Below are 70404 nucleotides of genomic sequence, written 5' to 3' on the forward strand. Positions count from 1 at the left end.
AAATACAAAGTTTTTTCCTTTCTTCTGCCATCTCTTGACGTGCCATGTTTTTTTTTGTTTTTTTGATATTTAATGTTCTAAGTAAAGAAAAATTAAAAATATTGCATGAGATTTATCCTTTATCTTTATATTGTGCAATGTCACTTTTCAAGGCAACAATAGGAACATTTAACTCACATCCAGTATCCCCAAAATTACACAATTTGTATTTCATAGTTTGTGTTTGCACATGTATTTAGTTTATACAATAACAGTGGAAATGCCGTACAAAACTAACTCAACTGGTTTTATTTCACTTCTTTTTGTTTGTTTGGGGTTTTTTAAAAATAAAAATTGTATATATTTAAGGTGTATAATATTATTATTATTATTTTTTTTGGTGAGGAGATTACCCCTGAGCTAACATCTGTTGCCAATCCTCCTCTTTTTGCTGAGGAAGATTGGCCCTGGGCTAACATCCGTGCCCATCCTCCTCTACTTTATATGTGGGACGCCTGCCACAGCATGGTTTGATAAGCGGTGCGTAGGTCCACACCCAGGATCCGAACCTGTAAACCCCGGGCCGCCCAAGCGGAGCACATGAACTTAACTGCTACACCACCTGGCTGGCGCCATATAGTATGATGTTTTGATATATATATGTATATATATATATATATCATATATACATATATATATATATCATATATACATGTATATATATATCATATATATATGTATATATATATATATATCATATATATATACGTATATATATATCATATATATATGTATATATATATATGATATATATATACATATATATATATATCATATATATATGTATATATATATATATATACACACACATAGTGAAATGATTATTACAGTCAAGCTAATTAACATATCCATCTCTTCACATAATTACCTTTTTTTTTTGGTGATGAGAGCACTTGAGACCTACTCTCTTAGCAAATTTTCAGTATATAATACATTGTTGTTGACCATGGTCACCATGCTGTACATTAGATCTCCAGAACTTATTCATCCTGCATAACTGCAACTTTGTCCCCTTTAACCAACATCTCTTCATTTCCCCACCTCCCCACCCCTGGTAACCACTGTTTCACTCTGCTTCTATGAATTAGACTTTTCTAGACTCCACATACAAGTGAGATCATGCAGTATTTGTCCTCCTGTGACTGGCTTATTTCACTTAGCACAGTGCCCTCCAGGTTCATCCATGTTGTCTCAAATGGCAGGATCTCCTTTTTTAAGGCTGAATAATATTCCACTGTGTGTGTGTGTGTGTGTGTGTGTGTGCGCGTGTGTACGTACTCATCCATTGATGGACACTTAGGTTGTTTCCATGTCTTGGCTATTGTGAATAATAATGCAATGAACTTCTTGAGATGTGCACATCTTATCAGTACTCTCTACCTTTGGCTTACTCTCTACCTTGGCCTAATCCAAGGAAGCGACACCAATAAGAAAGGATATGATAGGGTTCCCCAGTTGTTTGTATTTCTTAGACTCCTATTGTCTTCTGTTATGGGTTGAATTGTGTCCGCCCAAAAAGATATGTTGAAATCCTAACAGTCAGTATGTCAGAATGTGACCTTATTTAGTAATAGGATCATTCCAGATATAATTAGTTGAGATGAGATCTTACTGGAGTAGGGAGGGCCCTTAATCCTGTACCACTGACTGGTGTCCTTTTAGGAAAACTGTGAAGATAGAGCCAGGAGCTAGGAAGAGGCAAGGGAGGATTCTGCCCAGAGTCTCAGAGGGACCATGGCCCTGCCGATACCTTGATTTCAGACTTCTAGCCTCTACAACTGGAGAGAATAAAGTTCTGTTTTTTAAAGCCACCCAGTTTGCGGTACTTTGTTACAGCAGCCCTGGGAGACTATACACCTTTCTGTGTTCAAAGCAAGTTCTGGTTCAAATGGAAAGCATGGCCTCCAGGGTTGTCAGTTCCTCCTGCTCTCCTCTCCCCTAGTTGTAGATGTAACTCACTTACCTTCTACTTCCTTTGTATCTTGCTGAACTCTCATGCCTAGTAGGTCCACCAGAACTCTGTGCTCATGAGGCATGGAGAACACTATATGCAGATGGGGCGGCAAGGGAGAGCAGACACCTATTGCACGCCTCTCCTCTGCTCATGTGCCTGCACTACTGTCCCATTGGACTTCATTTACAAAACACAGAGTTCAAAGATAAAATTCTTAAGAATTTCAAGGTGGCGACAGCAGAGCACTAAACCAAGCACGCGGCCTTTCTGATGACAGGCTGTCCAGCTGCGTAGATCACACACCCATGAACCGGCCCCGATGAGAGGGAGATTTATTTTTTATTTATTCCTTTTGTACCTTTTTGATCTCATACCATTTTTTTAACTGAAAAGAGTAATATGGGCCAGCTTTATAAATGTCCTAGGTTTTGAGTCCTGTTTGCAAAATGCTGCTTTTTTATTCTTACTGCCTGGTTCTCAGACCTAATGTGTAGAGTTATATCTCAAGAATTTCTAGTCAAGGATCATAAAGGATTTGCCCAATATTCTCTTGACTATGTAGAGCACATCGCGAGAAACAGTTTAAAGGAGTTGGTTTGGTTTTTGGTTAAAGACAAAGTGGTAAACAAGGCTTATGTCTCAAAGTTTATGGCCCAGATGTCTTCCTTCTGTCCCTATAAACAGAGCCAGACTTCATGCTTTTGGTCCTTAATGGAGCAATGCAGACCATTAAGACCCTAAGGAAACACTGCTCAAAGTATATACCTCAACTTCCTCTGAAAGGCTGAGTGCTCGAAGAATTTATATCACTGACCCCCCTGCCACCCAGGGTATTCACTGCAGCGTGGTTGGGCAGCAAAAGGCTGGGAACACCCTAAATGTCCAGCCAAAGAAGACTGGTTACATACATCATGATGGATCTGTACTATGGGACTACGGGATAACTGTGCAGCGCTGCGGAGAGAAAAAACAAGGTGCAGGAGGATGTGTACCGTAAGCTGCCATTCATGCAAAGGGAAGAAGGGCATGAATGTCTATGCTGGTGAGTGCAAAGATCACTTCTGGAAGGAAACACAAGGTGCTGCTTACCCTTGGGGAGGAGAACAAGGCCTGGGACAAGGGCGAACACATCTATACTTCACCGTGTATAGTTGTAATGTGAGATAGTGCATCACGTGAAAAGAAAAAGAGAAAGGAAAGTTAAAGTGAGCAGTTGATAACATTAGATTGATTTGTCCTCTGAGGAAGATTGGAAAGCCCAGAGAAAAATTTTTTCCCATTTTATACATGGGAATGTTGTAGATAGGTAGGATAGTCTTAGTTTAAATCTTTGGTTCCCAACCTGTGAGCATCAGAGATTGGGGATAGGTGGTTGGTAATTGGCTCATAGTAAGTACTTGATAAAAGTTTAGTTTTTGAATGAATGAATGAATGAACGAATGAAGAAATGACTACTTCTTGGCTCCGTTGGGGATGGAGTGGGTGGGAAAATTATCTCCAGTCGCATTGTTTCCCTGCTGTCCACCAGAGGAAGAAGCCTCTCCTGCTAAGGGCACCGACACCATTTCTACCCGTGGACAGTGACCATCAGTGCAAAGTACTTTCATTCTTCAGAGATTCTGGGAAAACCAGAGACTCCTGAGAATGACACAGTAAGGACTGCAGAGTGTGAATGACGTTCACAATCCGCTTAAAGCAGCCCCTGGAGAAAAGTCCAAAGTTTCTGCCTACCTCCCTCACCTATCAGAACTCCTGATAACTGAGAGCTGAAGTTTAGGAAAAGAGGACTCCAAATTAGTCAATAATAAAGGCCTTTCATCTTTCGATGTGCCCTGCGTAGAAAGATTATTGAGAAAGAAATAATACTGCTATGAAAGAAAAGAACAAAAACAAAACAATACCGTGAGTTGTCATTCAATGGAAGGCCACTCTAGTAAGTATATCATGTGTTTATTTTAAAATAATATTCACTCTTTTTTTCTGATTATGAAAGTAATGCATGTTTCTTGTAGAAAAATTAGAAAATACAGACATACTAGAATAAAAAGTAAAACGAAATTTCCCATAATCCTACCATTCCGATTACACAGTTAATATTTTTATGGATCTGCTTCCATTTCTTTTGTGTGTGTGTGAATGCAGGATAACTGGGGTCATACTCTAATCTTTTTCACATAATATATTGGGAACATTTTTCCAAGTCAATATTCATTCTCTTAAAAAATATTTTTTAAGAGCCAAATCATTATTTAACCAGTCCTTGTTCTAATAGTTCACTATAATAAAAAAGCATTATAATGAAACCCCCTGTCAATAAATCTTTATACTTGTCTGCTTATTTTTTTGAATAAACTTCCAGAAGTGGAATAGTTGGATCAAATAATACAATTTTAAACTTTCTGAGTTCAATGAGCTTTTAGAAAGATGATATTAATTTATATTCCCAACAACACTGTATATTTGTCAACCTTGCATATTGTGTTTTTAAAAATCCTTCACAAAGATATATCCCTCTGTTTCTAAAAAATTTTCAATGTCTTGGCTAGTGAGTATGAGCATTTTAAAAATGATATTCATCCATTTGAATTTCTTCTTTCATGGTGGGCCTGTTCATCCATTTCTGCATTTTGGGTGTGAGTGTTTTACGTATTGATTTACAAGAGGTCTACATAGTAAGATCAACCTTTTGTAACACTTGTTAAAAACATTTTCTCCAATTTGTCATTTGCCTTTTTTGGTGACATTCAGTATGTCCAAGTCTTGCATATTTATTCAAACATATATACTCATTCTTGCCTTTGGTTTCTTCCTATGCCTTAATGTCTGGGCCTTCTCCTCTGAAATAATTCACTTATGTGTTCCTTTAATTCTCTTGTGATTGTTGTTGTTGTTGGTTTGTAGTTCTTTGGGTTTGATGAAGTTAATTCATATACAGGAACTGTAAAAAATGAAGGCCACCCTAGCGGCCCTGCTCAGGTAACAAATCTAAACCTAAGTCAGCCTGCACATACAGGAAACCCCTGTCAAGGAAACCTAACATACACCAATCACAAATCTCCAACATCTTTAGCTAGCTCACCTTACCCTAGAAAATAGGACCAGCCAGCCTTATAAGGAAATCCCAGTCCTCCTAGCCAATCATGCCATTTCCACATTGCCTCGTCCAACATTCTATAAAACTCACTTTTGCCCAAAATCCCTGGGGAGGAGCGCTCCACTGCTCATCAGGCACTGTCGTCCCCAACCCATGGACTGTTTTCCCTTGAATAAAGAACATCCAACTCATTACTAAATTGTTTTAGTTTTGTCATTTGACAGGTTCTTATATTTATTTTGGTGATGGTTTAAATAAATATGTAGTGTTACGTTTTCCCCCCAAATTAACTAATTACCCCAGCCACATTTATCATACGGTTAATTTTTAAGTATACTGTATATGTTTCTAGACTTTCAGTTATTCCAGTGATGCTTATCCATCCATTCTCATATCAACACCACACTGTTTTAATTATAACTTTGCAATATGTTTTAAGATTTGGTAATACAGGTCTATTCTCATTTTTAAAATAAAAAAATCTTAGCTTTTCTCACAGATATTCTTCCATCTGAGAGTTAGAAAGTGTTGTGCCATCCCTCCCTCACCCCCATCTACTCACAACCATTAGAATTTATTAAAATAGCTAATTTGGGTAAAGTTGCTATTTTCACCTCTGTTTCTTCAAGCCCTTCTTATTATGTTTCAACCTTCATAATTTCTTCCTGAAGAGCCTGCACTTTTTTTTTATTCCTACGTGTTTTACAAGAATTCGTAATTTTTTTTTTACGTTAAAACTGCTCTTTAAGCTCCAATTAAAGTTTATCAAAGTTGACTTCTAAATTTTTTTCCAGGTAGTGTTTGCTTGCAGGAAACCAATCATAAACTAAAGACTCTTTCCTAGCAGCTATTTACTGAGCGTTCGTTTTATACTTTGCAGGGCGATTATCCCTTTACACGAATTATCTTACTTAACGATACAATATCCCTAGCAGGTTGGTGCAACTTTTATTCTCATTTTACACATAAGGGTTCCCAAGAGAGCACCCTCAGTGAGTCCCCTGAGAGGTCTGAGGAACTTGGCAAAAATCACCTAGTTGGTACGTGGATTTGACCTCAGGTCTGTGAATCTCCAGATCGCGAATACTGTGCCATCAGATTAGCTGATTCAAGGCAGCGCCTTTCCGAAAGCAATCAACTGAATTTAAAAGACAATGCTTTCCATCCGTTGGACCCTCCAAAAAGACTGGTTTTCCTCCAATGTGAGGCGTAGATAATATGTACTTGGCAGGAGCCCAATAAATAGTAGTTGACTTACTGAGCCTCCTTTAGAATTAGGGACTCGTGGATAATCAACAGTGGCTTTTCTGGAGCTTTCGTGGGAATTGTCCGTTTGGAAATCTACCTCCCCATAGCAGGACAGGATAAAAAAAAAAAGAAAGAAAAAACAGGTGGAACCGACGTCAAGTTGGCCAGAGCAGCGCATGCAGGAGACAGGACTTTCTGGGTGCATCCTGCCCGCGCGTTTCACGCGTGGTGCGCGCAGGTGGCGCCGCGGTCCCTGCGCTCCTGGAGTACGCCGGCGGCGTGCCCAAGAGGCCACCAGGAGTCTCCGCGAAGGTGAGAGGAAGCTTTCCACCGAGGCGGGGGAGGAGGGCGGGCAGGAAGCTGAGACACAGCCGGCAAAAGAAAGACTGCAATTCCCAGCCCCCCGCCCCGTGGGGTGCGGGGGCCGGCGGCGCATGCGCGAGGCCCGGCCCCCAATTCCCCTAGAGAGGGAGGGAGGCCCCCGGCGGCCCGGAGGCTGCGAGCCGCGGCAGGACGCGAGCGCACGCAGGGACGCGGCGGCCGGGGCGAGCCGGGCTGCGGGGGCGGCCGTCGAGAGCGTGGAGCACCCCGCGCGAGGGCCCAGCCGCGTGCAGGCACTCGGAGGCGCCGCCCGCTCGGCCCTGGGAGGGGCCCGGCGCCCGCAGCCCCCCACGTTCGGAGCGGGATGCGTGAGTTTCGCCCCGGCTCAAGGGCAGGATGTGGGAGCAGGACAAAGGCTGGGCGGCGGGGGAGGAGTTGGGGACGGCGAGCCGGTGGCCGCCGCCGGAGCCCCAGCCTCGGGGCGAGCTAGCGGAGTCGGCAACTTTCTCTGCAACTTTTGCAAAAGGGAAGATAAAAATTCTGCAAGTTGTTGCACAGCTCCAGGTCGCCCCAGGTCCCCCGAGCAGAGGGGAGCGGGCACCGTATTCTCCCCGGGACAGGAGGCGACCACCAGCTCCGCTTAGCGAGGCAGGAAAGGGCCCCCGGCCGGGGACGAGCCAGGATAGGGATGCCGGGGGTCGGAGCCGGGGGACGCGCTGCGGCCGCTGAAGTTGCCTGTGTCCACGCAGGGTGCGCCCGGGGAGCCCGGTAGCCTCGGATCGCGGCGCTGCACACGCAATGATGGATGAGCCGTGGTGGGAAGGGCGAGTCGCCTCCGACGTCCACTGCACCCTGCGCGAGAAGGTCAGTCCCTCCCCGCCCTTGTCACTTGCAGGACTGGGTATTTAACGTCCCGTTCGCTCTCGATTCCGTGTCCTCAGGTCGCCCCGCCTGGGAACACGGAACTCTCGGTGCCTTGCTTTCCTCCTGCCCTTAACCCTCTCCCGGAGTGTGTGGGGGCGAGAAAGGAAAACGAGATTGGAGAGCTTAAATTGGTTTTTCTGATTAGGAGCCCGGAGCTCCAGGCCAATTAAAGAGAGAGAATCACTGTACTCTTAGGGCAGTATTTCCCGTAGTATTGCCACCCGAGATTATTTTAAATGGTACGTGAATGGACTTTTAAAAAAACTATTGTGTATTTTAATGTGCAGTTTAAAATATATATCTAGCAAGTTCTGCATAGGCTAAATGATGCTAATTTTCCATTTATTGTAACGATGTAGCAAGTCCTTTTTTAAATTCATTTAAGTAAAAGTAGTGACTCGATATAAAGAAATATTAGGTAAATGATAGTATAAGGAATACATAGTTATGGTCCCCCTCCCCCCCAGTGTATCTCTGGGATGGGAATTTAAGAAATACCAATCTAAATGAAAGAGGCTACAAAACTAGGAGGCTGTGGGGAGAAAAACAAAAACTCCCCTGCCAGTTTGCCTCCGGTGGCAGAAGGTGGGGGCAGCTGAAATGTGATCCCTGCACGCCCCTCACCTCAAAGGAGAAGAGCTGATGGGCCCTGGGAAGGTGGAAAAATGCAGGTGGGCTGGAGACAGGGCCTGTGTGTCTTGCCTGCTGCCTCTGGACTGAGACAGGGAAGGGTGGTTTGGGGAACAGGTGTGAAGTAGAAGAGTGTGTATTGGTTTCCTGGGGTCGCCGTGACAAACTGCAGCCCCTCGGTATCCGCGGAGGATTGGTTCAAGGACCCTCGCGGATACCAAAATCCGCGGATGCTGAAATCCATTATATAAAATGGCGTAGTGTTTGCATATAACCTAGACGACATCCTCCCATGTACTTTAAATCTTCTCTAGGTTACTTATAATACCTAATACAATGTAAGTGCTATGTAAAAAGTTGTTATACTGTATTGTTTAGGGAATAATGACGAGGAAAAAAACTCTGTAGCATGTGTTCAGTACCCACGCAACCAACAACGCAACCACGTAGGTCTTCGGCTCCGCAGTTGGGTGAATCCGCGGATGCGCAACCGGCAGATACACAGGGCCAGAGGGCCCACTGCACCACAAATCGGGTGTGGGGGACCTAAAACAGTAGAAATTTGTTCTCACAGTTCTGGAGGCTAGAAGTCCGAAATCAAGGTGTTGGCAGCGCCATTCTCTCTCTGAAGGAGGGAGGGTCCTTCCTTGCCTCTTCTTAGCTTCTGGTGGTTGCAGACAATCCTCAGTATTCCTTGGCATGTCGATGCATCCCTCCAATCTGAGTCCCGTGTCACATGGCCATCTATCTGTGTCTCTGTTTTGTCTCTTTATAAGGACACCAGTCATTGGAATAGGGTCTACTTTAATCCAGTATGACCTCATCTTAATTGAACTAATTACCTCCGAAAAGACCGTTTTTACAAATAAGGTCACATCTGAGGTTCCACGTGGACATGAATTATGGGGGGACACTATTCCACCCAGCACAGGGAGGGAGAGGCCTTCCTAGTGGGGTATCTGGGTCTGTATACAGACAGGTCCCACTTCCAGTGCACTTGCACCCAGTGTGTATGGAGCTCTGCTTAAAAAACCACCAGCTATTCAGGATTTTTTCCTCATTAGGGAGTAGCTGTCTTCTAGCCAAATTAATCATTTTTTCTTTTTTCCTGTACCTGCTAGTGTATCTCTGCCTTGCGTTGCTTCTCCAGCTTCCCTCTGCTTCGCTTGGTCTTCTACCTGGAGCAGGATGGCCAAGGGGCAGCACATTTTAGGCATCTGGAGAGGAAATCCAGGTCTTGGTGGTTCATTTAAAAAGCAGGACGGTGGGATGGTAGACCAGGCAGCACAGTCTGGGTTCTTTTCTGGAGGTGGTAGCTAAATCAATTAGGGAGGGCTGCCGTGGAAATTGGGCTTGGTTGTTTATCATAGGCTGGCGTGGTTCTCAGTTCTGCTCATAGCTTGGGAGGAATGACTTGGACCTAATTTGCCCCTTTCTAGCAGGAAAGATTTTGAGAGCAGTAGAAACTCAACCAGCTTAGTTACATTAGAATCGCCAACCTTTTGTAGGTAAGTGAGATTAGAGGGTTCTGATCTCTCCTCCAGCTGCTCAAAGGAGCAGGGCAGGCTGTTCTCCGTTAATCGTGCCTCACCCATGCCGTAGTGTCGTGTTAGTTCACTGTTGGGCCGCCCGCCTCAGAGGGAGGATGGGTTTGTCAGGTTTTACAGGTTAGAAATAGAAAACTGAGGGGTTGATGCTCAAGGTCACCTGTGACTTGAAGCTGGTCTTATTAGGGCAAACCCAGGTTCCTGGGGTTATAATGTCCCGCCTCCCCAATGTATTGACTCTTTTCTTTTTCTCCTTTATTTCCTCTCCCTGTTCAAAGAAGCAGATGCTTCTCTATAAGATTTCACTTAACGGAAAGTTTGCAGAGAGAAGTGAAGATTAGGGGGAACCCGGAATCCACGCTAGCCTCCACCTTTCTTGAGGAGTGACAGCTGGCCCTTTATTTTTCCCAGAGTCATTTTTTATTAAGCATCTATCTAATAAAACATTTCTAATACTGTAAAACAACTTTACAAGTGTCTGGCCCATGGTAGACACTCACTGTTTGTTGAATGTTGCCAGATCGACGTGAAGCGTGTTTCCATATGTGCTGTTGAATTGTCATCACAGGACCGGGAGCAGTTATCCTCACTCGACTGCTGCAGGAAGCAGAGCTGGGGTCAGGGAGACAGTGGGAGCCCCGCTTTGTCAGATGTGAGATTCCAGAATAGCATTAAACTACGGTATGTGGAATGTGACACAGTGGAAATGAACCTTGGTGTGGGATGCAAACTAGTACTGGCAGTGAAACCCTGAGCTGCCTGTGTGACCTTCCTAAACATCTTTAAACCTGGCCCCCATTGCCCATTCTTCCCGCAACAGCCGGAACTTAGATCCTCTCAGTCCCCTGCTTAAAGATCTCCAAATCATCTCATTGCACTTAAAATAAAATTCCCAGTCCTTACCACTACCTGTAATACCTGACACACAGGGCCCTGGCCTGATGGCCTACCTTGTCTCCCACCCCTGCCACCCTGACCTCCTTTCTCTTCCTTGAATAAATCAAGCTTGTTTGTGTCTCAGGGCCTTTGTCTCCGTTCCCTCTACTTAGAGTCGACTTTTCTCTATTACTGTTCCTCCATGTCACTCTATCAAATCATCCTGCTTTGTTTTCTTTATAGCATTTAGCAGTATCTGGAATTATTTTCTTTGTGTTTATTATCTTTTCCCCCACACTAGAATATATGCTCCACAAGAATAGGCCTGTGTCTGTCTTGTTCACTGCCAGCCTCCGTGGCTAGAACGGAGCCTCCTCGATCTATGTGCAATGACGAGAAGAATCTTCTTTAATTTCCTCTTCTGTCAACTGGGGGAAGTGTTTTATAGGAATGTTAGGAGTAAGTGAGAGAACCTAAGAACTGTGCAAGGCACATGGTGGGTACCTGACAGGTGTCGTTCCTTTCCGCTTACGATTGCTGCCTGTGAGCCCGACAGCCTCTCTCATGTAGCTCATTGTCAGGGGAAGGTTTGGGGTGTGTGACTGCCCTCCGAGGGGTTTACAAGTCTGACAAATAATCCTTGTAAGAAAGGCAGCATTATCCCCTTGGACATTGGATGGTGATGGGGTTGAGCTGGGAAAGCCAGCAGTTTGCCAAAAGTCACATAGCTGCTGAGGGCTGGGAGCCAGGAGCTAGACCCCATTGGCAAGATCTTCTAACAGCCGGGATAAGACATCCTGACTGGGGAAGAGGAGAATGGAACCCTCCTCCCCGAAAGTTGCTCTGGAAGAATCTGCCCCTCTCAGGTCACCTTTATCTGATGCTCAGCCTTAAATTGCTCCTTTGATCATCCTTCCTGGCCCTACTGCTTCTGCTGGAGCAGACCTAGAGCCCCCTCCCACTTCAGTTACCCGCCTCTGACCTTTCTGCTGGGTCTGGGGGATGCTGGCCAGTACAGGGGAGTCAGGTTTCCTACCTGTTAACACCTGTGCCCTTGAACTTCTTCACTGAATGTGAGAAGAGGAGCAGATCAGCACCAGGCTGGTGGCGACAATGAGGCTGTTGGTAATGTTTTTCTGGTAATCGGGTGTGCGCCTCCATAAATATTTAGATTAAAACTGAGAGCCACCTTTTTTTTTCTTCCTCTTGAAAGATGCATCCACCTAAGTTTAAAATTGGCAGGTTCTGGGTGCATACGGTGGAATTAGGGCATGGGGCGGCTCTCGGCTTGAGGGCCAACTTCCTTTCCTTCAAGTCTCTCCCCTCTGCCATGTGTCCTGGCCCCAACCTCATGCTTACTTCTCAGTGTCCTTGTCACCCTGTGTAGTAACATGTCCTACCTGCTAGACTGTAAGTTCTTTGCAGCATGAGGTGTGCCTCGTGTCCCAGCATTCCCAGACCAGTGTCCCGTGTGGAGAGGGGCCGAGGGGTGTCCACTGCCTCACCTGATGCAGACACAGGTGAGAGCACAGAAGGGAAGGACTGGGCTCAGATGGATTCTTCTGGCACCATTGGAATGGTTGTGCAGGAACGCCTCCCAGAGATCCTATGTCAGGGCTCTTAGTATAAGGAGGAGTTTCGTGTAGTCCAGCCTGCAGAGGTGATCTGAGCTGTCCCCAGAGGTGTGTGCAGATGGAGGATGAAAGATGGACTGACCAATGGGGTTGGGGGCTGGATGAGATGTCATTCAAGGTGGCGGCCAGTTTGGAGACTCCCTGACTCCAGTGTATTCTGTAGGAAGCTGGTGACAAAACTAGGCGTTTTCTCGAGTCCTTCATGTCTTAGAAGACCGAAGGGCTCAGTGCCCCCACAACATGCAGCTGAGACTTGTCTCAGTGCACCTTCTCTGTGGAAGAAGCAGATTACCTCGGAGCCTGCCTTTCATCTGTGAACCAGGAAATGGCTGTGCCACCTGCCTCCCAGGTGTCCCGGGAGAGCAAGACGGGCACAGTCCAACAACCTCCAGGGCCTCTGGATTGGGGATGGGCAAGGGGCTTGGCGGGCACGCTGGTTGGCTGGGGAAGCCTGTGCTCTCTAAGTGAGGGGAGGACACAAGGCTTTGGGCTGGCCCTGTGCCCTGCCCTTGACTTCTTCTTTGTCTTCCTAAACCACACGGCCCCTTGGGTAGAGGGGGTGCAGCCAAGGATTCTCCAGTGTATCTGAGAACCTGGCAGAAAGAGGTGACACTGTAGGTCTGCTGTTTTCTCTCTTTTCACTTTTGTTTTAAGTAATTAAACACACACACACAGAGTGGGGTCTTTTTTTTACTTGCTTGTTTAGGAAACTGCAAAAACAAATACAAGCAAACAGAAGAAAGTAAAATCCTTCCCACAGTGCCATCACTTGGAAGTCATCTCTGTTGACATTTTGATGTAGGTTCTCCTGTTCTTTTGTGTGTATGTCATCACAGAACATTTTTAGTTTGGAATTTTGTCTGGTAAAAATGAAAAACATCTTGCCTCAAAACACTTGGTTCATTTCGCAGTATATCATCTACACATTCCCATATCATTCTTCCCCACTCAATTCCTGATTATTGGTCATTAGCTGAAAATTAGAAACAATCAATTGTGTTTATTTGGAATAGATAATACATGAACTGGTAAAAAAAGATCAAGCTGTATAAAAGAGCAGGTAGTGAATAGGCTTTCTCTACCCTGTTCCCTGTTCCCCTTGTTTCCTTCCCTGAAAGGTACCACTGATCCCAATTTCTCATGAATCCTTCCAGAGTTATTCTCTGCATAAACAAACCAAATGTGTGTGTATTCTAACATGAGTGGTAGTATAATTTACACACTTTCCTCTACCGTTTGATTTTTTTTTGATGTTTACGTTTTAATAATTTAATATTTTCTATGAAACCACTGAACAGAAGCTCCATGACCAGAAGGGATTTTTTTTGTCCTTTCTGCTCATCGTGACAATAAAGATATGTAGTAGATACTCAATAAATTTATGTTGAATGAATGAATGGAATATTTCTTTCTGGTCATTTTCTATCTAAGTATATACATTTTATTTTACAAAAAGGCCGTTGGAGTATATTAGAGTTCCATAACAATTTTTTTTCTTAAGCATATATACTAAGTAACTTCCTGTGTCATTAACTATTCTTCTACAGTATCGTGCATAATGTTTTATTATATGGATATACCATGATTGGGTTAATTCATCTTGTTGGATATTTAGATGGAGCTGCTTTTTTCATTTTTTTAAATTGAAGTATAATTTATATACAGTACAGTGTACAGATCTTAAGTGTGCATACAGTTTTGAGTGTACAGTGAGTTTTAACAAATGTATAATCAAGATGTAGAACATTGCCATCAACCTAGAAAGTTCCCTGGTGTCCCTTCTCAGTCACTCACCCCATCCTGCTCCCAGTCCCAGGCAATCACTGATCTGCTTTTTGTCTCTGTAGATTAATTTGTCTTTTCTAGAGTCGTATAAATGGAGTTACATGTATGGATGCTTTTCTGTGTGCCTTTTTTTACTTAGTGTAATGCTTTGAGATTCATCCATGTTGTATCTATTAGGAGTTTATTTCTTTTTGTTGCTGCATAGTATTCCGTTGTATGTATATAACATAATTTGTTTATCCATTCCCGTCTTGATGGTCTTTTGGGTCGTTTCTAGTGTGCCATTTTACACAGCACTGCGGTGGGGAGCCTAGTCTTTTATCTGTGCGTATGCTCATGAGAATAAATTCCTAAAATCGAATTGCTGGTCACAGGGTATGATTCTAAGAACCTTGCACATCATCAGTTAATAAATTCCCAAAGGTTGCACCAGCTTGCACTTCCACCGGTGGGGCGGGAGAGTGCCTGCTTCCCAGCAGCTTTGCTAACGCTGGATATTAGCCTCTAAAAAAAAACAATTCCCTTTACAGAGGTCGAAATGGTGTCTCTTGGCTGTGTTTAAAAGGAGCAGGAACCTAGAATAGGAAAAGCACTGCAGAATAGCAGGGCATGGGGAGGGAACTCTGAATACTTTCCAGGGTCTGGGAGCCCCGTCTGCAGCAGGGAACCAGCCGGAGACTTGTGTCAGGCTGCTTGAGGGCTATTGAGGTGACCCTCAGCCCTGGCCAGAAAACTCCCTACTGTCCCTCTTAGCCCCATCGTTGCAATGTGTGCTGTCCGCTACCCCCAAGGGGCAGTTATTGGGAAACTGAATCCTTCTGAGGCTGAATTTGAATTGTCCTGAAGCACTGGGTCCCTTGCAGGTCACTGGAGCAGATGGTGCCAGAGTTTGGGCTGTCTTTATGATAGGGACATCCACGCTGCTACCACCAGCTACTTAGTCCTGAAATGGTCATCCAGTGACTTGAGAGGCTGGGTTGGGGGAGACAAGGAGGAGAAGGGAGGATCATCAGAACAGAGGCATCCGGAACTGGATAGATTCAGTTACTGTAAGGAAAAGTTGGAAAGAATGTAAATGCCCATCAGAAGGGAATTGGTTTCCCTGTGGTTCATCCATCCACTAAATTTTGGTGGCGTCTTTAGATGTGACGTGGTAGATAACTTAGTACTTGATGACGATTGATTTTTCTGATCATTGTAAAAGATCCAAGCAACTGAGAGAACTTCTGACTCTTTGGAGTGAATCACTGCTTCTTCCTTAACTTTTTATTATAGAAATATTTAAAGATACACAAAAGTAGAGAGAATAGTAGAGTGAATCCTCATGTCCCCACCACCCAGCCCAGGGCCTGTTTCCTCTCTTCCCCAGACAGCATGTCACTTCACCCGTAGATATCTACTAACAGATAAAGAAAGACTTTTCTTTTAACATAACAACTATGCCATTATTACAGTTAACAAAATTAACCATAATTCATTAATGTGTTCTATTGCCCAGTCCATATTCAGTTCTCCCCAGCTGTCTCAAAAATGGCTTTTATAGTTGGTTTGTTCAAATCATGATCCAGATAAGGTCTGTGCATTAATTACATTAAAAAAATTACTCTTAAGTCTTTTATTCTCTAATGGTCCCCCTGTCCTCCATGCCCTTAAAATTTTTTTTTCATGCCATTGATTTTTGGAGAAAACTGGGTCATTTGTCCTGATGAACGTCCGCTATTCTTGATTTGGCCTGTTGCTTCCTCATGGTATCATTTAACCTGAGTTCACTGTTAACGTTTGGTTTATGTACTTCCCCACTCTTGTGGGATTATAATATGCTGTAACCTACTTGTTCTCTAGCTGTTAGCTCAAACATCACTTCCTCAGAGGAGCCTTCCCTGACTCCCCAACAAGATCAGGGCTGGGCCCCTTGTTATGTTCTGAGACCACCCTCGATTATTCCTTCTGCACTCAGCACAGTTTGTGATTATACACTTGTTAATGGGATTATTCCATTTGGATCTAGCTCCATCCCTAGAAGGCAGGCAGGGGCTGTGTCTCCTAAGTTCTGAGCAGAGCAGCTGCTGCATGAGACGCCCCCCCCCCCCCCCCCCCCCCGTCACTATGTACTCATCGTGGACACCTTATCTGGGATCTGTGCCTTACAGCCACACCCTGCCTTCCGGGCCTTCGCTGTTGAAATAGCCTTGTGGGGTGGGCAGCACGGCTGCTAACTCCATTCTGCTGGTAGATAATCGCCTCCCAGGACTTAAGAGCTTGGTCAGGGTCTCCCTATTTAATAGGGTGATCTGCTGTTCAGAGCCCGGCTTTTGACAAGCAGAGGAATTGCAGTCAGTCTTGAAGTCACTGATGGTGTAACATGAACTTCCCCTCCCGTGGGGCCGACACCCTGGGCAGCCGCGGTGCGAGGTGAGAAGGCCGGGTTCGTAGTACAAAGCTGCTGGCTCTGAGTTGAACTCTCTCATTGGTCTCTGCTTTTGTGTTAACTTTCTGTTTTGAAATAATTTTCAAACTTAGAGTATACAGTTGTGAACATTTTAACACATTTGCCTTATTCTCTTCTTCTGTCTTTATACATTTTGTTTTTTCTGGAACCAAGTTGCAGACATGATACCCCACTATCCCTTAATACTTTAGAGTTTATTTCACATGGTTAATTTTAAGATGGGCCATGGAGCGCTTTCTGGAGGAGTTTATGTCAGACCACTAGGGACATCTCCCAGATGTCAGGAACCTCCCCGGAAGCCTGTTTTGGGAGGAGGGGATTCAGCCTTCTGATCAGGAAGGAGGAAGCCAAGTGGCCACAGGTAGTCTTTGTTGGCCATTGTGTCTGGGGAAGGCGGAGTTCTAGCTTATTTCCTTGGACCATCTCCGTGGCTTGGTTGGCAGAGAGCCTCTTTATCCAGAAGCCATTTACTGAGCCCCGTGTATAACCCGTAGACCCATGGGAGGCCCTGCCAGGAGATGCCCCGACCCAACTCCCACCCTGGGGTCCTTAGCACAGCTGAGGACATAGTCATATAAGACCGTTTATGGCCATTCCATTTGTTAATGGCTGTAATGGCCAGTGAAAGTTAGTAATGATGGTCCATCATCATTAATAGTGGTTTACACCCATTAATGGGTGCTTACAGTGTGCTGAGAGCTTGACATATTCCCTTCCATTATCTAAATCCTCAGGCAACCCTTTCTAATAGGTACTGTAATTATCCCCATTTTACAGATGGGACATGTTCAAGTTGAGAGACTTAAATAACTTACCCAAAGCCATACAGCTAGTACTGTAGATGGCAGAGCCGGGATTTGAACCCAAGCAACCTGGCTCCAAGCTCACACTTTTAACCGCTGTACCAACGGTGACATCCCGTTGCCTAGGGAAGTGTGAAAAGCTTCAAAGAGGAGGTGCTGTTTGAGCCAAGTTCAAAGGATAAGCAGAAGCTTGCTAGGCAGAGAGGTGTGGAGGAAGTTCATCTACCAGAGCCCAGGGCAGCGTGTGATGGTCACACATCAGTGACCCTGCGGGGGTGAGGGGGGGGGTGGCGGTCTGGTGAGGTGAGTAGGAAAGGAGAGGGAGATGGACCAGAAGCATTGGCTCTGGGGAGGCCGGTGAGCACTTGGAGAGCTATGAAGAGGGTATGAGGAAGGCAGTGCCAGACCACTGGACAGGGGCCTTGGCCTTGGAGACCTGGGTGTTGGCAGTGATCCAAGGAGATGGCATCTGAACCAGGGCGGGAAGTGGAGAGACTTGAGAATTTTAGGAAATAGGGTCAAAAGGACCAGTTAACAAAAGGACTGAAAGATTTCAAGTTTCTTACTGGTTGGAACAAAGTAATTTTCCATTGCTCAGCACGATCAGCCCTTTTCACAGTGTGGTGTTCTTGGAGTGCTCCTTCTAGCAATTGCTAGTTTCTGTGTAGTCTTTAAGGACTCCCACTGCCCACCACGTTAAGGGAGTTAATGTTTATTGGGCACCTATGATATGCCAGACGCTGTTGAATGGCTGATGCACATTATCTCATTTGATTATTAAAGTTGCTTTTAAAAAAGGACAAGTTAAACCTCCTGACCAAGGCAGCAGTTGTTCTTGAACATCAGTGCCTGTTCATTCTTGCATTCAACACATACTGGCAGCTGACCACATGCCAAGCACTGCTAGCCACTGGGGGTGTAAGTGACGAACAAAACAAAGTTCTCTACCTTCACGGAGCTTGGAGTCAAGCATCAGGCTCGAATGAAGTCCTTGTAAAGCACAGATAGGTGCCCAAGAAGTCTGAGTCAGTAGGTCAGAAAAGTGGGGAGTAGTAGATTCCTAGGGCTGCCTCAGACTGGGTGGCTTAAAACGACAGTTTATTCTCACGATTCTGGAGGCTGGAAGTTCAAAATCCAGGTGTCTGCAGGGCCCTGCTCCCTTCAGAGGCTCTTGGGGAGGATCCTTCCTTGCCTCTTCTAGATCTGGTGGTTTCCAGCATCCTTGGCGTTTCTTGGCTTGTAGCTGCATCCCTCCATTCTCTGCCCCCATGTTCACATGGCCTTCTTCCTGTGTCCGTCTTCACCTAGTTTTTCCTCTGTATGTCTCTGTTTTCTCTTCTTATAAGGACACCAGTCATTGGATTAGGGCCCACCCTAATCCACTACAACCTCATTTTAACTTGGTTGCATCTGTAGAGACCCTATTTCCAAATAAGATTGCATTCTGAGGTTCTGGGTAGACATGAATTTTGGGGGGACGCTATCCAAGTCAGTACAGAAGGGAAGGCTCCATTTTTCAGTAGATTTCTGGGAGATTCCAGTGCCTGTGGTCAACTGACCACAGTTGCAGAAACCTTGGACTGGGGATCAGCAGGAGAATGGAGTCCTGGCTGGGGCGACTGGGGGGTAGTGGTGGTGGTTGCCCTATTCACCCATTTCGAGCTGCATGTTAGGGTCAAGGTGCCCAGGATAGAATCCATCAGAAGGAATCTGGAAGTTGGGGACAGGAGCCAGAAGTGTGGAGCAAAGAGCATTTAAGGCCGTAGCTTAGGAATGGTGACCTAGGAGGAAAGGAAGAGAGATCCAAGAGTTGGACCTGTTACAGAGAACCAGGAAGGAGGTACATGATGACCCCTGCCCCTAGATGACAGAGGGTGTGGGAGAAGGAGGGGAACCCCCAGTAGAGAAGGTGTGGGATGTGGTCAGATCAGGAAGCTGCTGAAGTGAAGAACGTGAGGGGCATTTTATGAAAAGGCCATGAGTGTTGTCTGTGGGGGTGTTGGGGGTGCTCAGTGTCATCGGTGGGAGGGAGACCCCTGAGAGGGGGCAGGCATGACTGTGGCCGTGGTTGGATGCCCAGCACCTGTAGCTGGGCCAGGCGCAAAGCATGCCCGGAAGGGCAGTGGCTCTGGCTGCTGGGAATGAGGAGGTGTGTCCTGAGCTGGCCCCCTTGCCATTTGCTGAGTTCAGGGGGCTGGTGAGGGATGTGGTGGCTGAGGGTGACCTTTCTCTCTGCTAGAAGGAAGCTACGGCCGGACGTCAGCAGGAGGGGATGTCAGTGGCATTGTAGACTTTACGTGCCACAGGCCACCCTCTTGAGAATGTTGAAATTGTGTTCCCGCAGAGATGTTGATTCTTTACCGAAAATGCCTCTTTGGGCTTTATGAAGCAACCAGGGCGGAGAGGGGAAGGAGGGTGATCCCGGCCAGGGCCTCTCAGGTCAGTGGTGTATACTCCTGAGGCCTCTGAAGCACCCCCTCCCCTTTCTTTTTCCCTTTCAATTTGCAAGTCTCCTCTTCCTCTTGGTCACCTTGGTTACCCATGGTGTTTCTTCACATCTTGCCACTCTTTGTTCTCAGGCCGACTCAACCCCTAGAGCTGTTTCCCAAGCAGCTGGCCCAGTGCCTGGAGGCCCAGCCTCCCTAGGGAGGCCGCAGTTGGCAGCAGTGAGGATGAGCATGATGGGAAGCACAGAAGAGGAGACCTAGCGTGGTTTTCTTTCCATGGCTGGTGGAGGAGAGCAGCTCAGCCCTGCTCTGCACCTTGGACTCTGTCTGAAGTGGTTATCACACCCCAGGCCTAGCGGGCTCCTCTCATGTCTAAGTGCAGGATTTGCCACTAACCTGAGTGTGGCCTTGTCTGTTGCACTTCTGTGCCTGGGTACTAATATTAGTGGTGGTCCCACTGCCTGGGCTCACCTGGAGAGGGTGGGTGTTGGGATGGAGAGCCTAAAGTGAGTTACAGTTGTCAGAGGGGCGATAGTCTCCTGAGAGAGAAGTGGGGGCGTGTGTGTGCAGAGAAACAAGACTGGAAGGCGTATATACTGACAGGCGCACACCCTTGCAATTCTTTCCTCAGGGTGGGATTGCTGGTGGTTTTCATTTTCTTTGTACTCATCTGTATGCTCTGAAATTTCTGTAGTGATCAGATATTTTATAATTGGTTAAATATAACATTATTTTGGAAGGAAATCACAAACAAACCTAAACTGTCCTGTGAAGCCCCCAAAACATAGCGTAAAGAGCACGGAGTCAGAAAGCCCAGATTCTGAGTCATCATTTATTAGCTGGGAGACCTTAAGCAGGTTACTTAGCCTCTCTGAGCCGTCCTTGTCTGGAATGCTGGGATGCTGATAATGCCCGCCTCGTGGGCCTGTTGGAGGATGAGAGCATGGAACACAGTGTCTGGCAAATGAGATATATATATATAAGCTTTCAAATTATATATATAATACATATTTATAAAATAGAAGGGTTGTATACAACTGTTCATCATAATGAGCAATTCCAAATACTCATGAAGACCAGAGAGGAGGTACAAGAAGCTTGGAGAGCTGAATTCCAGGGAAAAGAGAAAACTCTGTCCTTGCCTTGTGGTGACATGTGCCTCAGTCTACCCAGTAGCAACACCAAGGAGGAACCAGATCTGTGTTTACGAAGAATTGGGAGCTACCAAAATTATAAATATGGATATATATATAAAAGATATATATGTATTATATATAAGAGATGGGGCAGGGGTGGGGGGATTTAGTTTTGGGTCCAACCCCTGGATCCCCCAAGGCAGGGCACCCAGCCCTTGGCTGCCTGGGGCTTCTGTGAGCTGGCATCTGCCGCCTTTTGTGCCTCTCCTAGGCTCCTAATACCATGGCCGTGTAGAGGTTCTTACCAGGGCCGTTCTGCAGGTGGAAGCTGTGGTGTTTAATCTCAGCAAGCTTTTCAGCAAATCTCTCAGCTTAGAGTCATCAAATTATTCGGCACTGAGCCAGGGATCTCCACCAGTCTCGCCTTACAGACGTGCTGGGGTTTAATTTCCCCCAGTGCACCAGTGCCCAGCCGCCAGCACCCTAAAGCACCGTTTCCCAGAACAAGCTCTCTGGGATATTGTTACTCTCCCCCCTGAGAAGAGGGGGTGATGGTGGTGGTCTGTGGGTAAATAAATTCAACCTGGAGTCTCTCAAAACTATATGAGTTTCTTCCTGAACAAATGTTTCAGGGCCTCTAATGGGCTAATGTATGATTCCTTTAGGAAGGAGCAATGTAGTATGCAGTGTTTCCCAAACTAATGGCGCACAGAACCCTTTTCTTCAGAAAGTGTATCTTGGGACTGGGGTGTCATGGAACACACGTTGGGAAACATTGCCTTAGAAATGACTGAGTATAGAGTGCATAATTTATAATTCTTGGAGTTCCCAGTCCTCTGTAAACATTGACCTGCTTCCTCCTCGGTAACTCTCTGTTGCTGCTAGGTAGGCTGAGGCATATGCCACCCCAAGGCAAGGATAGAGCTTTTTCTTTTCCCTGGAATTCAGCATCCCCTGGAATTCTTGTACCTCCCCTCTGGACTTCGTATTTGGAATTTCTCACTATGATGAATAGTTTTTATTCAGCCTAAGATCAGGAGCAAATCTTTTTTTTTTTTTTTTTTACCTTTTCAAGTATTTGCCATTCCCCAAACTTGGGGGGTTTGGTAATTATTGAGTGTCTCTTTTGTGTCAGATCACAGAGCTGAACAAGGTGAACCCAGGTCCTGCCCTCATGATGTTTACAGTCGAGGGTTGAAGGAGGACAGTAAAAATCTGGGTGGATGGGTGGATGGGTGGGTGGGTTGGTGGGTGGATGGGTGGACGGATGGGTGAAAAGTCCTAGATGCTTGGGGAATATCTTACGGGGGCATGACCAGGGAACACTCTTTTCAGAAGTGACTTTTAGGGGCCGGTGCTGTGGCTTAGTGGTTAAGTGCGCGCGCTCCGCTACTGGCAGCCCAGGTTCGGATCCCGGGCGCACACCGACGCACCGCTTCTCCAGCCATGCTGAGGCTGCGTCCCACATACAGCAACTAGAAGGATGTGCAGCTATGACATACAACTATCTACTGGGGCTTTGGGGGAAAAAAAGTAAATAAATAAAATTATAAAAAAAAAAAAAGAAGTGACTTTTAAGCTGAGATCTGAAGGAAGACTGGGTTAGTAATGAGAAATAAAACTATGAGGCAGTAGAAAATAATACAGAGCGGGGCACCAAGGGTTAAAATGAAGACTTCCCTTCCTCCCCTAATGTGAGAAACCAGGGGTGACTGGCTGACTTCTACAGTGCACGTGACCTTCAGACTCCTCTGAGGTTAGCCTCAAAATGCCGGCAGAGCCTGTGTGTGAAGAGCGCACGCTGAATTTTCTCCCCCATCTGTCCTGCAACAGTGACAGGCCGGGGTCCCTGCGCAGCAGTCCTGGCTGTGGGCTCGGGGTCTGTTTAACTGCACTTCAGGGTTGGCCTCGCCTGTACTCCCAGGCACTTCTGAGCCCAGCACTGTGTGGAGTGTTTGCCACCTCTGCCAAGGTCAGCGCCTCTGTGGGGGAGGGGGAGAGCAGCGGAGACGAGACACAGCCTGGAATCTTCAGAAGCCTGTCCAGGCCACCCCTCTGCCTCCTTACGAAGCTCAGTCAGGGGCTTTGTGTAGGTTGTGATTCACTGGTCCTTGGCCTTTCTTGGAGCGCTGTCCCTCTCAGATACTCCTCTTTCTGCCTTGGAACCTCCAGGCAGAGCTCTTGGGCAGCAGGGAGAGTGGTTTCTAAAGGCCTTCAGCCCAGCTTGACACCCCCCATCTTCCTTCCCCCCAGAATAGCTCCTCTGGTCTTGGAAATGCTGGGGTTTCCCACTCAAGGGGGCATTACCCCTCACCCTGTTGGTTACCCCGGGGAAAGGAAGCAGGGCTGGGTAAGGGAGACCAGCGGGGGAGGAAGGCAGAGCAGGCCACAGGCGGAGGGAGGATCCCCCAGTTGGTGTTTGCTCAGCTCGCACCTGTGTTGATCGTGGAAAACACTCCATTCATTCATTCGTTCATTCATTCACTCACTCAGCAGATATTCATTAGCCCTAAGTGTGTGCTGGGTACCAAGGGGACAGCCAAGACCTGGAGAGAGAAGTGGCTCCCTCCCTCACGGAGACCACATTGTAGGGGGCAGCGAGGCCGTTTAATCAACAGGCAGACACTTCAGTCAACAGTGACTGCTCACTGTCGGGGGTGCGCGGGGTCGTCAGGGAAGGCCTCTCCCGTGAGTGCCCTGAACAGAGACCGGAAGGAAGAGAAACGGCCCAGTTGTCCAAAATGAGGGTCTGGTGAATTCACAGCCCAACCTTACAATGCAACGCCAGGCAGCCACTGAAAACGTTGTTTCTGATGCTGTGTGAAGGGGAGTGGGGCGCACTTGGAGATTATGATTCCGTTTTGTGAAAGTTTGCACGGAGAAACATCTGAAGAGTCTGTGTAAAACTTAATAGTACTTCTCTCTGCGTGAGGATTATAAGTGATATTTGTTATTCTTTTCTACTTGTGAAAATTTGTTAGTGAACACACAGTTTATAATTAGTAAAAAGAAAAACATTACCTCTGGGTGGGAGTTCGGCGGGACCTTTGTGTCTTGTGAGGATCACATGGGATATTTAGCACAGGGCTGGCCTGGGGGATGTTGTTATTAAAGGGCTAATTTATTTATTTATTTATTTTGAAGAGGAAGATCAGCCCTGAGCTAACATCTGTTGCCAGTCCTCCTCTTTTTGCTGAGGAAGACTGGCCCTGAGCTAACATCCATGCCCATCTTCCTCTACTTTATGTGTGGGATGCCTGCCACAGCGTGGCTTGATAAGTGGTGTATATGTCCGCGCCCGGGATTGGAACCTGCAAACCCCGGACCGCTGAAGTGGAGCGCGTGACTTTAACCGCTACGCCACAGGGCCGGCCCCTAAAGGGCTAATTTTGTCAAAGTGATGACGCCTTGGGGATACATTTTGAGCTGGACCTTAATACAGTGAACCCCAGGCCACCGAAGACGGGTGTGCAAACTTAACCACTACACCACCGGGCCGGCCCCAGATGAGAACTTTTAAGATTGCTATCTTAGCAACTTTCAAATATGGAATACAGTATTAACTTTAGTCACCATACTGTCCATTACATCCCCATGACTTATTTTATAAGTGGAATTTTGTACCTTTTGACCCCCTTCACTCATTTTGCCCACCCCCCACCTCTGCAACCACCAGTCTGTTCTCTATGAATTCAGTTTTTTTAGATTGAATGTTTAAAAAAGTCCACAGGGTTGAGAATCATGAAAATAAAAATCACAGAAGATCCCAGCCCCCCAAGATAACCCCTGTTATCATTTTGGTGTATGTTTTCCATTTTTTCTAGCCCGTTGTTATTTTTTTTTAAAATAAAATAAACTACTGTGATAACAAGGCAGGTTTTTGTAAGGTGGATTCCTCCCCCTCCATGAACTCCATCACGACCATCTGTCCGTGTGCCCCCACCTGCTCATCTGCTCATCTCTAGGTGTACCTGAGGCGCACGTGCTCTCCTGTCTGGCTCAGGTGATAGAGGGCCAGCAGCTGGGGAGGAAGAGTTTCAGAAAGCCTCTGCCCGTCCCTCCGCCCCTCTTTGTGCCCCTCTTTGTGCGTTCCCCGCAGCCTTTCTGCCGGCCACACAGATGCTGCCCCCAGCCCTGCTGAGAGGAAGGTCACCCTGCCTCACTGGGTTCCTGCCGCCTTTCTGCCCACGCTGGCTGCTGAGTGCCTGCCAAGTGCCGGCGTAATCCAGGAGAGCTTTATAAGCCGCCCCTTGCAGGCTGCTCTTTTGTTTCTGGGATATAGGCCGCTCAGCAGAAGGGGCTGGCTTCATGCATCCCGGCTGCTGCGGCCTTCAAGCTGATTTAGGTCAAGAGTGCCTGGGAGGAATGTGATCCTTAGAGCAAAGCCCTTGTAATGAATGCCTTTTCCCCCTAATTGGGTTAGGGAGGTAATCAGCTGGCCTCCAACTAACGAGGGTAGGCATGCTTGCGTCCCACATTGTTGTTTATTTGTCAAAGAATCGCCCTTCTCGGAGTGCCAGAAGCTGAGGCTCAGAGTTCTCATTCCGTTTGGTTTGGGAGCTCTGCCCAGTACGTGAGGACACGGGATAGGCAGAGGCCCCAGGCCCCGCTGTAAACCCTCAGGTAGAAAGCCTCATTCCACTGTACAAAGCGGGTTTCTTTGAGAGCCCGACAGAGGCAGATAAGCTGAGCTTATCTGCAGTGTGATTGCCATGCTTGAGGGAAAGGCCACTAACGCTTGCTAAGTCCTAAGTGCCAAATACTTCACATTTACGGCAGCTTGACCTCCATTTTTCAGATGAGGACACTGGAATTCACAATTCACGTGCCCAAGGTTAATACATAGTGGAGTTGAGATTCCACCCCAGAACTGCCTGACTTCAGAATCTCTGCCAAGCTGCGCCTCCATATAGACAGGGTGTGGGGGTGTGTTTGGTACAGGGAGAAACTTGGCTGTATTCATTCTTTTCTTTTTTTTTTTTGAGGAAGATTGGCCCTGAGCTAGCATCTGTTGCCAATCCTCCTCCCTTTTTCCTTTTTTTCTCCCCAAAGCCCCAGTAGATAGTTGTATGTCATAGTTTTACATCCTTCTAGTTGCTCTATGTGCGACACCGCCTCAGCATGGCTTGATGAGCGGTACGTAGGTCTGCACCCAGGATCCGAACCTGCAAACCCTGGGCTGCTGAAGCAGAGCACATGAACTTAACCACTACGCCACCGGGCCAACCCCTCTTTTTTTTTTAATAGACTATTTTTTAGAGCAGTTTTAGGTTCATGGTACTATTGAGCAGAAAGTACAGAGATTTCCCGTATACCCATGACCACACCTCCCCCATTATCAGCAGCCCCCACCAGAGTGATATATTTATTACAATCAATGAACCTATGTTGACACATCATAATCACCGAAAGTCCATAATTTACATTAGGGTTCACTCTTGGTGTTGTACATTCTACAGATTTGGACAAATGTATAATGACATGTATCCACCACTGTAGTACTATACAGGGTAGTTTCAGTGCCCTAAAAATCCTGTGTGTGTCCTACCTATTCGTCCCTCCCTTCCCCAATCCCTGGCAACTCTTTCCAGAATGTCATATAGTTGGAGTCACATAGTATATCGTCTTTTCAGATTGACTTCTTTCACTTGGTACAGTCATGTGCCGCATAACAACATTTCAGTCAACAACGGACTGCACATACGATGGTGGTCCCATAAGATGAGTACCATACAGCCCAGGTGTGTAATAGGCTGTGCCATGCAGATTTGTGTAAGTACACTCTATGACGTTCACACAGTGACGAAATCGTCTGACAACACATTTCTCAGAATTTAACCCTGTCGTTATGTGCTGCGTGGCTATAATATGCATTTAAGTTTCCTCCATGCCTTCTCATGGTTATGCATTATTTTTTACTCATGCAAATAGTTTTTAAGCACCTACCTCTGCCAGGCACATACTGGGTGCTGGGCAAATGGTATAGACAAAGTGAACGTGGCCCCTGCTGTCTGGAGCCAGAGCTTAGCAGGAAGAGACACATAAATGAGTAAATATTTGGCGATGGAGAACAGCATGCTATGAGGGAGAACTGGGGGGCCCTGATTTGGAATGATGAGGGGTCAGAGAAGGCCTCTCAGGAAGTGACATTTAAACCGCTATCTGAGGGACAAGCAGAAATGAGGATGAAGAGCATCGCAGACAGCTGTTGTTGTAGCTTTCAGAATCCCGCCCACCCTTGAGTCTAGCCTTTGCCAGGAATCCCCAGCTGCTAACTCCTTCTTGACATGTATTCTTGCCCGTTCCAAAGGTCCATAACTTTTTCTTTTGTGCACCTATGGCTTCCTGTGAGAATCTACTCAAGCCAGTGGACCCTTTTCCCTGGAGAGTGTACAGAGGAAAGACCTACAAATGTGTTGCTTTGAGCTCTCTTCTCCTGGTTGGCACAAGGGAAAATCCAGAAGGAGTTAAGCTTGGCTGAGTTGAGCAGGGAGGGAGGTCGGGATGTAGCATATCTGACTTGTGTTTGGGGCCTTTGAACTGCCTTGATGAGGGCAGCACGGCCCGGGCCAAAGGTCACTTGGCTAATTTCCGGCAGCTGCTGCCTACAAAACACCAAGGGTCTGAGATTGCTGTTACTTCTTGTCCAGAGCCTTAGAACCCTCTGCTTAGAGGAAATACACAAGTAGCCTGCAAGCTTGTGGGGGCTGCTGAAGGGGTGGGAGGGGGGCCGCTATTTGGGGGAGCTGCAGCCCCACATTGGCTGCTGCTACCAGCTGTGTGGGAAGAGGCTGGCCAGGAGAGGTTCATGCATGACCCCTCTGCCCAGGTTGATGTCCTGCTCTAAATCCTTCAGTGGCTCCCCTCAGGGCAGGCCAGGTATCTTAGCAGGGCATACAAGCTGGGACACCACCCCCTCTCACGGCCTGCTTTGTCCAGCACACCCTACCTGTCTGGCTGTTCCAAGGGCTCCAGATTCCCCGGATGGGACACCTGTGTGGCTTTGTAGGTGTTGTATTCCCTGCTGAGCTTCCTTTAAAGAAGAGCTCTTCTTCCTTTAAAGAGCTTGCGCATCTTCAACAGGTCAATTCCTAGACGTCCTTCCAGAACTTGGCGAGATAGATCTGTCCTCCTCAAAGTGCTGCCCACTGCCCTGCCACTCTATATAGATGGCCACACCTTCCTCTGTGGGCCCTGGGCACTCGGTACTCACCACTGCAATTCAGTCCTCTTTCCTCCCTTCTTCTCCCCTCCCTCCCTTGATTCCTTCAACAGTTAGTTATTGGGCACCTGACCAGGTGCAAAGGCAGACCCAGACCCTGCCCTCAAGGAATTTGAAGTCCTGTGTGGCCGCATAAATTCATCAAACAATGAAGATGAATAATACACAAGGTCAAGTCTTTTCCTTAAAGAAGTTAAGCTGGGGGTAAAAGATCTTCTCCATGATTAAAGTAAATAAATAAAAGGTTGAAAAAGATACATTAAAAATCTTCTAGTCTCAGATCTGTTGCTAGTTAAGTAAAGCCCCGAGTTATAGGATAGGACTTTTTCAAACTGAGTTCTTCATATGTAAACGAAAGGGAGAGGAAATAATTTATTCAGGCTTTAGCATCTTCCGTGTGCAAAGCTCTAGGGCCACCAAGATAGCCGTGTCCTGGCCTCGAGCTCTCTGGGGGAACAAGCCAGAAGAGATGAGATCCCAGCGTGAAATTTCACCTCAACCTTCATTTTCACCGGGTAGACCTCCCTTCCCTCAGAGAAGATGGGGGGCTTTCACAGTGCCCATAGCTTTCCTTCCTAATGTTGATCACAGTTTGGAATTCCGTAGTTGTCTTATTATTTGATTGCCATCTCTCTCTCTTACTGGGCCAATAAACTCCATGAGAGTGGGTAATATGTCCATCTTATTTTTTTTACAACAGCTTTATTGAGGTATAATTCACATACCATAAAATTCAGCTCTTTAAAGTATGCAATTCATTTGCCTTTAGGGTATTCGTAGAGTTGTGCAACCATTAACACTATCTAATTTTAGAGTATTTTCATCATCCCAAAAAGAAACCCCATATCCATTAGCAGTCACCCCTCATTAAACTCCACCCCCAGCACACGGTAACCACTTATCTACTTTCTGTTTATGTGGATTTGCTTATACTGGACATTTCATATAAATGGGATGATACAATTTGTGGCTTTTTATGACAGGCTTTTTTTTCACTTAGCATAATGTTTTCAAGGTTCGTCATGTTGTAACATGTATCAGTACTTCATTCATTTTTGTGACCTAGTAATATTCCATTGTATGGATAGACTGCATTTTATTTATCCATTCATCAGTTGATGGACATTTGGGTTGTTTTCCTTTGGGGACTATTATGAATAATGCTGCTCTGAACATATGTGTATACACATTTTTGTGTGGCCATATGTTTTCGTTTCTGTTGCGTATATACCAAGGGTTGGAATTGCTGGGTCATGTTGTAACTCTGTGTTTCACATTTTGAGGAACTGCCAAACCATTTTCCACAGTGGCTGCACCATTTTCCATTCCCACCAGTGGTATATGAAGGTTTTGATTTGTCCACATCCTCACCAACACTTGTTTATTTTCTGTTTTTGTTTTTGTTATTATAAAAGCATCCTAGTGGGTGTGAGGTGGTATCTCATTGTGGCTTTGAATTGCATTTCCCTGATGATTAGTGATGTTCAGCATCTTTTGTATATCTTCTTTGGAGAAATATCTGTTCACTCCTTTGCCCATTTTTAAATTGGGTTGTCTTTTTATTGTTGAGTTGTAAGAGTTCTTTATATAATCTGAATACTGTCTCTTATTGATATATGGTTTCCAAACATTTTCTCCCTTTCTGTATGTTTTCTTTGCACTTTCTTGATGGTGTCTTTTGAAGCATGAAAATTTTTAATTTTGAAGTCCAACTTAGGTATTTTTTCTTTTACTGCTCCTGCTTTTGGTGTAATGTTGAAGAAACTTTTGCCGAATCTAAGTCATAAAGATTTGCTCCTGTTTTCTTCTAAGAGTTTTTTAGTTTTAATCTTACATGTATATCTGTGTCCATCTCATTCCAGACTGTATCCCCAGTGCCTGGAATAATGCCTAATGTATAGAAAGATACTGAGTGAAATGAATGAACTCATACTCTTGAATGAACAGATATCTCCTAGTCCCAGAGCTGTTTACTTAAGTAAAGCCCCAGGGTTAAGCAAGTGGCCTTATATAGAGGAGGGGCACCAATTTGTTTTAATCTCATCCCCCAGTGAACCTGCCATCAGTGGCCTCTCACAATTCCTTTTCTGCCAGCTTCTCCTTTCCTGTTTTTCCTCAATTTTCCTTCCCTTTAGTGTCCCCATTTGACAAAATGTTGTGAAGACATTTCCTAAATAAATTGCGTCTGGTCTACTTTGGCAAAATTGTAAATATGGTAAATACATAAGAAAATGTTTTCCATCATAAAAATCTTGGTTGGTTTGATATTTCTCTCACTGGTTTTTCTTGTATTAGACAAATAAATTCTGATCACATGGCAGTGTATAAATTACAAAGGAAAAGTCGTCTCCTGGGGGGATGTATGATGTCTGAAACTTTAGAAAAAAGTCTATGTTCTTATAGAAAGGAAAAAGGTAAAATGTCAACAACTAATGAATCTAGGGGGAGAATGTTCGAGAGTTCTTTGTACTATTATTTTAACAACCTTTTTTAGGTTGAATGTTTTCAAAAAATTGTCCCTCACAGTCCCGCCCACAGAGAGAATTAAGCCATGGACCCTGAGAGGTTACCGTGTGCCGGGTGCTTCCATTGGTTTTTCATTTACTCCTCAGCTACTGAGGAGGGAACAAAGGTGAAAGCAGGTGAGGCAGGTGACCAGGTGGTACAGCTGGTTGAGCAGTAGAACCAGAATTTGGATGAGGGTCTCCGACCTCAGGGCCTACATTCTTTTGTGGCCTGTATATCTGGAATGGTGAACCTTTTGCCAGGAATGACTGGCTTCTTTGGAGCTGATCGTCTCCTTCACCTGCCTCTGTCATCATGTCCCTGACACTCTACCAGCCTGTGCTCAGGGAGGGCGGATGGGAGACGGTCCAGGAGTTTCTGGAATAGAGGGGCTGCCATCCTAGGGCTTGAAGGAAAACGAACAGGATGTGGAGGGAATCGTTGCCCCCTAACCAGCCAGCAGGCGGGCCCCCTCACCTCGCTTTCCTGGGGCATCTGAGGCTCTCAGGAGGCAGCCCTGACCCCCCCTTCTGCCCTGCCTGTCCTCCAGGAGCTGAAGCTGCCCACCTTCCGAGCCCACTCCCCACTCCTGAAGAGCCGCCGGTTCTTTGTCGACACCTTGACCCTGCTGAGCAGCCACTGCCAGCTCTGCCCCGCCGCCCGGCACCTGGCCGTCTACCTGCTGGACCACTTCCTGGACCGCTATAGCATCACCACCTCCAAGCAGCTCTACGCCGTGGCCATCTCCTGCCTCCTGCTCGCAAGTACGTGGAACCCGCTTCCTCCTGCGTGCGGTCTCCTCCTCCGTGAGCCTGAGCGCTCCCAAATCATTGTACGTTTCCATGGTCTTTGCACATCTTCCATGTTCATCTTTAGATGAGTACGAATTATAGTAATAATAATAATATAATAATAATAATCTACATTTTCTTTAACATCTGTAATGTACCAGGCTAAGTGATAAGGACTTGAGCAGCTTGACCTTCATGAATCCATACAATGACCCCAGGAGACAGGGGCTTTTAGTACCCCATTTTACTGAGGCACAGAGAGGTAAATAAACTTGCCTTGGGTCACCCAGCTAGTATATAGCAGACAGGATTTGAGCCCAGAACTGCACAGTGCCAGAACCTCTGCTCTTAACCCCATGTCAGCTGCTTCCTGGTATGCGACCGCTGGATGTGCTGGGAGGGGAACTCGAGCAACCACTGTTCTTAAAGGGGTTTAGAACTGTGGCTGATTGGAGCCCGAGCAGGATCCATTATGTAGTCACCAGGCCTGGGCACAGGTCTCTCGGGGTTTGCATCTTCCAATGAGGCCTCACTAAAAACACGGTACAGCTTTGACCATCTGTCTGTCTGCCTTGGTAGGGATTCCCAGGTGAATATGCTGCTGCTCGGGTCATCTGCTTAAAACACAGCTCTGCCGTGCCGCCCTGCCACTTACAGTTGCCCCCTGGTGTACCAACGGTCTGAGGAGAAGGACTAGCCATCAAGGTCCTGCCTCCGTGACCTCAGACCTTTCTCCTCTTCGCTCCCTGGGTTCCAGCCAAGCCCCCTCCTGAAACAGAACTTTGCAGATGCTGTTCCCTCTGCCTGGAGAGCTTCCTGTTCCCTCCCCCTACCCGTCTGGTCCTGGTTAATCGTCACTCAGGCCCACATCCCCAAGAAAGCATTCCCCCACTGCCCTCGGCAGGTAGAGTCTCCCTGATGTAAGTCCCGTGGTGTCATGTACTTTTAATTAACACCTCCCCTCCCCAACTAAGCAGTGAGTTTCAGGGAGGGAAAGGAGCCTGGCACATAGTAAGACCTCGAAAAAATATTTGCGTGACAAATGAAATGAATGGAGCCAGGGGTTCCTTGAGAGCTGGGCTTCCGCGCTTCTCCAAGTTGCCCTTAACGCACAGGAGCGGAATGCCCCAGAGTGGCTGGCTGCAGTCGTGCATTTCCTTGACATCTAGTATTTTATCCTTAAGACTCAATCAGATTTTACATTCCTCTCCACAATATGTTATTGTCCTGTTTTATTCTGTGGGCATCCCCCAATCCTTGAGTCTCACTGATGCTACAAGAAGATAGCACCCACTTTCTCCTGTGGCTTTGTCTGCTCCTGGCACGCTACCATGCACCCCCATGGGCACAGTCACCCAGTTTCAGAAGCTTTGGAGTTTTCAGAATTCCGTCTTGTTTTCCACCCTGGCGTCTTCCACCTGCTGCTATTTAGAATCCTTTTGGCTGCTTTGGGTTCACAGCCTCCCAATTTGTGATTTTCTTTACCTTGGGCCAGCTGGATTTCCCGTGTTATACGGAGGAGCCTGTCTTGCTAGGAGGCCAGCCTGTTTGCTCCTTCCGAGTCCCAGATCCACATGCAGCTCTCTTTAGTCTTGGGAGGAGATGCAGGGCTTGTGAGGCATCCCCATCAGCGGAGGGCAGAATGGGCATCGCATTTCAAGAGGCCCCGGAGAAGTCTGCGCCGTGGCCTTTGGCCTGCCGCTGTCTGTGATCTGTGGGCTGCATCGAGGCCCGCGGGGCCCGGGACTTGGATTTCCATGGGGCCCTGGAGGCTCTCCCCCAGCGCCTGTCTGGGGAGCTGGGACGAGAGGCGCACACTGGAGACTCCTTTGTGCTGCCGCTGCCATGGCGGGGGCGGGGCAGGGGTGCCCTGCAGACGGAGAGGCAGACCCCCACCCACACGTCTGAGGGCAGCAGCCAGCCTCGGACGGCAGGGATGGATTTTTCAGGACACCTGCCATATGCTCAGAGGCCCAAGGAAAGAAAAGTTTCCATGACAGCCTGAAATCCTATTCATTCCTCCCACCCCTCTCCCTAGGCCGACCACCGTCAGCCGTGAGGGAGGTCACCTTGCCTCAGGAAGTTTTGAGTTCTGCTAATTCTGTACCAAATAATTTCCAGATAGATAAGAAGAGCGACAGTTCTTCCTGCCCCCACCTGTCAGTTCTGAGGTTTTTAGAGCTGCTTCCAGATAAAGGCGTTTGCACAGATGGAACCTTTTCACCTACATGCAGCCCATTCTGCCCAAATAAAGCAGGGGTCAGTCAAAGACCCATGTCTACAGGCCTGTGGAAGGAGGTGGAAAAAGCAGGAGCCTGTAGGTTGCTCCGTGGTGGACAAGTGTCATAGCCGCCCCTTGGTCCCTCTATGACCGAGTTAATTGTTTGTGTTTCTTCCCTTAACACAGACCAGACTGTAAATATAGTCTAGATATAAATATACTATAAATATGGTAGAGCCACTCTCCTTAATCTTTCATCTTATACATCACCCCTCCCCCAACCGTCTTGTTGTTGTTGTTTAGTTAAAGGGATAATTTGAAAACGTGGATGGGCCGGCCCTGTGGCTTGGTGGTTAAGTGCGCGTGCTGCAATGCTGGTGGCCCGGGTTCGGATCCCGGGTGCGCATCGAGGCACCACTTCTCCGTCCATCCTGAGGCCGAGTCCCACATACAGCAACTAGAAGGATGTGCAGCTGTGACATACAACTATCTACTGGGGCTTTGGGGGAAAAAAATAAAATCTTTAAAAAAAAAAAAGAAAACGTGGAAACCCCACCCACTTCCAAGTGAGTTGGCTTTGACAGTGTGGCATAATAATCTTCATCCTGGCGGTGGCAGCTTCCTTGCTTACTGGTCCCTTTCTACCCGCCCAGCCCTGTACCAAGCACTTAACCCACACATCTCATGGAATCCTCACAACCAGCTTACGTGGTCGTGCTGTCATCTGCCCATTTTATAGGTTCAGAGAGGCTAAGTAACTTGCCCAAGGTCACACAGCTAAGAGTTTTATTTTTTTTAGTTGAGGTAAAATTTATACCACAACATAAAATTCACCATTTTAACCATTTTAAAGTGTGCAATTATGTGGCATTTAGTACATTCTCACTGTTGTACAACTGTCACCTCAATCTAGTTCCAGAACATTTGCATCACCCCAGAAGAAACCCTCGTACCCATTAATCAGTCACTTCCCATTCCTTCCCACCCCTGGCCCCTGGCAACCACTAACCTGTTTTGTGTCTGTATGGATTTGCCTATTCTGAATATTTCATGTAATATAATACGTGGCCTTTTGTGTCTGGCTTCTTTCACTTAATGTTTTCAAGGTTTGTCCGTGTTGCGGCACGTGTCAGTACTTCAGTCCTTGCTGTGGCTGAATAATCTTTCAGTGTCTGGATAGACCATGATTAGTTGATCCATCCATCTGTTGATGGACATTTGGGTTGCTTTCACCTTTAGGCTGTTGTTGGTTAGTGCTGCTATGAACATTCAGGTACCAGTTTTGTTTGAACACCTGTTTTCAGTTCTCTTGGGTATATACCTAGGAGTGGAATTGCTGGTCCTATAGTAATTCTGTGTTGACATTTTTTTTTTTTCCTGAGGAAGATTCGCTCTAAGCTAACGTCTGTGCCAATCTTCCTCTAATTTGTATGTGGGTCACTGCCACAGGATGGCTGATGATGAGTGGTGTAGGTCTGCACCCGGGAGCTGAACCTGGGCCGCCAAAGTGGAGCACGCTGAACTTAACTGCTAGGCCATGGGACCAGCGCCTCTGTGTTGAACTTTTGAGGAACCTTGGAGTTTTGCTTTTGCCTGGTGTTGCTGCTCAGAGATGACTGGGTGCTAGGTCCTTAGCCCATGGTCCTTAGCCATGGACCAGCATGCAGAGGAGAGAGGGGGGAAAAGAAAGCTAGGAAAGCAAGAGTAGTGACCAGTGGTCGTTTTGCTAGGGTAGCATGGCCTTAGATGTAAGACCTTATTATTATGATACAAGAAGTATGAGGTACATTTTTATTGTGAAAAATCTGAAAGATCCAGAAGTGCCTAGTGTACAAAATTGGTTTACCCCCCAGACCTGTAGTCCCACTCCTACAGTTTGGTGTGTAGCCTTACAGACCTAGATGTACTTATGTGTTTTCATAATTGGGAAAATAAACCTCTTTTCACTTACAAGGACTGGTGGGGAGTGAATCATAGATTACACTCATATAAACTGCCCAGTATACAAAATTGCCAGGTTGCCTCTCTTCCTCCCTTTTCCATTCTTTTTTTTCTCTCCATCTAATCCCGATTCCATCATACTTTCCTTTGCAAACTTCTGTCTTCTTTCGCTGTGACTTCCGGCTTCCCACCCCCTCCCTGGGAAAACAAGGTCTCTCAGTGCTGGGTTGTTTTCTTCTGGACTGTGAGCCCCATCCTGCCCCTGGCCGACAGCTTCTGGCGTGTGAAAAGCAGTGGAAGCTAAGGGTGACAAGTCCATCTCTTTCTTGGGGTAAAGTTCTGACTACTGGTTTTTGTAGCTGAGGCCGAGCATAGGCTGGCCTTCACCTCAGCCCTCATCCTCCTCCCCAGGAGAGGGAGGCCTCCAGCAGGAGGCTGGTCACATGGCCTTTCTGCAAGGAAGGGGCCCCTCTCTAGACACCGGCCCTCCCGCAGGGCAGCGTCCCTTAGTCCAGGTGGAGCCTGTCATGCTGTGCTGTGCTTATCTGTGGAATGGCCCATCTCCTTCCTGTAGATTTCTAAAATTAGAAAAGGTATACTCGGGCCGGCCCCGTGGCTTAGCGGTTAAGTGCATGCGCTCCGCTTCTGGAGTCCTGGGTTCGGATCCCGGGCGCGCACCGACACACCGCTTCTCCGGCCATGCTGAGGCCACGTCCCACATACAGCAACTAGAAGGATATGCAGCTATGACATACAACTATCTACTGGGGCTTTGGGGGAAAAAAATAAATAAATTAAAAAAAAAAAAGGAATGGTATACTCACTTGTAAAGTGAGATTCAAAGAATAAAATAAAAACCTATTGCCATCCCACTCTCTAGAGGTAACTTCTGGGGCCTGTCCAGTGGCGCAGCAGTTAAGTGCATACGCTCCGCTTCCGTGGCCCGGGGTTCGCAGGTTCGGATCCCGGGCACGCACTGATGCACCGCTTGTCAAGCCATGCTGTGACGGCGTCTCATATAAAGTAGAGGAAGATGGGCACGGATGTTAGCCCAGGGCCACTCTTCCTCAGCAAAAAGAAGAGGATGGGCATCAGATGTTAGCTCAGGGCTGATCTTCCTCACACACACACAAAAAAAAGTAAAAAAAAAAAAAGAGGAACTTCTGGGAACAGGTTTTTTTGTCTTCTTCCAAAAGTGATCTAGTATATTTTCTAGAAATGGTCTGTGTATATACAGACGTACAGTCAATCCTCATGATTCACAAATTCCGTACTTGCAAATTTGCCTACTCGCTAAAATTTGTAACCCCAAAATCAGTACTCACAGAACTTTTGTGGTCGTTCGTGGACATGTGCGGAGCAGCAAAATATGTGAGTTGCCCGGCATGCCCGTTCCCAGCGGAGGTCGAACCAGGCAACACTCTGCCTTCCTGTTTCAGGTCTCACACTTAAAACAAGTGTCCTTTTCTCACTCTATTTACTGCCACGTTTTCTCATTTTTCTGCTTATTGATGATTTTGCTATTTAAAATGGCCCCCAACCATAGCAGAAGTGCTGTCCAGTGTTCTTCCATACAGGAAGGCTGTGACATGCCTTGTGGAGAAAATATGTGTTTCAGGTGAAATGTGTGTGTTCAGGCATGAGTTATGGTCAGCTGTGAGTTCAACGATAATGAATCAACAATATATTCAACAGAAATACACAAAACAAGGTTATATATTGATCGATTGATGAAAATGTGGTCAGAGGCTCATAGGAACCTAACCCTCTGTTTCCTGTGGGAGCAATGGTTCTGTATTCACTAATTCTGTGTTCATGGGACTTGATAGAATGTGACTCCTTAAATAACCAGAATCGACTGTATATTTACACAAGTGGGTTAAAACCAAAGGTGCTTTCTTTTTTTTTATTAAAGATTTTTATTTATTTATTTTTTCCCCCCAAAGCCCCAGTAGATCGTTGTATGTCATAGTTGCACATCCTTCTAGTTGCCGTGTGTGGGACTCGGCCTCAGCATGGCCAGAGAAGCGGTGTGTTGGTGCGTGCCGGGATCCGAACCCGGGCCGCCAGCAGCAGAGCGCACGCACTTAACCGCTAAGCCACGGGGCCGGCCCAAAGGTGCTTTCTTCATAGTACATCACAGACCGTCTTTCCAGTCAGTCTGGGTGGATTTTCCTGGCTCTTTTTGTTGACTGCAGAGTTCTCCATATTATGAACACTGCCGTCTATTCAGTGCTTCCTCTGTCAGTAGACGTGTAGATTGCCTTCTGTTTCTTCACTGCTATAAACAATAGGACAACTGTCCTTTTCCCTATATCTTTGCACACTTCAGTATGTCTGTGAGATATATTCCCAGAGGTGGAATTGCTTTGGTCAAAGGTGTGTGCATTTAAGATTTTGATAGGTAGCCCTAAATTATCTTGTAGAGGTTTTAACCAACAGCTAATGGGATCCCTTTTTCCTTAAATTGAACTTAATTTGTGGGGAGCCTTTGGAACCTCTCTTTTCCGTGTAAACCACAAACCATCAGAAGAGGAGCGATGTCCCTCCTCCATCCTGGCCCCTCACCAGTGCCCACCTGTGGTTTTTCTTCTGTGCTCCCAGCGAGGTGTGCATTGGCATTCCACCTTTCTGCCTTGTCCTGTCCAGGACGCCCAGGTGAGAAATGAGTTTCCAGACTGATTGCTTTTAAGTCTCCTCAAGCTAGAAATCAGTAGCTTCATCTCTTAGGGCAGCTACCAATAAAAGCCGCTGCCTGCAGGCTGCTGCCCTTGCTCAGGAGATTCCAGGAGAGGCCTGTCTCTCCCTGTAGACAACCTTACTCCCCCTCACTCCCCGCTGCGTTCCTCCCCTTCCCTCCTGCTTTGATCACTTAGCAGCTGTTGCTTCTGAGAAGCAGCTTCTCTGACAGCAGGGCACTGGGGCGGGATGAGGTCGCCCCCACTGGAGACTTCGGAAACTTGAAAGCAGTCTTAATCCCTCCTGGGAGACAAGGATGAAGGAAGGCGCTGCCTTCCTGCCTGGGGAAGTTAAGCGCACCAGCTCTCCCCAAAGCCGGGAGTGCTGGAGAGGCTTCCGGGGCACTAATTGTAGGCAGCGGATGCAAAGGGCGTGATTTTTCCAGGTGGCCTTTTTCCGGGGTCTGCTTCGGACAAGGCATGAGATTTATTTGTAGGATTAAACCCAAGTCTGCAAGGAAATGTGGCTGTCCCTGCCCAGGAGATAATTTAAGAGCTCCTGCGTCTCACGCAAGGGTGGCCAGGAGGAATACTGCATTTCCTCCCTGCCGTGGTTTCACATTTCAGAAAGCAGAATGGGTCTTACAGTTAATGTGTGCACTTAACATGACCATCGTTTATTATTTCCTCCAAAAACCTGCTGCAACATCGATGGTGCATCTTCTAATCAGTGGCATTTCGTTGGTGGCCACACAGCGCAGGACGGACTGGAAAAAGTGGTCTGTCACGTGAGGGCTCCCGCCGAGTTAATCGGGGCTCGGGGCTCCAGTGCTGCAGAGCAGTGAGTGAGGACATGGTGATTTTCCATTTCCTGTTCCCGTCTCTGCAGACTGGCAGGCTTAGAGCTATTTCGGGGGAGGGATTTTGTGTGAAGTGCCTGTCGGACAGCTGGCTGGGCTGGAACTCAGAAATTGTACAGTTTGCCATAGCAAGTCTAGTGCCCAGACTTGTTTGTCCAGGGCCTGGGGTTCTGGTCTCTGGGTTTTTTTGTGGGGAGAGGGAATCTTAAGTTGCGTGAGTTAATTGAACATTCAGTCTTCAGGAGCCCTTGATCCCACACAGGTGAAACATTCCAAACACATTTATTTGACCTCTGCTGTATGCCTAACGCTGTGTTCAGCCCCAGGGAGATAGTGGTGAACAAAAGGAACGTCTACAGTCCCTGTGGTTGAAGATGATTCATTCTACACATGTACCTACTATGCGCTGAGCCAGGGAGACAGTGGAGCACAGAACAGATCAAGTCCTCGTCCTAAAGAAGCAGCCTGAAGCCAGGCTTTACCAACAGGTCTCTGGGCACGTGCCAAGAACAAGCCAGTCACCCTTCTAAGAAAGTCCGAATGTCCTTACAGTTAGGAGAACAGCGTGGCTCACACAGTGGGAAATGACCGGGATACTGACGTCAGGCCGTTTGTCTGCTGGGAGCTAGGCATTCGACTTTATTTTCTTTTTGTTTGCTTTAACCTTGATCCCTCTCTGTAGTGAACCCTTGTGTCCTGCGGTACCTTCTCTCCTGTTACGGCCAGGATTGCATTTTATACCCATTCTCCCGTTCATGCTGGAGGCTGAGAGGGCAGAGCTCTGGAGGCCTTATTCTCTAGGCCCCTTGTTCCCGTGGAGAACCAGCCGGAGAGTTTTCCAGAGTATGGCTCTTCCTTGCCTCGCCTAGGAGACTCGGGCTCCACGTAGTGGAGAGTCCACGCCCCTGGTCACAGCAGACTGCCCCTCACTGGGCACCCACTGCCTAGTCAGCATGGGTGGTGGTTGAACCAGCAGGGCAGCTTCGGTTGGTTTTAAAACCACTTTCAGACCCGAGGGAAATATACCAGCCTGTTGCACCCTGGGTGGTGAGATTAGAGATTATTTTGACATGAGGTGTGTTTGCCTGAATTTTCACGATTGTCTTCAAGGAGTATGCATTGCCTCTCCCTGCCTCCTAAGTCTTCATTTTAATTACAAGCATTTTGGTGTCTAGACAGGAAAAGTCTCTCCTTCGTCACTGTCATGTTGGGGTTTCTAGGACTCTTCTAGGAAATGCTGACACCCCCTGACTTGTGGGTACTTATAAAGCAGATTCATGTTGGGATAGGCTTGGACTAGGGCATACCCACGTTCCAGAACCTTCTCTGGCAGTTACTCTGCCAGTTCTGGCCTCTAGGGTCCCATCATGACATCTTGTCTTCTGAGAAGTTTAAACCATTTTTCCTCAGCAGGACAGTGATATTTGTTCGTTGTAGAAAGTTAATAGAAAAAATATAAATAATAAAAATTACTTGCAAACTCACTACTTTTTTTCCTGTAATCAGAATTTGGGCTGGAGGGCAGATCTTGACCTCAGTGATCATGGAACGGCTAATATATATTGGGTGTTTCTATACCAGGCTGTGTTCTGAGTTCTTTGCGTGGATTTACTCATTTAATCCTTAAACAATCCTGTGAGGTAGGCAGTGTCATTTTCCCTGGTTGACAGAAGAGGAAAGCGAGGCTCAGTAAGTTAAGTAATTTGCCCATGGGCACACGGCTAGGAAGGAGCGTGGCTAGGATGGCGACCCAGGTAGCCATCCCCGAGTCCTTGTTCTCAGCCACTACACAACAGCAGCCTTTGTCCTACAGGCAGCTCACCTCCTTGCTTGGCTGCACCAGGAAGACCCGGGCCAGCAGATGGAGAGGTTTCTGGGGCACTCCTGGCTGCTCTGCTGTCTGAGCCTGCAGAGCTGCATGTTAACTGATCTGGACGGAAACTTCAGCCCTCAGGACCAGGTCTCGTGTCTGGAAGCAGCTCCCCTTTTAACCTCGAGAGAAGTGGCCAAGATTGCCTCTCTCTCTCTTTCTCCCTGCTCCCAGCTGAGGCTGGAACAAAGGACCCAGCACCCCTGATGTCCACGCCTTGGGCACTGCAGCCCAGAAGGACTCACTCTCTGCTCTTCCTCAGCCGGCAGCCCCATCAGGCCTGGTCCGGAGCAGCCTCTGGTGAGCTGGGAATGAGCATTCTTCAGAGCAGTGACCATTACAGGAGAGGGCTCCATTCCTCTGCACGAAGCACTTGCTCGACCCTGGCCCCGGATGCCAGCCATGTACAAGTGGCCCCCACCCCACAGACCCTGCTTTTAGACGGTCGGTAAAATCATTTGCGTCGCATAAAGTAGAGCACAAAGGAGCCAGGGGTTTGCTGGGGCCACCATGTGAAGTCATTGCAGCAGTTGCTCCATCCTGAGACAGGGAAGTCCTCACAGTCAGAAGGGAAGCCGGTGTGTGACCCAGCTGGCTGGATGCCACCTCTGACCTGGAAGGCAGTTTTACAATTTCCTTCTGAAGAAAATAACCACCCGCAACCCCACCTGTAGTCTCTGTTTCCAAAGTTGGACTCAGGAACTGATTCAGCCTGTCAGAAATGTGTTTTCGTTCATTCCTTCAATATTTATTGGGCCCTACTCTGTGCCAGAGACTGGAGGTGCGGCCATGAACAGGACAGCCTTGCTTTTAGGAGAGAAGGGAGGGAGGCCCTGTAAGACAGCGTGGGGATGGGGGCTTTATCTGTTTTGTGATCCACTGTCTCCCAGGCTCAGCACATAGCAGGTACGTGTATGTGGAATGAATCTTCGACGACAGGGTCTGTAGACATTCCTTCTGTTCACCACCACCCCCGCGGCGCTGTAACCCGCTGTAAGGACCTTTTTTTGTGTTCTGAGAAAGCAAGGGAACTCAGCCAGGGAAGGTCCCAGGTCCACCTTCAGGCCAGGTCTACCCAGCAGGCCCCTGAAGTCCAGGTATGGCTGGATTGTAGGCTTGTTTCTGTAGGATGTGTCCCAACCTCCAGATCCCTAAAGGGGCTGGAGCTCGTGGACGTGGCTGCAGCAGGTCCCCACCCCCTGTGGTCTTCACAGCTTCCTCCCTTCCCCGAAGACCACCGAAGCACTGGCGTATAGCTGCAGGGTTTTCTTGCTCTTTCCCTGGCTTCCTCTCTCCCCGACATCACATCCTGTCTGGAAATTAAACTGGCATTCCTCCTGTGACTGTGATTGTGCTGTTGGTCCTGAATCAAGCAGGGGTTTATAAAGCAGAGCGAGTTCCAGGGTTTGTTGAGCCCTGGGCGCCACTCTCAGCATGCTGAGCCCTCGTGTCGTCCTCACCACAGTTCTGTCTGCTTCTATTATTCCCATCGCACAGGCCCGAGAGGTGGAGACTTGCCCCAGACGATGCAGCCAGGGAGTGGCCGAGCCTCTGGGCACCCAGGACGATCAGAGTGCACGCGCTGCCCCTCTGTGCTGCATCGAGAAGTAAAACAGCTTTTCAGAGGGCACTGTCCTCAGAGCAGTTCCTGGCTTCTCCGTCAAATTGCTCAAAATCTGTCTCAGAAAGACACTTGTCTACTGGACATATGAGCAGTGCCCCCTTTGCGGATGAGTAGGAAGTGCCCTTCTGGCCTCCAGTAACTACAAAAAGCCAGAGTTTTTTAAATAAAAAAGCTGGTTTGGGCAGAGAGGGAGGGGGATCCATTATTATAGAAAGTATCCCGTTAGAGATTCACTCTTCAACTTCAGTTCTGTCATTGGAAGAACAAACGAAGTCCTGTTGATTATGCAGATCTTTTTCATGGAAAAGGCTCTGGAATTAAGTTACTAAGTAGCATAAGCAGAGGGGAGGATGAAGACAAGGGTGTTTGCGGAGAATGGGGCCATTCCATAGGGAGGGGCCGCAACTGGCCTGACACCCACATCCGTGGGAATTCCTGCACCCACATAGAGGTACCCATTATGGAGACTTTCCCGGATAGCAGGGATCCTCGAGGCTGTATCTGAGATTTCTGGCTTGTGGTATAGAAAGCTGTGGACTTTGGAGCCGTTTATTCATTCATTTAAAAAACACAACTCTTAATATATTAAGTATTGACTTTATGCCAGATGCCATGCCTGGCGGCAGGGATCTATAATGTTCTACAGGACAGATGTGGTCCCTACCCTCATGGAGCAGCCAGCCAGACTTTTCATTTTGCTTTGTCCTGTACCAGCTGGGTGGTTGGGGCAAATCACTTAACCCTTCTGAGCTTCTGACTCCATGTGGGAAACACTCCCAGCCTCCTGGGGTTGTTACCGGAATGAACTGAGAGCACGTGTGAAGGGCATAACAAGCACAGCCCGTGGAGGCTTCCCCTCCCTGAGGGCTGCCTGCGTGTAGTGCTGCCTGCTGTGCTGTGCTGTGCGCAGAGCCTGGCATGCAGCGGGGAACCACATGTGGAACTCCCTGCCCTCCCGAGCTTACATCCTGGTGTGCCTCTTGCTAACCAGCTGGGTGACCCATCTGGGAAAGGCCTTGGACCCCACACTCCCCTTTGCCTCCCTCTCTGTGGACCTTGGAACCACCAGCTGGAGGGTGGGAGTTCAAGGTCACAGTCAAGGGGAAGGAGGCTGGAGTCACTCTAGTGTCCACTCTGGGCGTCCAGCACAGCCTGGCCAGTGGGATCAGGTAGGGGTGGGGGAGCCTTTTCTTGGGCTTGTTTCCATTCCTTTTCCAGAGCCTGTAAGAAAATGTCTTGTAGCATCAGCTACCAGCTCTAGTTCATCTCTGCCCAACTAACAGGACTTTAGAAGATCCCAGGTCTGGGATGCAAAGAATACACACCATGTTCAATAAATAACACAGCAGCGGCTGTTACCATTTCTGGAGCCCTTCCTGCGTGTACAGTCACGTGACCTGCGCTCCTCGGGCCCTCACCACCACTCTTTGACATGTAGGTTTCCGGGTGATTGCCTGAAATCATGCAAGTTGTAACAGGGAGGCAGAATGGGAAGCCGGCACCTGAGCCTGAACTTGAGGCCCTTGGAAGGGGCATTCTCACCTGTTTCCAACCCGGCTCCCAGAATCCGGCCTCCCCCACGTCACGGGATCCTGGGCCATCATTAACTATTCTCAGGACAAGCTATAAATAAAGCTGGCAAGTTCTGGTGGCCACTTCTCTCCCCTCTGAGGAAGGAAGAATCTGAGAAAGAATTAGCATCAGAAAGGTCTCCATTCAGCCTGGCCCTGCCTGGGAACTAATGGGCCCAGGGCTTCCTCCCCTAGGAAAAGCCCTTTTCACTAGAGCTTTCTCTCTCTTCTTGGGTCCCCAGCACTTCTACTGCCCAGCACTTCCCACAGTCACCCAGGATGATGTCAGACCCCACCTGGAGGGTCGGGCAAGGCCAGAAAGCCACTGGGGCAGCGCTTCATCCCTCTGATTCCATTTAACATCAGCACCTCCCTCCATTCCATTTAACATCAGCACCATACAGCGTAGGGCAGGGGGCTGGCGGCTCAGGGGTGTGGGGTAGCCAGGGGGTCTCAATTCCTGATTAGATTTTGTTTCTCATTCTCAGATGAAAAGAGGGAGAAAAAAGACTAAAATAGGAGAGTGGCCCTTCATGGGGGAGAGTAGCTGTGCCCACTTTTAAAGAAATTGCATTTCTTGAGGAAGGAAGAGTAGCAGCTGTTGCTTTAAAACCTGGTTCTCTTTAGAAGGAAACTTGGGCCTCATCTCGGAGCCTCTAGCTCTGGGCAGCAGGGAGCCCTGCATGAGTCTGTCAACAAGCATGGAGGACTGTTGAGGGGGTTAACTGGGAGCAGTAGGTAAAGCAGCCCATCCAGTGGGGTGTGAGCAGCGCTGGGCCTGGCGTCAGAAATGGGGCAACACTGACTTTTCACAGAGTCCTGTTCTGTGCTGTTTACCTTTCTGTTTAAGAGTTTTTCTAAAGGCAGGGTAAATGGTGATGACTGTTGGAGGCGGGTAATGCATTCATGGGGGTTCATTATAATATTTTCTCTATTTTTTTTAATTGGTATATTTAAAAATTTCCAAAATAAAGCAGGTTGGTTTATTTTTTAAGCAGTTGAAAGTATTGCTTCTCTTGGCTCTAATTCAGAAAAGTCAGGAATCTTGTTTGGTCTGCTTAAGGCTTGATTGCTAGGACAGTAGGTGGAAGGAGAAGAGCCTGTCTGTAGAGTAGTCGGTTCATCGAGACAGAAAGGAGAATGGTGGTTACCAGGGGCTGGGGGCGGGGGAACAGGGACTTGTTTAATGGGTATAGAGTTTCAGTTTTGCCAGATGAAAGAGTTCTGGAGATTGGTTGCACAACAATGTGAATGTACTTGATGCCATTGAACTGTACAGTTAAAAATGGTTAAAATGATAAATTTTGTTATGTGCATTTTACCACAATTTTAAAAATGCCGTTTAAAAAAAAGAAAAGCCAGTTTGTGAGTGTCTTTCTTGAGGCTCGCTGGATCGACAGTGTTGCCACTGTGGCCTAGTCCTGTGGTTAAGAGTTTAGACCACGTGGCTGGACTCATGGTCATCAGTCCACTAACTGTGTGACCTGCTGGGGATCGCCCAGGAGCTCTGTGCACCAGCCCTTGGGAGCGGCCGGAGGAATCAGTCAGCCAGGTGTGCAGAGGGTCCTAAAAGGCATTGTTGTGAACATCCAAAAAGAAAAATGTGGATGGAATGATAGAATTGTTGAAAATTCTTTTTTAACCCCTATGTAATAATTTATTCAGGAGAGGATCATCCATGGATGCCAAACCATTGAGTTAAAGGTTGGGAAACAGGATATTCACAGAGTCTCAAGGTGTCACCTCACAGATTACTTATTAATTTCACAGGAAAATGGTACCTTTTTGTGTGTGTGTGTGAGGAAGATCAGCCCTGAGCTAACATCCATGCCAATCCTCTTCTTTTTGCTGAGGAAGACTGGCTCTGAGCTAACATCTATTGCCAATCCTCCTCCTTTTTTTTTTTTTACCCCCAAAACCCCAGTAGACAGTTATATGTCATAGTTGCACGTCCTTCTAGTTGCTGTTTGTGGGACGCGGCCTCAGCATGGCGGGAGAAGCGGTGCGTCGGTGCACGCCCGGGATCCGAACCCGGGCCGCCAGTACCGGAGTGCACGCACTTAACCGCTAAGCCACGGGGCCGGCCCGGAAAATGGTGCCTTTAAAATGGAGAGACCTAATGTCACCACCACCTTAACCCAGCGATCAAACGTAGCATCGCTATTTGCTGGGACAAACTGATGTTAAATAACTCCCGAGGTGATCTGGTAAGAAGCACAGTTCTCTTGCCCACGCTGTCTGATCATGAGGAAGCAATGAGGCAGTCCAGAAGATGGGGCATTTACAGACAACTGGCCTGGAGTCATCCAGAGAGTCAGTGTCATGAAAACAAAAAAGGTCACTAAAGAGAGCTAACAGACACCATGTGTGAGCCTTGTTGCATCTGGATCCAAAAGAACAAAGGTTATAAAAGGCATTTTTTGGGCCCTTGGGGGAAAGTCAAATGTGGACTGAATATTAGAAACTGTTATTGCATTAATGCTGATGTTCTTAGGATTGCTAATAGCATTATGATAATGTAGGAAAATGACCTCAGGGATGGATGATGACGTGTCCAGGGGTGGCATGTCACATCTGTAACTTAATTAGAAATGGTCTAACAAAACCAGTTTTTATACACACACACATAGACACGCGTGCGCACACGGCAAATGTGGCTCCGTGTCAGCAGTTGGTGCATCTGGGCGAAGGGTCATCTGTGTTCATTGTTCTATTCTTTTGTCTTTTCTGTGGATTTGAAAATTTTCCAAATAAAAAGTGTATCGAAGGAGTCGAAGAGAGTCTGTGGCTCTTGTCTGACTTGGAAAGATGTGGACTTCTGTCCCCCACCCCTCCCGGGGGACTGCCTGAAGATTTCCAGGCATCTGTTGTCTGTGCCATTTGTCGATAAGGAGCAAGCAGCTGAGTGGCGGTGTTTGGTGGCTTGTTGGTGGCGGCGCTGGGGACAAAGGGCCGGCCCCATTCACAATCATGGGAGGAGGGGAGGAAACGTCTGTCAGGCACGGGCAACACCAGGAAACTTGTAAAATGTTTTCTGGCTGCGAAATGTATTCTGCTGGGGAATAGTTGCTAAGCCGGGCTCGCCGGCCAGCAATTAAAAGCAGGGTCTTTGAGGTGACTCGTGGATGTGGAGCTAAGTTCTCACATGAGCTTTTCCTCTGAGCCTCCGGGGACCGGAACAGAACCTACCTGGGAGGATCCAGTGCGTGTCCAGCACAAAGCACAGTGCCCGGCCCAGCATGAGGCTCTGTGCGTTTCCGTTTGTTGGGCACTTCTTAAGCACTTTCCATTCTGCTTGGCTATTTCATCCCCACATGGAGCATATTCCTGGATAGGAAACAAATGGCCTGTGGAATTTAATACTGTTAGGTCCAGAGCCAACTTGCTGAGGATTCAGACCCAGCTCTCCCGGACTCTGGTCTGCAGTGTGGTGGGTTCCCAAAAAGCACAGCTTGGGGAGCAGAGGGAGCCGGTGAATTCAGATTCCTCAGTCATCCGTGGCACCTTCTGTTGGAGGGTCATCCTCTTGGGCCTGGTGGCTGGGGAAAAGGCAGAGCTCTGAAAGGTTTGAAAAGCACCAAGGGCAGGGAGGAAACCAATCTGACTGAGCACGCCTGCTGGTTGGGATGGATTGCTGGCTGCCGGCAATGCCCTGGAAGGGTCTTACCGCCACCCGCAGTGCAGTGCACGTTTCTGCTGGGATGTGACCCTTACCAGGCCACCTTCTGCTCCAGGGAAGAAGAGCACTCCTGTCTACTGAGTGCCTGCGAAGAGTGTTGGCCCAGTTCAGCGCAAGGTTCAAGGAAACCTTGACAATTTTGCAAAAAAAATATTTTTTCTTTTTAAGTTGCACAAAATACATAATCATTGGAGAAAAATGAGAGAATACAGGTAATCAGAGATCATCAGAGAACAGTTCAAATGGCCCCAAATCCCACTATCCAGAGAGAACCGTTTATTCTCTGAACGAATATTCATTGAGCACCTAGTATGTACTGGGACCTGGGGGCACAGCAGCGAATGGGTTGGACATGGTTCCTGTCCTCTAGGGGCTGAGACCCATTAATGACCTATTAAAAGTCAGGTGCTGGCCATTAATATTAATGCTTGATATTAAACAAGCAGTCTGAGTGGGAGAAGTGCCTTCATGACATCCATTGGCCTCTGAGCTGAACTCTGGAGGACACATGACACGGTGGGTGAGGGGTCGAGCACTCCCAGGTGGAGGAGGGGTCAGACTTCCATGGGGAAGGATCCTCTGCTTGGGGAGGGAGAGCCTGGGGATGAGGCTGCGGAGGCCGGCAAGGCCTGGTCAGCCAGGCCCCCAGGATTTCCAGCCGTACAAGAGGCTCTCCCCCTTGGGCAGCGTGGACCTTGCCTTTACCTGCCTGAGTTGCCCGAGCGTGCAAGTCAAGGGAAGGTGTATGCTATGGGGGCAGTGCTGTGCCAGGCTGAGCTGTGATGGATAGGGCTCAGGAAGGAGACGGAGTCTGTGGGTGCCGTGAGCTGCTTAGGAACCTGTCGGCAGTCGTCTCTGCTCCCGTGTGTACATTTCCACTCGCTCTGCTCCTGCCCATCAAGACCAGAACTTCACTTCAACACCATTTGCCCACTTAGTGGGCTGTTGCCTGGCTCGCTGAAGATGGAGACACTGGCCTCCAAGAGTCGGTGTTTCCTTTCTCAGTGATGTTTTCTGAGGCCTTCCTGAGAAAGGTATTGTGTCTGCAGGAGGGCAGCCTGTAGCAGTTACTTCCTTCTCTCTCCTAAGAAGCGTGAGACTGATGAGAACTGGGTCAGAGGCTCTCCCAGTCATTCACAGGTGTGTGGACGCTTTGCTCGCTGCTCCCTTGATCAGCACACACGTGTGCCTGGAGCTCTGCCCGGCAGCCCCATGGCCTCTGCTGACACTTGCTCAGCAGCTGCTCTGTACCCTGCGAGGCTGGGCCTGGAGGCCACAGGTGACCAGACTGAGGCCAGGCCTCATGGCTCAGCATCTGATGTGGGGGTCAGGCGGTACGTGGGCACTGTGGTCAGGGAGGGCTTCCAAGGGTGGTGACTCTGAAGATGAAGGACAAGGCTGAGTGAAGAGGGGGTGGGAAAGGGCGTTCCAGACAGAGGGGCTGCATAGACGAGGCTTGTGGGCAAGGAGGGCACGGTGCCTTCAGAGAACCGCAGTGACGGAGGCCACAGCCAGGTGTGCGTGGTTTCCCCAGAGGGAGGCGTGTTGAAGCTGGGAGGTCCCAGCAGCCACCTGCAGAGCCTCCCACAGTGGAGGCTGCTGCTGGAGCCGCCACAACCGTGACTGCCAGGCATTGCTCGGTTCCCTGGACCCGTCCGTGGGATAACCCAAGGCTCGTGTTTTATTTTTGTTTATATTTAGCTATAAATAAATAAATATTTATTTATTTTTTTATAAATATATTTATTAAAAAAATATATTTATTTTATATTTTGTTTGTATTTAGCTCCGTGTAGCTTTATTTCATGCAGTTTATTTCCAGGACCTTCCAGTATTTATTCATTGTTCCTGCAGTACTTTCCGAGCTCTGTGACATTTGCGGGGTTTCACATCTTTTCGCTACTGTCCCTATTCCAGTTACCTATTCCTGCAAAACACTCCAAAACTTAGTGATTTAAAACAGCAATGATGTGGGTTGCATGGTGCTTCCTCTACTGGTTTCCCTTGGGCTTGCGCACACAGTTGGTGGAGGATCAGCTGGGCTGGAAGGTCCAGGATGGCCTCCCTCACACTTCTCAGAGTTGATGCTGGCTGTTGTCTGAACACCTTGGTTCTCCTTGTGGTCTCTTCACCTCCGATAGACTAGACTTGCTTCCTTCCCTGGAGGTCTCAGTATGCCATTCCAAGGCGCGAAGGCGGAAGTTGCAAAGCCTCACCCTGGAAGTTGCATAATGTCACTTCTCTTTTTTTTCCTCCAGTTTTATTGAGATATAATTGGCATACAACATTGTATTAGTTTAAAGTGTACAACATAATGATTTGATATATGTACATGTTGTGAAATGATCACCACAATAATTTTGGTCAACATCCTTCACCTCACATAGTACAATTTTTTTTCTTGTGACAAGAACTTGGAAGATCTACTCTTTGCAACTTTCAAATATGCAATGCAGTATTATGAACTGCAGTCACCATGCTGTACATTATGTCCCCAGGACTAATTTATCTTATAACTAAAAGTTTGTACCTTCTGATCCCTTCACCCGTTTCCCCCACCTTGCACTCCCGCGCTTCCTGGGTGCAGGCAAGTGCTGTCTTCCAGTAACCTCTGCTTCTCCCACAGGTAAGTTCGAGGATAGGGAAGACCACGTCCCCAAGCTGGAGCAGATAAACAGTACGAGGATCCTGAGCAGCCAGAACTTCACCCTCACCAAGAAGGAGCTGCTGAGCACGGAGATGCTGCTCCTGGAGGCCTTCAGCTGGAACCTCTGCCTGCCCACGCCTGCCCATTTCCTGGACTACTACCTCTTGGCCTCCGTCAGCCAGAAGGACCACCACTGCCACAGCTGGCCCACCACCTGCCCCCGCAAGACCAAAGAGTGCCTCAAGGAGTACGCCCACTACTTCCTAGAGGTCACCCTGCAAGGTGGGGCCCAATGTCAGGATCTTTCACCCCTTCCCCACCCACACGGGCCAGGATCGGGTGGCACAGAGAGGCATGTCCTCAAGGAGTCCTTACTGCCTGGGGCCCATCCACCCAAGTCACCAAATCACACCAAAAAGAGAAAGAGCAGTTTATATCCAGGCAGCTGGTACCCTACAGACTCACTGATCACCTGGTGATTTTTCTTATGGTAACCTGGAACACTGCAGATGAGCTCAGTAGCACAGGTCCTGAGGTATGGGTCATTTCTGAAGAGCTGTCGTCATACAGATGAGGTGGGGGAGGGGATTATGTTTACATCTGCTTTAGCAATAAGGTTACCCTGTTTGGGGATTTTTATTTGAATCTCATCTTCCCAATGTCTTAAAATCTAGGTATTAGATAAAATACTGGCTCAGAAATACTGTTGATACGACCACCTGATCCACTACAGATCAAAAATGGTCATGAGTAACAATATCAGTAATTGTGATATCAAGCATTAATTGAGCGCTTAGTGTGTACCAGTCACCTTATTTTAGTGCTTTGCATACATTATCTCATTTGAACCTCACAATGACTCCACATGATAATCATTTCTGCTGTTCTCCTTCTACAAATCAGGTTCCTCAATTGATGCTCAAAAGGTGAGGTAACTTACCCAAGGTCATTGCTAGGATTTGAACCTGGGGAGTCTGAGTCTGTAACTGTGTCTGTAACCATAATACCACTCTGCCTGATTCATACTGTAACAGGCACACATTGAAGTCATCGAAAATCCTAAACAACTGAAGACAGTTTGATAACACACTGACGACCAAGTGTCGTTCATGAAAACTGTGGGAGTTTCAAGTTTGCTTTTGCATATAAATAGTACCAGCTTTGCCATGTTGCCAGATATCTTAGTAGGATGTTAAGATTTCTCAGATAATTTCACAATGTGTACATGTACCAAAACATCACATTGTACACCTTAAATATATATAATTTTTTATAAGCTCTCAATAATTGCTAGCTACTATTATAACTTGTCTTTTTTTTTTTTTTTTTTTGCTGAGGAAGATTGGCCCTGGGCTAACATCTTTGCCCATCTTCCTCTACTTTATATGTGGGATGCCTGCCACAGCATGGCTTGATAAGTGGTGCGTAGGTCCGGTCCTGGGATCCAAACCTGTGAACCCCGGGCCACCTAAGCGGAGTGCACAAACTTAAACACTATGCCACCAGGCTGGCCTGTTTTTTTTTTTTTTTTTTCCCCTGGGAAATATTCGCCCTGAGCTAACATCTTGCCAATCTTCCTCTCTTTCTTTTTTTCCTCCCCGATACCCCAGTACATAGTTGTATATTCTTGTTGTAAGTCCCTCTAGTTCTTCTGTGTGAGCTGCCGCCACAGCATGGCTACTGACAGACAGGTGGTGTGGTTCCGCACCTGAACTGAACCTGGGCCACCGAAGCGGAGCGTGGCAAATTTTAACCACCAGGCCATCAGGGCTGGCTCTGATATATACAATTTTTTTTTGTTAATCATCCTTCAGTAGAGCTGAGGGGAACAAAAGATTCCTCGGAAAACGGTTATGTCAAGTGCCAGTTTCGGTTATGAAGATCAAACTCTTGTAGCCATTCATTCATTCAGCAGATTTTTATTGAGTGCTCTTTTGGGCCAGGCTTTGTTTATTAATAAGTAGCCTTTAGTCACACCCCACAACAGAAGCCTTGGAAATGGTGTATCATTCACCCCTAACAACCAGAGAAAGGACAAATGTTTGGCGGTTCTGTCTGCAGCCCCCCTGGAAGCTATGGACAATATTTTAAAAATCACTTGCTTTAGGCTAACATCAGAAATCTAGACTGCGAGCCAAGGCGTTGAAGATGCAAAAATGGAACTTCATACTGTTCTGATTTTTCATCGTGTGTGTGTGGCAGCAATGACAGCCTTGAACCTAATCATTTGTCTACCAGTTCTTGGGGGGCTCAAGCCAGGGGGGCACTGGGGCCTCCAGGGTGAGGCTTTATGATGCTGACTCCCTCTGCAATTCCCTTTCAGATCATATTTTCTACAAGTTCCAGCCTTCGGTGGTCGCTGCAGCCTGTGTGGGGGCCGCTAGGATCTGCCTTCAGCTTTCTCCCTACTGGACCAGAGACCTGCAGAGGATCTCAAATTACTCCCTGGAGCATCTCAGCACCTGCATCGAAATCCTGCTGATGTAAGTTCCCCTCCTGATCCTTCCGTGTTTCTGAAATATCCAGGTTCCACTTGCTCTTGGGCCCACGTCCGGCGGTTGCCCGAGGTCTGAGCTTCTGGTGGTTCCCCCAGCTGGTGTCTCACGTAAAAGTGGGCCATGGGGTCTCCTAATAGAATTGGGATTTGGAGAGTTGGTCCGTCCTCTTTTGGGTAGCTTTGGGCTTACAATTTTAGGGTCAAGGAGAGAGGGAGAAGAGGGGCTGTGTGCACATCCTTCTAAATGTCTGGGTTCTTTGATCTGAGTTCCAGTATAATCTCCTAGACGATCACATTGAAGGACTGTCGTTATAAGCTTCTTTTCTCAGACATGGCCACAAAGCTGACCTCTTAGCCAGCTAAGGCCAGAGTGGCTTACCCTAAGAGGCCACAGCCTCCTTGCAGGGGTCTCTGGGAATCTTGGGGAGGAGATGTTCAGTGGATCAGAGAGGATGTATCAGTGGATCAGAGAGGATGCTTCAAGGCATCATACCGTGAACCGATGTCAAGGCGAAAGTAGTGACCATAGGGAGGAGGACAGAGGACAGAAAACTCCTACCTGCCTATACCCAACAGGTGGCAGCATCTCCTGGATGCTGGCCGCACTGGCTGCGGGGGGAGTGGGGCAGGGTGGTCATAGCAAAAGCCCTTGGGGCCCTGAAGAGCCACCTCTCAGCCTCCAGTGTGGGGAGTTTTGCCGGCTACCCTTGTCTCATTCCTCTAAAATGTTTAAAATGTGTACCTTTTAGAAGGTACCAGAGCCAGAGAGTGTGATCTGGTCTGAGTGAGGATGGGTGCCCTGGGTACTTAGCCACCAGCCCTGCCTCTTCACCATGGTTGTTGCTCTGGGAGAGCCCCCATCTCAGATCTGCTGCAAGCCTCCCTTTGCTCTTTTCTTACATAAGCCTCTCATCGATTTGTTTTCCCTAAAAGCTCTATGAGGAACTTTTTTTTTGAGATGATAAAAAACCTGTTCCATCCCCCTTTTCAGATGGAGAAACTTAGGCCCCAGGGGCAACTTGCTTGGGATCTGCTGGCTCAGGAGTGACCCGGCTGGGGATGGGGCCACCAGAAGTGCCTTGAGGGACCAGGAGCTCTGCCCTGTCTCTGTCAGGCACTGTACCAGGTGTGGGGATGCAGTGATGTGCAAAAGCAGACGGGGTCCTCCCTCTCAGAGCTTGCACTTGGCACGAGGGGCCAGGTAGTACCCTGGAAGTTACCACCTGGGGTGTTGACTGCTGAGGTGGGGCAGTGCAGGGGCTCCAGGGACAGCTGGGCTGATCTTGAGGGGTCAGAAGAGGTTTTGTTTGTAGGAAGCAGATTCAAGCTGAGATCTGAGGCCTGAGTTAAGTCAAAGAACAGCTGAGGCGCAGTGGTAGGCGGTGGGCACAGGCTGGGCAAGGCCAAGCATTAAGAACACACAGATGTCCTTGGATCTCACTAAGCAAGGCAGCTGGAGGCCCCCTCAGGTGTCTGAGGCCTTGTGGCCTTAGACCTCCAAGTCTCACCCAGGTCCTTACCTTTCAGAGCTTATGACAATGTCCTCAAGGATGCCGTCGCAGTCAAGAGCCAGGCCTTGGCAATGGTGCCTGGCACACCCCCAGCCTCCACTCAAGTGCTGTTCCAGCCGCCCGCCTACGCTGCCCTCAGTCAGCCGACGACGCCGGCCCTGGTGCAGTTCCAGACCCCCGTGCAGGACCTGTGCCTGGCCTACCGGGACTCCCTGCAGGGCCACCGTTCGGGGAGCCTGCTCTCAGGGGGCACTGGCTCATCCCTGCATGCCCCATACCCCACCCTCCAGCCTCTGGACGTGTGTCCCGTGCCCCTCCCCACATCCCTCAGCATGCAGATGGCCATTGCAGCCGAGCCCAGGCACTGCCTCACTGCCACCTACAGAAACAGCTTCTTCAGCGGGAGCCACGCGTTCCCCACAGGCTGCTTCGATAGATAGGGCCCCTTTGGGCCACGCAGGGAGGCCTTGGAGACCCAGGCAGAGGAAGAGGACACTGGCGAGGGAAGCTCAGCGGAGCAAGGCAACTGGGAGGCTGTCCCCGCAGAGCCTCGTTGCCCTTGAATGGAGAGGGTCCACGCTCTTTTTAGTTAAAACTGACCCAGAGCAAAACAGTCAATGACATACCTCACCCAAGAGCGTTCCTCTGGAAGACGTCTTCTGCATGTGGCTGGGGTGCAAGGAGATGGCTCTGTGGCTGTTCCCTGGAGCGGGGGCCCAGTGAATCCAGAAAGCCCTGCTACAAGGCCAGGAGACTGGGAACTGGATGCAGACCACCAGTCCGTGAGCATGTCTGCTTTTTAGTATCAAAGACTCCTTTATTCTTTGCCGATGGCAGCTACATCAGTGAAAAAGAAGGGGCAGCCTGACGTGTTCTCAGGACCCCAGTAGATGCCGTATTGGGTGCTTTTCTTTCTCTGGCCCCGTACAGGGGGCCCGGTGTGTTGATGCCTGACTGTCCGCCTTCTGAGGCATGGTGGGCGGGCGGTTGTCTTGCCTTTGTCGTCGAACCTAAAACCTTATTCGGCCTTTTAGATATTTCACATGCTGCTGCTTCCCGAAGTGACCTAGCTTTCTGTTCAGTAAGATGTCTTGTTTACATACTGCATCAGGGATTTTGTGATACTTGAAAATTCCTTAGGAGAAAAATAATGTTGATTGCCACACTGTCCCACGTGGGGGTTTGTAGGTTGTAACCCGGCTTGTGGCTGACCAGTGGGTGACAACAGAGCTCCCTTTTCAAAAGCGTATGGTTAGGGAGAACCACTTTCTAGGCTCTCGATTCCAGAAGATTCCACATCTTGGATGCTGTGTTCACTTGTAGAACTTCGATAATCACCCGGAGGAAAAAGGTTGTTGAATGTAGACAGAGGTTTAAAACCAACACCCCCCACACACGCATGTTTATGTGTGTGAGGTTAAGCCCAGCCTCAGCTTTGGGTTTGGCTAAGAGCAAAGGATAATAATGTGAAATGTGTGCTTAATGCTGACTGGATTTGGGCGTGGGGGGTGTACAAGGGTATGTGACACCACCACTGACAGGCCAGTGACCGATTGGATCGGAAGCCACTATTTGGGTATCTGCAGCAGAGGGCTCTCAGGAAGGTTCTTGTAACCGTGTGCAATATGTTTTTATTTTGACTGGCAGCTGGTGCTCAGCATGCTTTTTTGGTTGGTTCAGGGTCTGGGGACACATTGTTCACTCGTCAGAACTGGGAGATGCACAGAACCACGGAAGCATTTTTTGGTTTGTTTTTTAAGAACCCACGTTGGTTTGCTTGACTCGTTGGCCAGTCCAGGAGACTGCAGCAGGGGGACTGCCCCAAGGCGGCTGCAGGCTGCTGAGTCGAATCCGAAGGGGGTTTTCAGGGCAGGTGACGCCTCGTTGTGGAAGGGGAATGAGAAGAGAGACTGGATGTGGATAGGGCGCTGCCACGTTGTCACACTAGCGTAGGAAACTGCACGTTTGTTTGTTGTTTTTCTCTTTTGCCTTTGCCAACCTCCTTTTATTTATGTGCGACTGGTTTGGATTCCAAGTTATTGTGTCTGTGTCTTGGGGGGCTGGGCGCTTGTGAGGGGCCCCCAATAGAGCTTCACAGCCAGCCCGGCCCCCAGAAAAAGACATCCTGCAATAAACACATCACCTGCTCCTGGTCTCGCAGTTCTTTTCCTGGCGTCTCTCTTGACCAGCCCCCCGCCCTCTTCCATCAGCCCCGGTGGGTGGGAGTCGCCTCTCCTGCTGAGAGGTTGTGGGGGTGGGTGACAGTGAGACCGGTTTCTGTGGAGCTGCGTCCTGTTGTCTGCGTTGGAGCTGGGCCTCCCTGGGGACACAGGCAGCAGGAGTGAGTACAGCTTGACATCCCAGCTCAACCACTGTATCAGTCAGGCTTCCAGAGAAACAGAACCCGTTATGTATGTAGCGAGAGAGATTTATTTTAAGGAATTGGCTCAACATTGCAAAAGCCTGGATTAGGGTCAGGGTCAAGGATCTGTTTCCTCATGCCCAGCTCTCCAAAGCCATCAGTTCTCTTATCTGAATGTTCTTCTCCCTTAATCTTTTATATCAGGGATTCTCAGCAGGGCTCTTTTTTTTTTTTTTTCTCTTTTGCTGAGGAAGATTGGCCCTGAGCTAGCATCTGTGCCCATCTTCCTCTATTTTGTATGTGGGATGCTGCCACAGTGTGGCTTGATGTCCGCACCCAGGATTCGACCCTGTGAACCATGGGCCGCCAAGGTGGAGTATGCAAACTTAACCACTACGCCACTGGGCTGGCCGCTCAGCAGGGCTCATTTTTGTTCCCCAGGGGACATTTGACAGTGTCTGGAGACGTTTTTGGTTGTCACCATTGGGAGAGGGGTATGGCTGGTATTGAGTGGGGAGAGGCCAGAAATGCTGCTCAATATCCTGCAAAACACAGGACAGCCCCCACAATAAAGAATGATCTGGCCCAAAATGACAACAGTGCCAAGGTTGAAAAACCTCAACTCACATGTCATCTCCCAGAGAGGTCTCTGTGATATCCCTAGTCACTCTCATCGCCGCTTTTATCTTCTTCATAGCTTTAACCACCTGACATGATCTTGTTAACTTGTTTACTGGATTTGAGGGCTGTGCCCTCAGCTTCCTCCCTGAACAGAAAATACAGCATATTATCATCACCTGGTGGCGGCGGCGCTCATGATAGCAGCTGGCATGTACTGAGTATTTACTGTGTATAATGTACCTGCCAAAAGGAATTTGTTCATATTGTTTCTTACAATCATCCTAGTAACCCTACAAGGGTTACACAACATTATTAGTTGTGTTTTACAGATCAGAGAATGGGGGCACGGAGAGGTTATTTGCCTGAGGACAGCTGTGGTGAAGGAAGGAGCCACACAGTTCAAAACCCAGGCAGTCTGAATCTGCCAGCCGCCCCGTGGTGCCTCAGTCAAGGGTTTTAAGTGAGTGAAAGGCTCTGTGGCTGTACCAGCTGGCCGTCCCGCTCACCTGGTGGGGAAGACATGATAGAATAATGGATGTGGGTTCATAAAAGAAAAGAATTGCCTGGCGTTCATGCTCCTGATTTACGGAGTGGCAGGAGTTCTCAGGGCATGCTCACTAGTAGATAAATACAGAAATATAGCTTCTCACACATCTGCCACGGGCTAATGTGCTTTACGGTCCATCTGTCTGGCCCCCATACGCTCTGATCTAGGAGGGGTTCCCCAAGCCCCGTTTGTGAAAGTGAAGATCTGGGACCAGGCTTGGGGCTTCCCTGGAGCATCTCCTGGAGGGACCCCGCCTCTGGGCTGGCTCTGGCAATCCCTGGCACCAAGTACCTGGAAAAGAATCAGACCTGCCCTCGTTGACCTCATTCTCTGTTCCTGGGGGAAGACCTTTGTGACTTGAATTTCAGCAGAAAGGCCATAGCGTTTGGCAGGAGTCTCAAGTCTAAATGCCCACCAGGACTGAACAGGTAACATAGTGAGTGAGTCTAGCTGGGTGGCTGAGACAGTGTGATGTGGTGGGGACTGTGTTAAAGCCGGTGTTCCCCTAGAGGGCATGGCTTCTACTCAGCTCCACTCAATTAATACCTTTCAGGGATGCAAGCTCTGTGTTACCGAACCTTCAGATTTCCAGAGAAACTCCAAATCTGCACCTTCTAAGAAATCTACTAATTTTTCATTTAAAAATTATATTTAAAAAAATTTTTAACACAATCGAAGACCAATAAAACACATTGTAAGAGTGGTTCTTGGTCTGGAAGCTCAAGACTTCTAGCATATAGACAAGAATCTTGGGGGGCCGGCCTCGGGGCTTAGCGGTTAAGTGCGTGCACTCCGCTGCTGGCGGCCTGGGTTCGGATCCCGGGCGCGCACCGACGCACTGCTTCTCCGGCCATGCTGAGGCCGCGTCCCACATACAGCAACTAGAAGGATGTGCAGCTATGACATACAACTATCTGCTTGGGCTTTGGGGGGAAAAAATAAATAAATAAAAATTATTTAAAAAAAAAAAAAAAGAATCTTGGGCCTGAGAGGTGAAAGGTCTGAGTTTTTCTGCTCTTAGCTAGATGACCTTGAGAAAAGCTACCTCTTCACTCTGAACCTCTGTCTCCTCATTTGTAAGGCAGGAAGGAATATATGGTATCATTATTCAGCAGTGTGTTCTATGAGGAATATGTAAATAAGTGGGCCCCTCCCTTCTTTGGGCTCTCAGGTAAGCCTCTTAGCTTCACCTCCTTCCAACCCAGCTCTAGCCTTAAAAGAAGTACTCAAGTGGTCAGGCTTCTGCTGGGCCAGCTCTGACCAGTGTTTCAGGCCCTGTGCTTGCCAGAGACACAACAGGGAGGATAGACAGAAAATCAGCCTTTCTGCTACTCCCTAGCTGTGGATGTGGGCAGGTCATTTCTCTTCTAGATCTCAGTTTTTTAAATTTTATTTATTTATTTATTTTCTTCCCCCAAAGCCCCAGTAGATCGTTCTATGTCATGGTTGCACATCCTCCTAGTTGCTGTATGTGGGACACGGCCTCAGCATGGCCAGAGAAGCGGTGCGTCAGTGCGCGCCCGGGATCCGAACCCGGGTCGCCAGCAGCAGAGCGCACGCACTTAACCGCTAAGCCACAGGGCCGGCCCTAGATCTCAGTTTTTTCATCTGCAAAATGGGAAGGTGGGGACTGGCATAGTCTCCAAGGTCACGCCTGGCTGGGAAGCACTTCACAGTGGCAGCAACCTGGTCTTTGTACCTAAAGAGTACGGTTGAACAGGTCTAGGGTGGGGCCTGGGCTATCCTTTTTTGTGTGTGTGAGGAAGATCAGCCCTGGGCTAACATCCATGCCAATCCTCCTCTTTTTGCTGAGGAAGACTGGCCCTGGGCTAACATCTGTGCCTATCTTCCTCCACTTTATATGGGATGCCACCACAGCATGGCCTGACAAGCAGTGCCTCGGTGCGCGCCCGGCATCCAAACTGGGGCTGCCAGCAGCGGAGCGCACGCACTTAACCACTACGCCACAGGGCCGGCCCTGGGCTAGCCTTTTAACAGGACCCCAGGACATGCTCATGCACAGCCAGTTTTGGACACTTCTGCCTGTTCTAAAAGCTCTGACCCGCTGTGTGCCCATTGTCACCAGCAGAACCACCAACCACATAATAGTTGTTTAGTGAGACTTAACTATGTTCCAGGCCCTGTGTGTGATGTTTTCCTCATGCTCTCTTATCGCCTGTACTCTTCTTTTGTCCTTACAACAACTTCATGAGCTAGTATTATTATCACCATTTTCCCGATGAGGATACTGAAGGTCAGGGAGGCTCAAGGTCAAGTGGTGGGACTGGGTTTGGCACTTAGATATGCCTGACTGAGGAGGCATGTGGCCTCCACATTGTCACCCCTAGATATAACATACACACTGGCACCAACGCCCAGTCACTCAGGATTTCACTGCCCACCCTCTTCCCTCTGCCCCCCAACTTAACACTCACACCCTGGTGTCCGTGGGGCAGCAGGCGGTTGGTGGAGCGCCACCTAGTAATGGGCTGTAAAGATGCTTTGAGAAGCTCTTGTTTGACCAGATGAACTTGGCGGGAGGGAAGCAGTTGCCCTGGCAGAGAGGGAGCGATGACTCCCGAAGGTCAAGGTGAAGGTCATGAACGGCTTGGGGTAAAGGACACCCAAAATGAGGTCTGGGGAGTAGAGAGTCACTACAGCATCTTGAACAGTGCCGCAAAGTGACGAAGCTCCTCTAACGTTTAGGATGCCATGAGCGTGGATTTTTACCCTGTATCCTTGCAACTCCCCTGTGACCCAGGAAGGGAAGGTCATATTAGCCCATTTTACACGTGGACAAGATGAGACTCCAAGAAATCCAGCGCCTGCCCACGGCCTTACAAGTTAGTGGAGGGGGAGCTCCTAACCCTTTCATCACACTGGTTGAGAATGGTGGTGGTGATTATGGAGGTGATGGTGGTCGTGGTGGCGGTGGCTAATATTTAGTGAGTCTGTAGCATGACAACTCTATTAGGTGAGTGCAGTTATTATCCCCATTTACAGGGGAGGAAACTGAGGCTCAGAGAAATGGATGAACTTACCCTAAGGTGACACAGCTTCTAGGGGGGAGACGAGGGATTCGAACCCTAGCAATGTGACTCCCAAGTCGAAGCTCTGACCACTGTCCCTTCTCCTGGCCAAGGAAGCCTCCCTGCCAAGATGCCAGCAAAATGGACACTTTTCTCCAGCTCACTTTCCTCCCTTTACCTTCATAAGCTGGACTGAGAAACTGAAGCCTCCATCAGCCAAAGATGCCCAACCCCGCATTACTCTCAGAGACTTACTCTCTGCTGTGTGACCTGGGATGAATTTCTTCCCCTCTCTGAGCTTCAGTTTCCATATCTGAAATACAGAGTTTAAACTGCTGAGCTCTGAGGTCCTGTTAGTTCATGAATCTGTGAATCTATTACAACACTGGCTTAAGAATTTCTTCCCACTGATAATTTGAATTTGTCCTTAAATCAGTTACCAAAGTACGAATTTCTCTCTTTCTCTCCTCTCCTATTCTCCTCTCTCTCTCTGTTTCTCTCTCAATTTTCAGCCTAATTATGGGTAACTCTCTGTTATTTAGAGACTTATTATCCAAGCTCATTACGAGTAATTATTCAGTCTGGAGGGGAAACAGCAACACTGTTAGTTTAATTTAATGCTTACCTAGTTCACTTAATTAGCAATAAGTCTTGGCAAAATGAGGGAATTCACGGGGTCCTGGCTTGGTGGGAGGTTGCGGGAGGCTGAGTGCTGTTCTTGGAAAGATAAACAAGTTTCCGGGCAGGATGTGGACGAGGCAGGGCCTGAGCTGCCAGTGAGCTGGGCCCTGCCGTCTGTCCTGGCCAAGGCTGGCCCCGAGAGTGAAGGCCCGTAGATTACATGGGCTGGAAGGACCTTAGGTCAGGTAGCACTTATTAAGCGCCTGCTGTGTGCCAGACCCCATGCGAGGGGTTGGGTCAACCTTATTTCTTATGTCCCACCTGCGGGACTTGTATATTCAAGGTAATTTAGATCATTCAACTCTTATAGTGAGTACTTCTCTTTTTGGCAGTCTTGCAGGAATTGTTATTAGTCAAGGAGGAAGTTTCCCTTCTGATGCGACTGTGTCTTTTACATCTCACTCACCTTTTCACAAAGCGGGGGCCTCAGGCTCAGGGCTTTGTGCAGGCAGCAGAATCTAGGTAGAAGTGAACGTCATTCAGCTTTGATTTTTTTTTTTATTTTTTTTTTTTATTTTTATTTTTATTTTTTTTTGTGAGGAGATCAGCCCTGTGCTAACATCCGCCAATCCTCCTCTTTTTTTGCTGAGGAAGACGGCCCTGGGCTAACATCTGTGCCCATCTTCCTCCACTTTATATGGGACGCCGCCACAGCATGGCTTGCCAGCAGTGCGTCGGTGCGCGCCCGGGATCCGAACCAGCGAACCCCGGGCCGCCACAGTGGAGCGCGCGCACTTAACTGCTTGCGCCACTGGGCCGGCCCCGATTTTTTTTTTTTTTAAACCACGTGTATTCTTTTTTTTTTTTTTTTTTGCAGGGAAGGACTCGCCGTGAGCTAACATCTGTTGCCCATCTTCCTCTTTTTTTTTTTTCTTCTCCCCAAAGACCCAGTGCGTGGTTGTATATCCTAGTTGTAAGTCCTTCTAGTTGAATGTGAGCCACCGCCACAGCATGGCAACTGACACACGAGTGGTGTGATTCCGCAACCGGGAAACGAACCCAGGCCTCCAAAGCAGTGCAAGAGCCGAACCTTAACCACTAGACCATCAGGGCTGGCTCCAGCTTTGATTTTTAAGATAGTTTTCATCTATTTATGGCAAAGGATCTTAGCTTTCCATGTATAGAAGTGATGTAAAGTTTGCACTGTAGTAAAAATAAGTGAATTTAAAAATAAGTCATGCAGAAAAGGATAGGGTCAAAAGAAGTCAAGGTGGTGCCCAGATGTGGAACACTCCCAAGGAGAGAGAATGAAAAAAGGCCGGTTCAGGCCTCTGGGTTAGAGGTTATGCAGCCAAGGGGCCAGCAGGCCACCGTCTTCCATCCCCATCTTCCATGCCCTGGGCAGATGCAGCAATCAGGCAGAGACATCAGCTAAATCCAAGTGCCACCTCCCTTAGAGCCTTTCTGACTCAGGGCTCCTGGCACCCACCAAGGGATCAGAGCAACCCTTCTGACCACCTTTCACAGCCCACCGCAGGCTCTCGAAGTTTCTCCCAAACCCCCTTTCCAAACCATGACATCCCAGTCCCTTCCTATCCCTCCTGTCACTCCCATTGCCCCTCTGCCATCTCATAGACTCATTCTCCCCAGTCCCTCATTAGACCTCCTGGCCCCCCTTTATACCAGTGGGTAAACTGAGGCCCAAAGGAATGACTGCACAGCAAATTAACGGCAGAGCCACGGCCGTGCTGAAACACCTGCCCTGGCGAAGCCCCGGTGCGTCCATCCCAGCGTCTGCACAGCTGGAAGTGCCACCCCCACCCGCACCCACGAGTTCTGGTACGTTTGTCCTGTTGGCCCATCCAAGAGTCAATGTGTCACCCCTCCTAGGTGACATTTGTCTCTTGGAAGGATTGTTTCTACCCACAGAGTGGTGGGTGGCAGGGTGGGCCAAGGGGTCCGCAGAAGCATGCCACCATGCTTTGTAAGCACCGCCTTTGGCTTCTGCGGGGAAATCAGGAGTATTCAGTCCACGTTCAAGTCTTCCTCTGCCATGAGGAAGATCCCACGGGGACCTCAGGGCCAGGGTTTGTCCCGTGGAGCCATCCTTGGGGGTTTCCCACCCCCACCCAGCCAGAAACTGCCCCAAGACACCAGAAAATGAAAGCAAAGACGAAGAGGTTCTGGAGCGAGCAGAACGTCTGTTCTCATTCCAGCTTTATTGGTGGCTCTGTAGCCACCTGGGGGCCCCAGCTGCTTGCTCAGGCCAGCCTCTTGCTCACGCGCTCATAGGTCACGCCTTCGACGGTGGAGAGCTGAAAGAAGCAGCCAGGACACAGGGAGTCAGTGCAGGGGCCCCAGGGTGACCATGGGCACCGCTGGAGGAAGACTGGCCTCCCGTCCCAGCCCCTAGGAGAAGCGAGTCAGCTGCACCACTTCTCTGAGCCTCAGTTTCCCAATTTATTACACGAGTCACTGTGCAGACTCAACGTGGTGAAAGTGCTAAGCAGATATTTGGGGTGACGTGGCTCTTCCCATGATAACCGTCCAGCTGTCTGTTCATTTCAGTTCACCTAAGCCAGGCACTTCCCTTGAATTATCCCGTTTAACTCTCCCAGCCACACTGCAGGGTTGTACCCATTGTACAGATGAGAAAACGAAAGTTTGAAAAGTCAAGTGACCCCCTCTAAGGTTGAGGGGCCACAGTCAACCACTGCATTGTACAGCGTTTATGGAGCACCTGTGTTTGGTGATGGGAAGATGGTCTCTGCCCTCTGGAAGTATAAAGTTTTGTGGGAGGGCCGGCCCTGTGGCTTAGCGGTTAAGTGCGCGCGCTCTGATGCTGGCGGCCCGGGTTCGGATCCCGGGAGCGCCCCGAGGCACCACTTCTCCGTCCAACGCGAGGCCGAGTCCCACGTACAGCAACTAGAAGGATGTGAACCTATGACGTACAACTATCTACTGGGGCTTTGGGGGGAAAAAAACTGAATAAATAAAATCTTTAAAAAAAAAAAGTTTTGTGGGAGAGGCAGGGAAGAGGATGCTATTCAGTGAAGGCCCACTGTGTGCCGTGCCCTGGGCTCAAGGCTATCGAGACACACTGTCATGAGATGTGAACACATCATCAGTTGATCCTGATACCCAGCAGAGGAAAGCAGCATTCTCACGGGAAGGGAGTGGGTGGCAAAGGGAGTTTCATGGAAGCAGTTTTGTCAAAAGGCAGCAGTGTGAAGTGATGTGTGATTTGCATATGGGATGAATGGAAGATTGAGAGGTGGGGGGACGCTGAAAGAAGGGAGGAGGCTGGGGCTCAGTCTAGAGGAGAGGTGATGAGACACGGCAGGGGGCGTTGGTGGTGGGCTGGAGGCAGGAGGAGGGATGCCCACAAAATGCGCTCCCTGTTGGCGGAGAAGGAGGGAAGTGTCCGGGATGATTCTGAGCCACTAGAGATGGGAGGTTTGCAACCGAGACGGCTTCTCTCTGGTGCATGTGCATTTGTTTGTGTGCACGCCTGTGCCCTTGTGCACGCATGCATGTGTGTGTGTACATGTTTGTGTGCATGTGTACATGTATGTGTGTGACAACCCTGAACTCTGGGCACTGCTCACACCACACAGGCTCCCTGGTCAGGAGCCTCTAGGAATCGAGAAACAGGTTTGTTCTGTTTGAGAAGATCAGTTCTCTTGTAGGGCACAAATCTTCTTCGGTTCTCCTGCCTCTGTCCTCCCTGCACACCTCACAGGCTGGGGAGCCTCGCCTCTGGGAGTCAGAACCCACTGCTGACATTTCATCTATAAACGTGTCCAAAACTTTCATCAGAACCTCCAAGGGGGCCAGGCCCGTGGCGTAGTGGTTAAGTGTGTGCGCTCTGCTGCTGGCAGCCCAGGTTCGGATCCCGGGCGCCCAGCGAGGCACAACTTGTCAGGCCATGCTGTGGCGGTGTCCCATATAAAGGGGAGGAAGATAGGCACAGATGTTAGCCCAGGGCCAGTCTTCCTCAGCAAAAAGAGGAAGGATTGCCATGGATGTTAGCTCAGGGCTGATCTTCCTCACACAAAAAAAAGAACCTCCAAGATGGGGCCGGCCCGGTCACGCAGCGGTTAAGTTCTCGCACTCCACTGCGGCGGCCCGGAGTTCGCAGGTTCAGATCCCGGGCACGCACCAATGCACCGCTTGGCAAGCCATGCTGTGGCAGCATCCCACATAAAGTGGAGGAAGATGGGCACGGATGTTAGCCCAGGGCCAATCTTCCTCAGCAAAAAGAGGAGGATTGGCATCAGATGTTAGCTCAGGGCTGATCTTCCTCACACACACACAAAAAAGAACCTCCAAAAGGTCAATTTCCATCAGGAAAAAATGTATAGTCACTTTTGTCCTTTATATATATATTTTTAAAACATTGTTTATCTATTTATTTTTATTTTTATTTTTTTAATTAAAATGAAGGAAGGAAAGAAGACCCACTGGCCTGGGAAGAGCAGGCAGAGGGCCTAGTCTAGAAGTCAGCTGATGGGCTCTGCTTCCACCACAAACTAGCTGTGTGACCTTGGGCAAGTTGCCTCCTGTCTCTGAGCCTCTCTGACTTCTCTGTAAGATGGGAATAATAGGAGTGTGCTGAGCCTCTTGGGCCACATGCTCCTTTCCTCTAGACTGGGCTTAAGATGAGGAAAACAAGGAAACGAGAGAGAGATGGGTAGAGAGACAGAAAGAGAGAAGGAGGAGATGAGGAGGTGGCAAACCCTGCCTCCCTCATCATTTCCCTTCTGCAGAGCTGTGGGGAGGGTAGACTGGACCCCAGGGGGCTCTGGCCCAGGACACAGGCTCAAAAAGTGGGAATGAAGTGAGGAAATGCCTTCCTTTTCCTTGAGCTTCCTGTCCATTTCTTTCACCGGGGAAAATTCTGGAGCCCCAAGGGGAAGTGAGATGAAGGGCCTCCTGGGGCAGCACCTTCAACCTGAGTTTACAGAGCATGGAAGGGGTCAGTCCCCAGATGTGTGTGTTGGCCCTGCTAGCATTTTAAAAAATGTTTAACCTCATACACAGCTGGTTGGAATGCAAACTGGTGCAGCCTCTATGGAAAACAGTATGGAGATTCCTCAAAGAATTAAAAATAGAAATACCCTATGATCCAGCTATCCCACTACTGGGAATCTATCCAACGAACCTGAAATCAACAATCCAAAGAGGCTTATGCACCGCTGTGTTCATTGCAGCATTATTCACTATAGCCAAGACGTGGAAGCAACCTAAGTTATCCCTCGACTGATGATTGGATCAAGAAGATGTGGTGTATATATACCATGGAATACTACTCAGGCATAAAAAAAGACAAAATCGTCCCATTTGCAACAACATGGATGGGCCTGGAGGGTATTAAGTGAAGTGAAGTAAGCCAGAAAGAGAAAGACAAACACTGTATGATCTCACTCATATGTGGAATGTAAACCAACACATGGACAGAGAAAACTGTATTGTGGGTACCAGGGGCAATGGGGGTGGGGGGTGGGCACAAGGGGTGAAGGGAGACATGTATATGGTGATGGACAAACAAAAATGTACAACCCAAAATTTCACAATGTTATAAACTATTAAAACATCAATTAAAGAATAAATAAATAAATAAATAAATAAAACAAAACAAAACAAAAAAACATGTTTAATTAGTTACCAACATTTAACAGGCTGGAGATTTCACACAGAGGTGCAAATTTCCAGCTTCTCTTGAAAAATCGGAAGATTTAGCAGGGAGAGTCTGAAGTCCCTTGTGGAAGTGGAAGGGAGTGGTGGCTGCCCTTGCAGGGGCCACCCGGACTCCCCCTCCATTTACACTCTGGGAAGCGTCCCATGGGCTTCCCGGCTTGTGCCCCTGAGGTGACTGAGTATGGGCACCAGAATCAGATGGCCTAGCGTCAAATCCCAGCTCGGTCATAAAAGCTATGTGCCCTCAGGCTAATCAATGAGCCTTCCTGTGCCTCAGTCTCCTCACCTATAAAATGGGGATAAAAATCCCTAACAGGGTTATTGCGAAGATCCAATGAGACAATGTGTTCCCCATGCTCGGCACAGAGTCTGGCGCAAAAGGAGGGGCTCACAAAGCCGGCTGCCCAGAGGCCCGCCTCTCAGGGACCATGGCTGGGGCTGGAAGACTGTTCTGACCCACTGTCCCAGGAACCAGCAGGACACTCACCTCCACCAGCTTGTCATCCACAATCTCCGAGGAATAGTGATAGTTGGGGGTGACCACCACCAGCTTCCCACCCTCCATCTGCACAGTGGCCTGGAAGAGAAGCATGACGGAGCCTGGGTTGGCTGAGGCCCCCAAACACAGGCCAGCCACTAGGGGGGAAGAGCCTGCCGCAGCCCCAGCAATCCTCTTCTGGGAATTACTTGGCCTTATACGATATACGATCACATACTATATCCAAAGATAGAGATAACCTGCACAAGTCACTCAACCTCGCCGTGCTCAGTTTCCTCGTCTCTAAAATGCGGGTGGTGTGTGGGCCGGCCCGGTGGTGCAAGCGGTTAAGTGTGCACACTCCAGTGCGGTGGCCCGGGGTTCGCCGATTCGGATCCCGGGCGCGCGCCGACACACCACTTAGCAAGCCACGCTGTGGCGGCGTCCCATATAAAGTGGAGGAAGATGGGCGCAGATGTTAGCCCAGGGCCAGTCTTCCTCAGCAAAAGGGGAGGATTGGCGGATGTTAGCACAGGGCTGATCTCCTCACAAAAAATAAATTAATAAATTAATTAAATAAAATGCGGGTGGTGGGCCGGCCCCATGGCATAGTGGTTAAGTTCAGTGCGCTCCGCTTCGGCGGCCCGGGTTCATGGGTTTGGATCTGGGACATGGACCTACACCACTCATCAGCCACGCTGTAGCAGCAACCCACATACAAAATAGAGGAAGAGGAAGAAGATTGGCACAGATATTAGCTCAGGGCGAATCTTCCTCAGCAAATAAATAAATAAATAAAATGGGAGTAGTAACTATACCTACTTCATAAAGTGATTGTGAGGAGGAAATGATTTAACGTGACATATGTAAAGTGCTTAGAACAGGGCCTGGCTCGTGCTGAGTGCTCCTTGTTAACTACAGAGTCAGTTATGATCATCATTATCAGGATGACATTGATGTCATGCAATGACATCAATTGCAGCATTGTTTGTAAGAGTGAACAACCTCAGTATCCAACCTAGATGATCCACCGATAAATGACCTAAATATCTACCAGTGAAGGAGTGTTAAATAGATGATAGGGGGCTGGCCCCGTGGCCTAGTGGTTAAGTTTGGCGCACTCTGCTTCAGTGGCCTGGGTTCGGTTCCCCGGCGCAGACCTACACCACTCGTCGGAGGCCATGCTGTGGTGGAGACCCACATACAAAATGGAGGAAGACTGGCACAGATGTTGGCTTAGGGCGAATCTTCCTCACCAAAAATAAATAAGTAAATAAAGGATAGCATTTCTATCCTATAGGACACTGCAGCCATTAAAAAGAATAAGGCAAATCAATATGTGCTGATCCAGAAACACTCCATGAGAGATTGTTAACATTTTTAAATACCCAAGTGGCAGAATATGAACATTATGACTGCTTATTCTCCACCTTGGCAGCCTGAGGAGCAAAGTGCTCATGGTCATGGTTGGGGGCTAGAGGGGACCCAGAATGGGTGGAAGACCTGAGGGACCAGTCCGGATAGGATGGGGGCAAACAGCCACCTTTTACTTCCTTTCTACCCAAGATTGCAGCTTCAAACACAGATGGGTCTGATTCTGGGGTTATCAATCTCTAGGCTGTACTGAGAGGCAGCATAAAAAAGTGGTTATGCTCTCTAAAGCCAGACTGCCTGGGTGTGAAGGCCGGCCCCTGCTGTGTGACCGGGCAACCTACTCCAATGGCTTGGCTCAACTCCCCCATCTATAAAATGGGATAGTAATTGTAGTGACCTCGTAGGATTAACTGCATGAATGTGTGTGAAGTATTCACCAAGTGTCTAGGATAGATTAAGTGCTCAGCAAATGTTAACAATTTTTGCTGTCATTATAGTGTCCCTTATTGACAATAGCCTTAAAAACCGGGAGCGGTTAAATTGCTAAGTAACTCAAGCTCCTACTGCTGGAGGCCAGGCTGGAGAAAGAAGCCTCTGCTTGGGGAGCAGCCCCAGGGGAAGTGCCGGAAACCTGGGGAAGGAGGGAGGGGTGGCCAGCGGCTCTCACCTTGAACTTCTTGCCCCCCATGGTCTCCATCTCAGACTCCTTGCCGATGGTGAACTTGTTGGTGATGGAGGGGCCCCCGGGGTAGTGCTGGGACCAGGTGAAGGTCTGCCCATCCTGCTGCACCTCCGAGATGGTCTTCAAGTTTCTGCCCTTTTCAGTAGTCTCGGTGGGGAGCCCTGGGCCCGGGGACGAGCAGAGCAGCCATGTCAGAGCTGCTTATACCCTGTGGCTTTGGGAAAGAGCTTTCCTCCCCTGTGGCAGGCGAGCATGGTGATGAAGAGCACAGACCCCAGTTCTACCACGACCCATGTGGCGTGGGCAAGTCACGACCTCTCTGAGCCTCGATGTTTTCATCCACAAAACGGGGATGATAAGGCCCATGTCACAGGGCTGTTGCAAGGATTAAAGTGATTGTGTCTTGTAAAGCTCCTGGCATATAAGTGACAAGAAATAACAGCTGCTCTTCTGATAGTACTATAACATAAATATAACAGAAATTTG

General features: G+C 48.4%; 2 protein-coding genes across 4 annotated transcripts in view; one reads left to right on the plus strand and one right to left on the minus strand.

The window, feature by feature from the left end:
* Positions 1-6562: 6562 nt before the first annotated feature.
* On the plus strand, positions 6563-56652 carry CCNJL (cyclin J like). Of its 3 annotated transcripts, none has more exons than XM_087429463.1 (6): positions 6563-6647; positions 7406-7520; positions 31165-31378; positions 50476-50778; positions 52820-52979; positions 54521-56652. In XM_087429463.1, the coding sequence occupies exons 2-6, from the start codon at positions 7455-7457 to the stop codon at positions 54942-54944; spliced, it is 1167 nt and encodes a 388-aa protein (XP_087285589.1). In that variant the 5' UTR covers positions 6563-6647; positions 7406-7454; the 3' UTR covers positions 54945-56652. The 3 variants fall into 3 exon arrangements, with proteins under 3 accessions (XP_087285589.1, XP_087285590.1, XP_004428627.1); XM_087429464.1 differs by lacking the exon at positions 6563-6647 and adding an exon at positions 6755-6881 and having other exon boundaries at positions 7405-7520; XM_004428570.3 differs by lacking the exon at positions 6563-6647 and adding an exon at positions 6831-7024.
* Positions 56653-63945: 7293 nt separating this feature from the next.
* FABP6 (fatty acid binding protein 6) overlaps positions 63946-70404 on the minus strand; it is a 7557-nt gene continuing 1098 nt past the window's right edge. The window contains exons 2-4 of the mRNA XM_004428571.3: positions 69904-70079; positions 67872-67961; positions 63946-63999 (exon numbers count right to left, since the gene is read on the minus strand). Coding sequence (XP_004428628.1) covers positions 63946-63999; positions 67872-67961; positions 69904-70079 — 320 coding nt within the window. The remainder of the gene's footprint in view (positions 64000-67871; positions 67962-69903; positions 70080-70404) is intronic.

Source organism: Ceratotherium simum, chromosome 4, assembly GCF_057802395.1.
Source record: "Ceratotherium simum simum isolate JZ-2026a chromosome 4, ASM5780239v1, whole genome shotgun sequence".
Taxonomy (NCBI): domain Eukaryota; kingdom Metazoa; phylum Chordata; class Mammalia; order Perissodactyla; family Rhinocerotidae; genus Ceratotherium; species Ceratotherium simum.

Excerpts from the sequence above, each read along its gene's own strand:
- CCNJL (XM_087429464.1), top strand. The coding sequence starts at position 6,770 with ATGCGCGAGGCCCGGCCCCCAATTCCCCTAGAGAGGGAGGGAGGCCCC. Across the intron at positions 7,521-31,164 it reads ACTGCACCCTGCGCGAGAAG|GAGCTGAAGCTGCCCACCTT; the intron begins GTCAGTCCCTCC and ends CCTGTCCTCCAG. Across the intron at positions 52,980-54,520 it reads TGCATCGAAATCCTGCTGAT|AGCTTATGACAATGTCCTCA; the intron begins GTAAGTTCCCCT and ends CTTACCTTTCAG.